General features: G+C 40.4%; 1 protein-coding gene across 1 annotated transcript; it reads left to right on the forward strand.

The window, feature by feature from the left end:
- Window positions 1-13,465: 13,465 nt before the first annotated feature.
- LOC135712173 (bromodomain-containing protein 4A-like) lies at window positions 13,466-56,039 on the forward strand. Its single transcript, XM_065235138.1, has 4 exons — window positions 13,466-13,736; window positions 38,971-39,087; window positions 53,296-55,731; window positions 55,791-56,039. Exons 1-4 carry the CDS (start codon window positions 13,722-13,724, stop codon window positions 56,037-56,039), a joined length of 2,817 nt encoding a protein of 938 aa, XP_065091210.1. The 5' UTR covers window positions 13,466-13,721.
- Window positions 56,040-72,089: the final 16,050 nt, after the last annotated feature.

Genomic DNA, 72,089 nt, shown 5'->3' on the forward strand with positions numbered 1-72,089 from the left:
ATCTATACACTTACAAAGTTTCATTGACATCTGAGAGGGTGCTGCCAACCATTTGTCGAGTTAGCGTGAAATTCGTCTATGTATTCAATTATGGAACAGACCGACAGACTTCAACGAAAGGTTATACAAACTCGACAGATTCCCTTGTTTTGGCTCGATGGCTTACACTCAAAAATCAACAATTTATTTATTTGTATATGATTTTATATGGCTTTAAGTCTTAATAAAACATAGTATAAGGAAAAGCACTTTGGTGTTGGGCGCAAAACCCCATATCGTTTTACCAAACATTACAGTTTTGGCACTTCAATGTTGAACAAAACAAGCAAAATAAAAAGAACACAAGTAGGTGTTGGAAGATTTCCAGTAAATTATAGCTCAGACAATCAAAATTCACTATATTTAATGTCGATGTACTAACATATATCGAAACAAACAAATCGAATAGAAAGCAAAAAATTACTTATACGTACAAACAGAAGTGGAGGCCATATACGTGCATATTTTTGAATTTATTTTTAAACGAGCTCATAAATCATAAACAATTGTGTGTATGTACACCATTCTTGCAGAAAAATTGATATCAATGAGAGTTCCACCAGCACCAAATTGTTCTGGTACACTGGCAATATACTGGAGTTGTCAAGTTGCCCCCGGTTTGGTTGAAACTCGTAGGATGAATTTAGAATTAAGAAGCAGTAGAATCATTCCAATTATAATTTCCTTTCAAAAAAGAGAGCAGAAGCTCTTGTTTGGCTTAATCCGAAGGAAATTAGATTCAAATCCTTACATCCTTTTTCATGTCTCATAATTCAAAAACTGTCAAATCGAAATGGACAGTTCTATTTTACACTCTCATATATACTATTACCTTTTCTCAACCCGTATTTGATTAAGCAGACATTTTAAATTTATTATTATACCTAACGGCACCTTCCACTACCTTGTCTAGATGAATAAGATACCTAGACGTCATATGAATACTTGTATTTGATTTCAAGACCATCATTCTAAGCTAGTCTTCTTTCTCATATGGAAGTGTCTTATATTGTCTCAGTCTCTCTCATAAATATTGTATGGTTTGTGTGTTACATTTTCATAAATGCTATTCTGAATTTTCTATTTAAATTTTGCGTTTCAAATGAAGAAAGAATTTGATGTTTGTTGTATCGTGCTGACCTGCATCTACTGTCTCCGACGTAGCGGTCACGCACGATGTACACAGTTTCATTTTATCCGTTACCGATTGCATGCCTTTAGAATGTAACTATAACATATTGTTCTGAGTAACACACCGCAAAGATTTGCTCACTCCTTTGTGGCCATCTATTTCGAAGGGATTACAGCAATATGCATGAACTTTGTAGTACGCTACCTTATCCATGAGCAGTCCTGTGGAAGTAACAAAATTTGTTTTAGTGTCTTGGAAGTGATTAATTGAATTTTTTGAGTAATTAAGATCTTACGTAAGTTTGGCTTCCTGCAGAATAAACAGCAACTCTCTTTATTCAAATCATAACTACAACATATCTATCCATACCAAGTCCCCGGCAAGGTGACAGATAACCTTAGTTTCACGTACCAACTTGCAAACACGTCGCAGATGTCGCTACATAAGGAATTATCCTTCATCGCTGCAATGGTATTTTCCTATGGAAAACCAAATTTTTGTTTCACCATGTGTGGATGACAAACAAAAGGCAAGAATGCTATATGAAAAGAAAGAATTTAGGATTTTCATGATGAAATAAAATAAATCCAAACGAATTGAAACCGGATGGATATAATATATTTTATAATAAAATGGCAATAGCAATACTTTCTATTTTATTTTGCTCTTGAATATAATCAGACTGCATGAGCCCTTTTGATATTAAAATCCGTATTGAGCAAAAATCAAGCCAAACAATTCAAAAAATATGTTAAAAAGGGTAAAAAATTGATCAATATTTAATTATATCGTTTGATGTGCTCTTAAATTGATTTTAGCGAAAAAAAACACTACAGTAGGGTCATGCATTGAAGACCACAGCTTCTATTGGCCTGACATTATGTATACTATTCTTGACATTAATATCGACCTTACACAATCTGAAAACAAACATCTCCAACTTGATTCATGAGCACTCATCCTCAAAGCCTTTCACCTCCGAATCAAAACATAACAAACAGAGAAAGAAAAGATATTCAAATTTCATCCAATTCAAACAATAGACCCCTACGGCCACGTCAAGCGGGAAACCCTCCCGAATCGAATTTCATCGAACATGACATAATGCGTAATACGTATGTTGTCCAAACCTACATTCCTACCCGCTCATCCACCAGAAACTCTCCCACCCCACAACGATGGCACCCATGCGAAATCAATCACTAGATTTGTATTCAATTTGCTACGATCTATGTTTTTTTTTTTGCCTACCACCCAAAACCGTGTCATTCGTACCCCGGAGAAATTTGTTGAGAGCTCTTTTGTATGCCATTTTTTTTTTCTCATGACTTCAGCTTTATTTCGTTAAGTTTGGCGCTTGTCTCTTTCGTTGTCGTCATCAAATGGTTTCCATTAGTATGCTTCACCCATCATCGCCGTCATGATTATTCGATGGCTCGAGCTCGGTTGACGATCGAATCTATTTGGTGATGGGATATTTACGATCGGTTTGATTAAACCAGACAACGAGGAACAGATTAGTTCGCAAAAAATAGCGCCTAAATGGAGCAATTAAAACAAAACAACCAAGTGGTAGCATTTGGAATGGAGCGTACGCTGTCCACTCGGTTAAGGGTGTTGTTATTCATGAATGAAGTAGTGGTGGACTGGGTGATGGCTTTGGAGAAGGCAAGAAGTTTGAATATGTTATATGCTACATGAGACGGGGTTGGGTGGTAGTGATCTTTAGAAAGAGAGTTGTAGGGTATTGTAGGGCAAGATGGGTCATCTACTTGATTTAGGAATTTTTTGATTGGCAACATCAACAGGCACAATGTAGCCCCATGGCAAAAATGCCAACAAGATTACTTAGCATTGAACCTGTTCATTTTGACAAACAAATAAATTAATAAACGGACTAGCAGACCTCTCTTGCCCCACTTTACCCTACCTTGTCCTCGTACTTGCACTATGGCTTGTGGATTCTTGCAGCAGATTGCTTGAAAACGTAATAATCTTGCATAACTAGGGATGTTTAATTTTAATGTGCAAATCTTATTTTTTCAAAAAGTTGCATTAATAACAGTTAAACATGCAATATATTTTTTTCATTCGTTTATTTGCTAAAGCTCAACTAACTGAATGCAACTTACAGAGTCGAAAGTCTTTAAACATATTCAACAATAAATAAACAAAATACTTTTACGCAGTATATTCATAGGCAGGATTCTTAATCGAGAACTCGATAACGTCTTTCCTTTAACGTCTGCAATGTGAAATGCGCATAGCAGGCGCTAACGAAAAGATGTTATCGAGTTGTCGATTGACAACCCTGATCGTAGAAGGGTCGTGATGAGTTCTTCTGAGGTTCCCTGATGAGTAGCTTTTATTGTACTTTTCGTACGGTTGGGTGCCAATGACATTGATCATCATCAATATTCAAAACCGAACATGTGTACAATGTTTATTGCCTCAAAAGAAGATCCTTTGAAGAATTTGGGCTCAATCGGACATGATTTCGGGGTGGTGTAAAATTGTCAACGTTTAAGTTTCGGTTTTCGAATGCCAAATAACGAAAATGCATGAAACGTCGAGATCTGAAGTCGTTGTCTAGAAGCAATTATATTTTCCAAAAACCTAAATTCCTCAATGTAACATTGTATTATGCAACTGCGGCGTCAAATAAATATAATTTAAACTCGAATTTAAATAAAAAGCCATGTATTGTTTCAGATTTTCCAGCCTTATTTTTTATTGCCCTGAAAACGAGTTCATGGTTTAAGCACATCAAATGAAAATATTAGAGCACCGTTACTTTCTATCTAGATTCAACTCAGCTAAAAATTTGATCTGATTTAAATTTGAATGAGCTTTTCTAGCTGAATAAACCTATTTTTAACTGAATAAGCTTTTATTCAGCTTTAAATGTCGATGGAGAACCTTCTTGTCTAGGTGTCGGAGTCAGAGTCTGCGTAATTTCACCGACTCTGACTCCTCAGTTCGATATTTTTTATCCAAATCCTGCTGACCATGCTGACTCTGGATCCACAGCTCTGCATATAATAAATTCAACTAAACAGTTTGTACGATTTTTGTGATTTTGAAGTATTTGTTACCCAACTATTTATTTAATTTAATCTCTTCATCTGATAAAAGATGTTTTAATGAAGCTGGACAGGGAAAAGCTAATTTAAGCCAAGCGATGCTCAAATTGGCGTAAAAACCCAGCATCTTTTTCAACAAAGCTAAACATTACATTAAATAAAACAAAATGCAAATGCAAAGCTAGGGGTAACGCACAAATATAGTCATAAGGTTTAAAACGTGTCCCGCGTCGTCGTTGATTTCAGTCGTTATCCGGAAGTAAGGCAACCACTAAGAAAAAAGAATTCAAATCGAGTAGCACAGCATACACAGCCCTGAAACTGCATATAATTTCTTTCGCATCACTGAGTTAGATTCGTTGGTGAGCTGATTCCGTAGGACAGCAGCAGGAACATGGAAATTGAAGATTTCAGATACTTCGTTGATGCGTGAAGCCATGAACCATATCGGGTCGTGTTGACCGTATCTACTATTGCGGGACTTCAGATACAACAGATTACGTCGACGAAGGGGGCGTTCAGGCACATAGACGTTTATATCCGCTAGAATATCAGGAGCATCAACCTCGCTGGTCAGGCTCTTAGCGTCGAAAACTGCTTGCTGGTTAGACCTACGTTTCTCCAGTATCTCGGTACCTAGCAGCATACAGCGATGTTCTTATGGTGGCAAGTTAGAACGATCACGCCAAGGTATTCTATCGGACCGTAAACTTGTATATGGACACCAAACCTATACAATGGATTCCAGAATGGAGCGAACTAGCGCGCAGTACAGTGATTTTAGGAATAGCGGGTCACGGAAGCCATCGGCGAGCTTAAAGATGAATCTAAGTTGTCTGTTCGCTTTCGAAATCACATCATTGTAATGTATCCGGAAATTGAGTTGAGAGTCCAAAATCACAACGAGATCTCTGACCTGATTCAATCATTCAAGAACGTGGCCAGCAAGATGATACTGAAAGTGGATCGGATAACGCTTACTTGTGTAGGAAATAGTATTGCACTGCGCTACGCACAGCTCAAGGGAGTTGTGCTCCAATCCTCGAATGAATCCAGCAGTTTCTGCAGGTAGATACAGTTCTCAATACATTAAATAACCCTGAAAATGTTATCTTCATTAGCACTGAACACCCGAGTACCGTTTGGTAGAACGAATGCCATATCATTTATGATAAGCGAGAACAGCAAGGGACCCATGTTACTTCCTTGAGGTACTCCAGGAAGGTGCTGAGATAATAATCTCTCAAATGATTTTTTTCCGCTCTCATAGGCTCGTAATATCACGCGTGTTATTGGAATAAAATATCAAGCATGATATTGATTTTACAAGCTCTTTTGATATTGCGAGACTATTCACAACATGTAAAAGTGTAGCTGCGAGTAGACTCAACACAAAACTGATTCCATTGAGCATCGTTTTCGTAGAAAGAGAAAGCACAGTTTGCCATCTCTCTTTACTCTTCGCCGATGGTAGACACGAAGTTACTGCTGCCAGCAGTGGTGAATGTTTCGGTTTGTGTTCGGGTGCAAAGCAAACATTTTGAAACTCAATCTCACCAGAGTTTGGTGAAAATTGTATTTGGTGAGTTTTGTTTACTTGATATTCAGAGCTACCGTATCTAAGCTGGTTTATGCTTGTCTACGAAAATCAAGTGAGATCGTGCTCATTGGTGAGATTTGATCATTTGATATTTTAACAACACTGATTGTGGTTAAGTGAGATGAACCAATCTTCACTCTCATTGATCGATCTGACACGTACGATTTAAACCAGTTAACCCAGGTTACAGATACTCCGAGTTTTTCAAGTTTTCTAAGCAGAATATCATGATTCACTCGGTCCAAGGCAATTTTGAAATCCGTGTATATAGCATCTACTTGCAAACCGCCTATCCAATACACAATGAAGTGAATTGCGCGAGATTTACGCTCACCTATCTTTTTGGGAAGAATCCATGTTGAGCAGTACAGATGTAGTCTTGCTCGCTTCAAACAAGGCATCGTTCACGACAATCTCAAACACTTTCGAGTAAGCACTTAACGAAGTTATTAATAATAAATAAACCTTCCTATAGAAGCAGTCCACAATGTTATCTAGTAATAACTAATTAAAAAAATAACATTTCTAATGAAATAAAAAAAAAAAAAAAAACAAAAACCAAAATGTTATGTACCCCCTCACCTTGAGTGAATTTAAGATTTTCAAAATATTCAATCTAAAACGATTTTGCACCACTCTTAAATCATGTCCGATTGAGCCCAAAATTTTCACAGCGTCATTTTTCGAGGTAATAAAGGGTGTCCCACATCAAATTGCATCACGGAAAACACACCTAGTTGACCGATCCGTTTTCAAACATTCATACAATAAAATATAACCCATTAGTAAGCTGTTGGCATATTTATTTCATTCAACTTCAATATCATAACCGTACGCTCGCACCTTACGCTTAACTCCACTCATTATGTTCTGTACAACATCTGGCTGCAGCTTCTTCTGTACGGAAACCCACTTTTTCTATATATCTTTCTCAGATTTGGAATGCTTCCGTAGTATCTGCTTCATAATAGCCTAGTATTTTTCGATGGTCTTTAGTTCCGGTGCGTTGGGGAGGTTCATGTCCTTGGGTACGAAAGTGACCCCGTTGGCTTCGTACCACTCCAGGACAACATTTGAATAGTGGCACGATGCTAGATCCGGCCAGAAGATCGTAGGGCCTTCGTGTTGCTTGAACAGAGGAAGTAGACGCTTCTGTAGACACTCCTTGAGGTAGATCTTCCCGTTTACAGTCGCGGTAGTCACGAACGGCACACTCCGTTTGCCACATGAGCGGATCGCTTGCCAAATCATGTATTTCTTGACAAACTTTGAAAATTTCTGATTCCTTTCTTCCTCCGGAAAACATCAAACTTGTGCTGGGTGGTGAAGAACAGTAGCCCTGGAAGCTGTCGGAAGTCCGCCTTCACGTAAGTCTCATCATCCATGATGAGACAATGAGGCTTCGTCAGCATCTGGGTGTACAGTATCCGGCCCCGTGACTTTCCCACCGTATTTTGCCGTTCGTCACGATTTGGAGCCTCCCCTTTGTACGTATGCAGTCCCTCCCGGTCCTTGGCTCTCTAAACGAAAGACTTGGACATATTCAACTTTTTGGCCACATTCCAGACCGAAGCATTGGGATTCCGCTTAAACGCTTTCACGGCACGCTTGTGATCCTAATCACTAATAGAACACCCATTCTGACCGCATTTCTCCTTCCATTTGATGCTCAGAGTTTCGTAGTAACGTTCAATCACGTTTCACACGACTCACTGTTGACTGCACGATTCCGAGTTGTTTTCCGATGTCCCAATGAGATAGTTGAGGATTTTCCAGGTGCTTGCGCACCTTTGTTCTTGAAGCTGCCGTCAGTGATATCAGTGGCGGTGATGTCGGCATGATTTTAAGCTTCGTACATACGCTACCATTAGAGTGGGTCTAGTATAAGAGAGGAGCGGATTCAAAACAAACTGCCTTGGCAACCTATGCCTAGGCGATTTCTAGCAACACTGCATGTATTCAAAATAGGCGCTGCTCGATTGGCTCTGGTTTTGACTCAAAAACAGACAGTCCGCTCCTTTCTTATAATAGATCCTCTCTAGTTACAACCATCATGGTTTGGCGATGAGATCCATCCATCTAAGTATGACATATAGATAGCACGATCTTTAAGTCTGGAAGCCACCGAGAAAACCCCATGTAGGAAAAATGGATGTTATGTAAATGCTCCTAATTTGGACCCATACATAAATTCAGCAATCGATTGAATTTTCAATAGCGACCAAAAATATCCATTAGTACCATTCTATTGACGCGTTCATCTAGATAAAATTGATAAATAACAGATTTTTAGCGATGGGCCCAATCGTAGATCCATAGGGCAACATAAGAGCCATTTCCCCTATTTGATACATTTTCAATGGCAAAACAAACGCATACACGAATCTGAAACTCGCTGTCAAATATGACGTTCTTGGATTACTGTTGTGCCACCGGAGTGATTGTTGAGCATCGCTAGCTTTCTCCTCACAGTTTTCCTTTATCTCCGGAGTCGTCAGGTTCATTTCCACTGCTTCCTCTACAAACACCATCACCTCATCCTCCGTTACCTTGTCGTTACTACCCAACGATGCATCTCATGCCATCCTGGTATTGTTTAGCCTTTCCCGCCAGCATTCGGACTCTCCGTTTGGTGCAAAAACTCGTTTGGTGCTCCTCAATCCTACATTAGAAACACTTGTCCTTGATCTTGTCGTAAAAAATGTTCCTCTTCCAATTGAGAAAAAAAAGCGTTAATGGAATTTCTTTCTCCACGTCCTTATATATGAATACCTCGCACTTCTGTGTGCATGTCCTCCAGTTATTCCTTGTCCATTTTATCAAGGGTTTCACCACACTTGCCGGGCTGAATGACAACATCCGGGATCTGTTCCAAGTCATCATCTCTTGGCAGTTGTACAGACCTTAACACCGTAATGTAACGCAGTGCATGAACTGCCTCTCTTACGGCCATGGCACGAAAAATTGCCATATGAAGCCACGCTGTGACAAGTGTGGAGGTTCCCACGCGACAGCGTCCTGTAGTCAAGCTGATGACAACGAGCCAAAATGTGCCAACTGCGGTGGAAACCACCGTGCGTCCACTCGCGACTGCTCCAAGCGAGCGGAATTCATTAATATTCGCCAAAAGGCGACAACAGGCAACCAGACTGGTTGACACTGCAATAATCGTGCGCCCCCGGCCATCACTGATGCTCAATACCCTGCAATCCAGCCCCGTCAACTGGTCCCGAACCTAGCACCGCTTCCCCTCAACAATCAACGAGCCCTTAGCACCCCCGCTGGGTATTCTCCAACAGAGCAAGTGGCCCCCAGCCGCCGATCAGCCCAGCATCGCCTCACTGCTGCAGCGGCCCAGTCGAACCAAGGTCCCTCCACTGCCCCTGTTTTGTCGCATGCCAGTGCTGTGTCAGGTGAGTCCGTTGACCATTCCCCATTTACCTCGGAGGAACTTGTGACACTCGTGGCAGAGGTCATCATCAACCTGCGCACCTGCAAGACTCGATCTGAACAGCTTCATGCTGTCCTGTATCTTGTCATTAAGTATGGACCGTAAAGTTATAAAGATTGCACATTGGAACCAAGGAGATCGACATTTCCATCATCACCGAAACCCATCTAAGGCCAGAAGTCAACATCTACCTATCGCATTTTCGGCTTTTGAGACTCGACAGAACCAGTGCAAGAGGAGGGGGAGTAGCCGTTGCTGTGAGGCGTAACATCAACTGTCACCTGCTGCCGTACTTTCAACTCAACATTATCGAAGCCATCGGGGTTGAAGTTGGCACATCGCTTGGCCCCATCACCACCATTGTGGCTTACTGCCAAACAAGTCAACAACAGGGATGGGTCGGCAGCGGGCCTTCGACGAGATATTATCAAGCTGACTCGGCGGCGGCAAAAATACATCATCGCTGGCGACCTGAATGTCAAACATCAAGCTTGGCGCAACAGTCGGCGCAATCAAAACGGCACCATCTTGAACAACGATCTGCAGGAAGCGCAGTACAACATCTTGAGTCCGGACACTCCCACTCGGTTGCGTAGGTCCGGTGCTCACGCCACCATCGATATCAACATCAGCAACATGGGCAACATCTCGCAACCTGTCGTGTATCAGGAACTCAGCTCGGACCACTATCCGGTGGTGGCTGAAGTGGGTTCCTCAGCCAACAAGTTCCAAGCATCGCGACGAAACTACCATCGGGTAGATTGGTCGCAGTTCCATCACTGCACACTGGGCCAGGAACCGAAATTAGCAAGACAAAACCTCTAGCGCATTGGGTTTGCATTATATTGAAATGGTGTCTTTGGCAAAGTTTCTTGATTTAACATGCACCTTCATCTGGCAGTAGAAATTAGTTCCAATTTTCTCCGCATAGATGGTACTGCGATACTAACTTTCTTATTTCACATGCTAGAGGTTTTATGTCTTCGGCAAAGTTGTAGAACATTAAAAAATATAAAAAAAATGCTCAATTACTCAAAGTTCTAGGTCTTCAAATAACAAATATTGTAAAATTTAACTGAAATTTACGTTTTTTGTACTATTTTCCATACAACCGACAAATCCTTAATTTTTAACGCCGTTTATCTTTTAAGTAGGATAATTTGCAAGTTTTAAGGAAGAGTTCCCAATGATTTGGATCGATACAAGCGAAATATTAGCCAAAATAGTGAAAATTACCATGATTTTTATAATCTGGTTTCTCGAAAAGTAGCAAGTTTTAGCAAAAAGTCATTTACTTTCCGAAATGTACCATTTATCATCAATCGAAGGTGAAAGTTTGCCGGACATATAATTTTATATATTTGAGATATCTGAATTCATAGACTACAATGTTTATTCAAGCAGCGTTCGCCAACGCACGGCTTGCTGGCTGCATGCGATGGAAACGATGGAATATGTCTCTTATGCTTCGCTAGCTGCACGTTGGCGAACGCTCGAACATGTGTGCTTGTGTGATGAGATATCTAGATTCAAAGTATTTTTTTTTAAATTCTAACAACTACCTGTTATCTTGCATTGTCGATTATTGCATCAGCATTTTCACGGGTCCTGGAAATTGCTCTTTCTTGGTTTGAGGAAACTGTTTCTGCACTGTCATCACCGGTTAGGAGGTCAGCAAAAGTCGATGGAATACGTCCTCGATTTTTGCAAGACGACTGAATTGTCGAGAATGGTACTCCCGATGGCACTAACTCTTGTCCTAGCCCATATGGTTTATAGTTATAGCGACATTACTCGCTTTCTAAAAAGGGAAACATTAAATAAAAGGCCGTAGGAGAAAGGAAATGGAGAAAGGAACCCTAGTTCTATCTCCCTTAAACTCCCTTGAGAAAAAGCAGGTCTGTAATCAATCTACAATGGCGCCTATTACGGGTGTCACTTCACGGTGAAAACGAAGTGAAGTGACCAGTTGTCACTCACGGTGAAGTGATTGCCATGTAAATCAAATGGGAATCACTTCACTGTGAGTGACAAGTTGAAGTGACATCAATAATAGGGCCAATGACTCGCGAACTTTCCTTTTGTGTGCTTCATAAAAGCTTGCAAAATTTTCTAACACTGAACACCAACAGGTGACAACTAGATTTCAGTAGAGAGTAATAGAATGAAAATATATTAAAAAATATAAAAACATATAATTGAAAATAAAGGAAAGATCTCAGCCAGTTTCATATTTTTGTACTCTTACTGTTCTGCTGCACTACTGTTGAACCAAAGGCACTTCCAAGACTTTTCCAATTCTTCAGGCAAATCATGAGCACATGAACTTTCAGTTTTGTACCATCAAACGTCTAAAACCAGAAAAAAGGCTAGAACGACTCTTTTGCCGAATGAATCAATTGGCAAATCTATGTTGGAACTTGGTCATACCCACTCGTTCCGACCTTTGACAATAGCGCGCTCGACATTTGATTTCTCATCAAAATGCAGCACGAAAGCGGCTCTTCGAAATGATGTCTAAGACAAAGTTGTAGTAACCGAACCAGGTTATAAACAGGAGTGAACTCACCAAATGAACGATGGTTAGCCCGTGAAGCAAAAACTTGGAAAACTAATACATCTCCTAATTCTAGCTCAGCACATAAAACCATTCCATCGGATCTTCAAAGAAACTCTTGCACAATCCGCCTCCCATCAGAATCAGCTTGCCAATCACCTAATAACGGCTCTGACGAAAAGGATGCTGATAAAAAAAAACTTTGAATTGCATTTCACCCAATCACTTGTACTTTCTTTGAACTAAAGTTCTTTTCTAGAACTGTGTTATCGAGTGGCACATTGTTTCGGGCGATGGAAAAATCAATCACAGGAAAAATGAAGCCTAAATTTGACACTCGGACATTTTCCACGTCCTTACAGAAGCAGAGCACACTTCAATCACCGGATCAGGAGAATCTCCTTCCAATGATAAAATCCCACAACCCGATGTAGAACAGACAACATTGACAGGTGGTATAGTGGTAAGCGTGATTGCCTCTCACCCCAGCAGGCCTGGGTTCAATCCCAGTCAGCGCCGCCGGGATTTTATGAGGCATAAAATCTCTGATCACGGTGGAAGTAAAGCCGTTGGTCCCCGGTTCATAAGTTGATGGGTCGATAGGTAGGGTCCAGGTGTTGTGGGAGCTGCTTCCCTGGCGTTGGTAGCATTGATACTCAGTACGGAAACAAGATCGACGGAAACAAATGAAAGAAAAAAAAAATCTCGCATTCAATCTAAATGTAAACGAATAGACCATCCCTAGCAATCGATAAAAATGTAAACATTGCATGAAGCAAGTAGAAACAAAAATCGGTACCGCCAACTCCCCTCATCACTAAAACGATCACGGCTCTTACCTTCTCACATTTCCAACTTTCCGCAGAAACACCAAACTAGATGTGTAGGTAGTTGTTGATAGGGGTGAACAGTCTATAATGCACCCCTGGGATAAAATGAACCAACGCGGTTTTTAGTTGCATCACCATTTCTTATTCCAGGATTGAATGTGCCGAAATGCTAGTTGAAGTTCAGATCTAGCAATGCTAAATGTTAAATTCCCATTATCAAAAAGGCAACGAAACGAAAAACCACGTGGGACAATTTTTCCCCAGGAGTGCATTATAGACTGTTCTCCCCCTGCTTGGGTCGAGTGGGCCGAGAGTAGCAGCAGAGGCAAAGTGCATTTCACGTAGGGAAAAAAAACATATATGCACTCCCATCCAATGCGAAGACCAACCGGTTGAACTGCACTATCGCCAAAAACGAGCTTCAACCGACGTGACGAGAGAGGAAAACGAGCGCGAAAAGCTTCACCCCGGCAGCAACCCATCCTATCCAACCCATTGCACCACTTGTTGTGGTGGCTTCTTCGGGGGCTACTGGAAGAGATAGATTTTATAGTAAACATTTCTTTCTTTTAAATTCAGTATCGTTTTGGCCGTAACCGTGAACGGACGCGTTTCGGATACATGCACTACCATATCGCATTGTGTGTCTTTTGTTGCCGATAGCAGCCGAAGAAGCAGGCAGGAAGTTCTATTACTCATTCGCGGAAAAGTGAAGCACAGTGAGCCGAAGACAGAAGATTCTGGCAGGGGGTGAAGGTTCTTCCACCATATACAAGAGTTCAGTTCCGGATCGGAGTGGAAGAGAATCAGTTGGTGACCGTTGAAAATCGGACGAACTGTTCGAAGAGGGAAGAAGTGATCTGACAGAGTTCAAGTGTTCAGTTGTCTCCCGTTGTTTGAACATCATTCCTGGATAAGGGGATCACCCCCCACCCCACGCAAATTGGCGTTTCGGAACGAGCCCGGGATTACATCAAATTGGAATCAGCTGCAAGATAGTCTCGCCAGTCGCTTCACAAGGGAGAGAAGATGAGGAAGTGCTACGTAAGTGATTAGAGTTGATTTTACTTATTTCCATCACACTCAGCGTCTTGAGCATTACGAGATGCTCACGTTTTGAGGAGCAAGTGGAGAGAAGAAAATAGATAATCAATGTGGTTTCGTTTCTGCACGGTGGTACCGAGAACTATGGCGGGTGATACTGAGTGTGTGTGCGGAGGAGGGGTGCGAAGATGCAGAGATAATGATTTATGGGTAGAGATTTGTTGTGATAAAATGCAGCTAATGAATGTTGGTGAAGAGGAGAGAGAGATTTGTTGAAGATGCTGAGAATGTTGTTTCGTTGAAGCTATGAGAGTGCATTCGGGTGATAGTTGTATGCATTTTAGGGCAGTGTTACCAAACTAATCTTTGGTTTACATCGATGAACTGACAAAATAAGTTTGTTTTATAAGTATGCTGGTGATGATTTTCGAACCATAGGTTCAGCATATCATTGATACGAGACCATTTTAAACGTTTCGCGATTATTAAAAAAAAAAATAAAGTCTAAAAACTTGCCAAGTCCTCAATATTTGAGGATTACATTTACAGTACAAATGGATAATTTTGTCTACTTTTATGGATACATATCAGAAAGGTTGTTTTGTCCTTGTGGTCAGAGTTATTCCGGTGGGTTCCTGAGTCAGGTCGCGTAAAAGAGTAGTAGCATAGAGGTAACTCTAAGACCAGAAGGTCCCGAAGAAATGAGCTCAACTTTTTGGCTCAGCTCTGGTACTATCTTCGGTCCCAAGGTAATCGATGCACCCCTCGAAACATAGGAAAATCCACGAACTCCTCATTTTATCTGTCAAACTTTCATAGCGAATCAAAACAAACATAGTGTAGTTCTAGAATTTTGACTAGAATGGGGTACGTTAATCGATTTGCTTGGGACCAATAGGCTAGTCAAGTAGTGAGCCAATTTAAAATCGTTAGTTTCGTATTGATTGTTGGTAGTAGCCTGTTTCCTCATGAGGCCCGTTTATCGCTACGTTTAAGCTGAAACCCTATTAGAAATTGCTTGTCTACGTAATAAAACATTAGTTTTGTGATTCGCTGGGTCAGTTTTGGTCAAATGTGGCTACGGAGACCAATTTCAAGGAACTTTGAAGCTGGAGTTCAGATGATTTGTTCTACTAAATCAACCAAGACTGGTTAATGTGTATAATATCTAAATATGCCCAAAAAGATTCAAGGTGCTTATGTGCATCATGTAAGACGTATTGTCATGTACACCAGATGTTCTAGGTTCTTCAAACCATCCTGAAGCTTAAGTCAGATGCTGAACTAGATCAGCTAAGAAAGGCAGAATGTCTGTAGTATCGAAAAATATCCACGTTGATTCATGGGACCAATATACATAGTATGTTGTTGGTTCTCTAAATTCCCATGGAGTTCAGATTATTGGTTCTACTAGATCAACCGAGACTTGGACAAAGTATGTGGTATCGTTATATGCCCAAACAGATTCGTGGTATTTATGTAAATCATGCACGACCTATTTTTATGTATTCCAGATGTTCAAGGTTCTCCAAATCATCCTGGAACTTAAGTTAGATATTGAACTTTATCAACCAATGGTTACTGACACATTAAGTTACTAGATATACTGTTCCAGTCGACGTTTATCTAGTAGATCATTCGATATGAGCCTAGATCATCTGGTATACATGAAATTAGGTCGTGCATGCATGATCCACATAGACACTATGTATCTGTTTGGGCTTATTTAGATACTACAGACTTTGTCTCAGCTTGGGTTGATCTAGTAGAACAAATCATCTGAACTCCTGGACGATTTGAATAACCTAGATCAAAAAACTAAGTGTGTTTATCTCAAATGTGCTTTGAAGTTGCAAGTACTTTGAATATGTTCATAGCATTGAAATTGCCTCAGTAGCCCTGTAGAACCAATTCAAAAGTATTTAGAGCTACCCTTTGTGTTCAAAAGACTGTTCCAACATGCCACAATTGTCTCAAGAGAACAAGTCCGATGATTTCTATTAATAATGCATTGTTCTCCAGTCCGTTTAAATTTCACAAAATATTCCGGAATTTTAAGTCATTTCTTGGGGAATTGATCCAAAGCTCTGTTCCCCAAACCCTGTGCAGATGTTTCATCATAAGCTTAAAGTTTTGATTTTATGCGTCGTATCATGGTTATGGCCCTTGAAACGTTGTTAACAGACGTTTAGTGTTGATGTCGTAAATGAAAAATTAGTGTTGCTTCTCAGTATGATACTTGAGAAGACGTTTGCGGTGAAAGATATTACCCATTTAACTGAGGTTAGAGCTACATACATCTAATAAAAAACCGATCAGTTTTAACATGTATTTCTATTTAATGATCAAAAACATTGTCTTTATTTGAAATTTTTGCTCCACAGTGCTCAAACAGTTCCAAATTGGGCCCTGATTAGCCTCCCAATTTGACCTCATTTAGTGAGAAGCTGACTTGGCACAAACCATTTGAATTTTATATGGGAATTACTATGAAGAAAATCTATCTCAAAGGTCACCAGTTCACTCGAATTAAAAAATGATAGCTGAGCTTGTTGAAGATTTTCTCAGCTACAAGTTTGTTAAAGACCACTTTTCGATCAAATGTAAGCAACAAAAATCATTAATGATTCAAGTCACTGATGTCTTGTGATTATGTTCAATCAACTGTTCAGCAGACAACATTGGTGTTTATGGCGCGTAGAATAGAGGACAAAAATCATGGCTACTATGTCATACTGCAGAATACAGTGTTGCCCACCATACAGTTGCTTAATCTTGCCAAAATATTATCAATCTATTAAACAATTAATAACTATTTAATTTGACTTTTGGCTGGAAAACGATTTTTTGCAAAGTTGTAGCTGATAAAAATTCCCATAAGAATAGAAATATAATTTGTTAACAGTACAATATGTAAAAAGGCTAGAAGACAATGAACAAAAATTTTTGTTTTCCCATAGTAATTTCCATATAAACTTCAAATCGTTTGTGAAAAGTCAGTTTCCTATCAAATGAGTTAAAACTTTCGGAGGCTAATCAAGACCCGATTTGAAACCGTTTGAACACTGTGGAGCGAAAATTTCAAATTTTGCATCAGTCGAGTGAACATACAAATGTTTCGTAAATGGTGTTTATTGGTTTCATGAATCTAACGGGTGTTCAATAAAAAAAAATGAGATTTTTTTCAATCATATAGCTGGTAAAAAAAAATTTTTTAAGCCGTCACTATTTTTTTTATTAAAAACATAATGTTTATTCTTCAAAAAACCATCAATGAATATTGGAGAAGGGGCCCTGGTCCCCTGGCCCCGTACGACACAACTCAGTCGCGATGCTCTCACAAAAGCGCTGGACGGCACTGAAATCATTCTCATTTTTTATTGAACACCCGTTACTTGAATATATTAGAATACAGCTGACATTTTTCCAGCCTTTGTTGATCTGGTTCATCATCTGATTTGAGCTCCAGAAAAATTTGGAGAACCTACCTATTTTGGGGGTCTAAAATGGCTCAAAACCTGTACACGTGGTATATGGACAGCCTTTAACCATGACATTAATTTTTACTACAAACAAAAAAATCTCAGATCTTCCAATGGACTGCAGCATACAAGCAAGTTTGTCCAGAATGCATATTTTCATAAGAAACCTTCACGAGATGGTTTTCTAGACGCAGTGCATTTGGGGCAACATTTTTTATTTCGAAAAATAAAATAAAATAAAAATAACATAAAAATTACAAAATTATTAAAAAAAAAAACCTTCTGTACACGTGGTAAATTGAACATTCTGCATACTTTTCAAGAAAATTTGAAATTTAGACTTAAATTTCCTGGTTGGATGTACGGTTCTATAACTCGACATCCAGCTGTGGAGAGATCAATCCCAAGCAAATTTTTTTGTTTTATAGAAGCTTGATTGCAGTTGATAAAGCCAAATTATAAAACTTTCACTGGCGATCACATTGTTTTCTGATGGCCGCTATATAGCCATGTCATGGCCAATTGGTCCAGTAGTAATGCAACCATTTAAACTTGATATGTGACTCAGGGGCCTCATAGCCTAGTCAGTAAAGGCACGGTATTATCAAGCCGGAGGCGGCGGGTTCGATTCCCGGTCCGGTCGAGGGAATCTTTTCGGGTTGGAAATTTTCTCGACTTCCCAGGGCATAGAGTATCATTGTGCTTGCCACACAATATTCAAATTCATGCATTGGTATTGCCATCGAAAGCTGGAAGTGCATTTACAACACTAAGTTGAGAGCACGCAATAAGCTAATATGCGCTTAGCAATAAGCTTGAAATGCAAACGAGAAGAAGAAGAAGAATGTATACCAACTTAGGAGCATCGGTTATTTTTCTGTTATATCATATACTTCACGTGGTTGTAGAAAAGGTATGCTTTAAACTATCTCCTGGCCAGAAAGTTAATCCAACCTCTTGAAGACTACCATAAAACTATGTTACAACTGCATAAATCGCTCCTGAAAAAGTTGATAAAACTTTATATGAAAAAAAATTTTGATAACTTTGGATGGTTTTAATTTGGATTTATTTGGTTGATGGGTTACATTGATAAAATTTTTGTTGTGATTTTATTCTTTTGATGTTCGATATGTGAAATCATAATTAATGTCAATGTGTAAAAACTATATTCTAGCATATTGAAATTTAATCACCATTTTTATTCACCTTGAATACGTTTGATAATATTGAACGGCATTATTTATGGTGATTATCATACAAAATAGTAGCATAAATTCATTGCACCTCATGAATATTAAAATATAGGAATATTTTTTATTTCGATTAAATAAGTACCGTACTTAGAAAAATCATTAAAATATATAATCCATTTATGAGAAAAAAAACCTATTCCTGCCGTTTAACAATGACCAGACACATATTGTTGTATTGTAAATAGTTTCATTCAAAGTGTTTTTATGTTACTTCATACGAGAAGTTAGCGATTTTCAGAGTTGGTTGGAAATGCTAACATGACGCTTTAGTGTGATAATTTATTAGCTAGAGAATGATCTTTAGAAGAGGGTAGGTGGATTTTTTCGTTCGAGTAAGGCAGTATGAAAATTGAATAGAAGTTGAAAATGAGCGAAGGGCCATTAATGCGACAGTTTTTTAAAGATAGACGCACATCTTTTACCTAACTCGTACGATGTACGCGGAGACTTGCAGTATGTCTCCAAGTCTACCCTACTGCCTTCTCTCTGAGATGACCAAGTTGGTCATGACGAGAGGAGCAACACAATAGTTGGGTAAAGAAGAATTGCATTATAACACACCATCGACTGGAAATGCTCTCGCAACGTAGGGCTTTAGGTAGTGATGAAAACGTCGCTAGAACTATTCCACAGCCACAGTCAGTTTATGAGCAAAAGAGGGACGCACATTTTTTGCTTGTAGACTTGGAGACATACTTCAAGTCTCCGCGTACATCGTACGGGTTAGGCAAAAGATGTGCGTCTATCTTTAAAAAACTGTCGCATTAATGGCCCTTCGCTCATTTTCAACTTCTATTAAATTTTCATACTGCCTTACTGTAACGGAACTATCCACCTACCCTCTTCTAAAGATCATTCTCTAGCTAATAAATTATCACACTAAAGCTTCATATTAGCATTTCCAACCAACTCTGTAAATAGTTTGTTTTTGTTTTCCGAATCAAGGCGTGATCAGAGATGTTATGTCGCAGAAAATCCCGGTGGCGCCGACGGGGATGAGAGATAATCCCGCTTACCACTACACCACCGGCGCCGCTATTGTAAATAGTTGTATGACTATGTTTTTTGCTATCCATTCAGGGAATGCTTCGTCATAAGGACTGATCATTAATGAAAGTTACACCTGTTTCTCAAAGGAAATTATTTATTTTCGAACAATTTCATAAGTTTACTTTCTATAAATGACCGATTTCACGTGAGTCAATTAGATTCTGCACAAATTTCTTCTTAACTTTCGTTGTGCTCCAGACCAAATTTTCTTGAAGCAGTCAACAGAGCTTGCTTCTCTTCCTTCTTTCTTAAGATGCCGTTTAATTATTTCCCAGTATCTCTCGATAAGACGCAGATCAGGGCAGTTTGAGGGATTTTGGAATTTTTCGACAAAACTGACTTTTTCCGTTGTTTTCGTTGAGCATCTTCAACGTAGCAGAAGCATAGTGAGCAGATGCCAGTCCAGCCAAAACAAAGGAGAATCCGTATGCTTTCGATAGATGGGTTCAGTGTTCACTCGGCTGTCGACAAAAGCAGGCCACTGTCGATGTGTGCTACACGATCGTCTGTTTTCTCGGCAGCAACCATTGTGTGGTCCTCCTCATTGTTCTTCATCAGCAGTTCTTTCGGTCGATGCGTCGTCGACTTTGGAAAGCAACCGTTTCGTGATGAGTGTGTGAGTGCTGACCACGTTTAGCGTCCATTCCTGCAATGGACGCGCTCTGACCCTCGTTGGCGTACAACAATTTGCCATGCAATGAAACTACTGGAAGCGGCTCCAGTTCTGATGGAGGAGGCTTTTTGGATAGTGGAAGATAAAGTGTTTATTGTGTTGTACCTTTTGACTATAGTTTTAAGATGTATTGTATAGTGACCAAAAATCCTCGGCTTTGTAAAGTTAATTCGGTTGAGCCTTATCAAATAAATTAATAAACAAGATAGATGGGTAAAAGCCATTTTGTTGATACATTCTTTTCTGTAATTTTCACCGTTGATTGTGCCCTTTATGAAATACGAAGAACTCTTCAAGCCACATGATAAATGGCTTGCCATACCAAAACCTTTTCATCCGAATTTTTCGGTTTGGATGTATCGCACATTATCAGGCACATCTGTCCTCTGCTCAGTGTACTGGTATCCAATTTGACGTACGTCTCGTCGTCCATCAAAATGCACCGGTACGGCTTTTGAAGGAGAAAGTCAAACAAGTTTCGTGACCGTATTTTCGAAGAAGCTTTCTGTAAATCCGTCTTTTTGGTTACTTTTTGTTTCTTGTTAGTTCTGATATTGTTAAATTTTGAGATATTCTGCATAGTTCCGACGCTAATGTCCAATTTTTTGGCAATATCACGAACGGAACACGGTTTATGCGATTTCAAAAGGCGTGCTTTTTGCACCCAGATTTCGGTAAATCTTTTTAACAATCTTGAACACTGTAGATTTACTGCACTCCACGCTTTTTGCCAATTCTCGTAACGACTACTTTTCAGAAAACCATTCTTGCGAGTTGTTAAGCTGATCCGACCCATCGTTCGGAATTTCGCACTTTTTTCAAGAGTGTTGCCAAAATAAACAATGTTTTTACACATTGAGCGAAAATTCACAACTTTTCGTTATGTTTTAACCCTAAACCATTGATAAGCAGGTGTCCACTTTCTTTAAAGAACATTTTACTTGTCGCTCCTCTGAAATGCCTCAATAGGACACACACTGGAATTTTAAAGCATATCATAAAACTAGCGGTTATATCTTCGCAGTTCCTAGTCTGTCTTGAGAGCGTCAAGTTCTATGTTGGTTGTTTAGATTGCTTGCTGATTATATTACGAACAGCGGCTTTAATAGTTTCCCTTACTCCTTATACGTTCCCTGGAAGAGATGGAGTAGCATTGTTACTTTTTTGTTTATTAATTTATTTGATAATGCTCAACCGAATTAACTGTACAGAGCCAAGGATTCTTGTTCACTATACGACACATCTTAAAACTAAAGTCAAAAGGTACAACACATTAAACATGCTATCTTCCGCTATCCAATAAGCCTCCTCCACCAGTAGTTTCGTTGTAGGGCAGATTCACCAACGGGGGTCAGAGCGCTTCCATTGCAGCAATGGACGTAAAACGTGGTCAGCACTCACTCATTCATCACGAAATGGTTGCTTTCCGACTGAAAGAACTGCTGATGAAGAAAAATGAGGAGGACCACACAATGGTTGCTGCCAAATAAACAACCGATCGCGTGACACACATCGAGGGTGGTCTGCTTCTATCGACAGCTGAGTGAACACTGAGTATTGTTACTGTCCGGTGGTTCCTGAATCATCATAGCTAATCCTACCGAAGTAAAAAAAAAATTGGATGTAAGTAAAGCGGTGAATGAGATCCACAGGACCAAAACCCTATTGGCATGAGGACAGTATTGATGTTTAAAAGCAGTATGTAGAGTAATTCCACCACTAATGGTCATAGGTTCCTATTTTAGTAATACCTCAGAAAAACGATTGAATCAAAATCTTAGTGCGTTTTGTATGTATATCCCGATGAATATGGTTTAAATTGCCAATCTTACCACAACTCAAGGCCTCAATATTGTAAGAATCGTTTATTATCGCCAAAACATGGCCAATATAAGAGCGTTTCCCCTATTTAAAAAAATTGTGGGGTTGTTTACAAGAAGCATGGTTGACGTAGACTACGTTGAGATGTTTAGTGATCTTCTCGTGCATTTTTCTTGATATTGATTTAAAATTCAGTAGATTTAACTTATTTCCTCAATTTACTCCATGTTCGCTCCTTGACATGTCAATTTCCTCACCCTTATTAGTTATTTTTTTCTGGCTGTGTCTGGACTTTTTTTTTTTCCTTTGATTTGTTTTCCGTCGATCTTGTTTTCCGTGCTGAGCACCAATGCTACCGACGCCAGGGAGGCAGCTCCCACTCCTGGACCCTACCTATCGACCCATCAACTCATGAACTGGGGACCAACGGCTTTACTTCCCATCCGAAGGAACGCGTGATCAGAGATTTTATGTCTCAGAAAATCCCAGCGGCACCGACTGGGATTGAACCCAGGCCTGCTGGGGTGAGAGGTAATCACGCTTACCACTACACCACCGACGCCGCTATGTGTCTGGACTTTCCGTTAGGGATATTTCCGCATATGAAACACTTGTCTGTAATCTTCCGTTATAAAATACATTCCCCGTGAACCAAACGCTTGATCGTAGCGGTAACTTCACCGACTTCCTGTATGAAATGTTAGATTTTTTTCTGGTTCAGGGTTTAATAGACTTGCACATTGAGATTCTCGAAGCTAAAAGCCAGAAACGAGGAGATTGGATGTTCTTTGATGTTATTCTCAAGCTTCGTTAAAGATTTCAGTATATTATATGTTAATAACGGCAGAGTATTTTTATGATATTTGAGCAACGTTAGGTTAGGTCTGGCTGTTCTGAAACTGATATATTTTGAAGATCCATAGCAGAAAATGTTACACATTGACATTTTTCACGATCCCCTGAATCGTAAAATTACTGTGTGCCCATTCAAATCCAATTTTCGGATTCCCAGTTATTTAATAATAACCCAACTCAAACATCACTCCTACCTTGAACAAAACAAGGCTTGCAAAAATAACCGTTTAGAGATAAACATATAATTTTTTCAGCAGAATTGCTCTACAATACGTCTACTTTGAAGAAAAAATATGAGATGATATTTGCATTAATATGTTGATGATCTAGATATCCAAATTCTAATGGAATCATGAAATCGTATAAAATCAAAGAGTTTCACTGCAAAATGATCTCAAATCTTGTTTTGGTATGTCGGAAAAAGCAAGATCTGAGCAGGAAAAACGCAGTTTAAAAAGTACGTTAGATCTTCTTGGAGTTACGATTTTAAAGTTCATTTCATAACATATTGTGCAATACAAAGATGTGATACCAAAGTATTTATCATTCTCCAAATTATCCTGGCGATATTTTACAGATCAAAAGAAATCTTGATCGATGTCCACTCCAAATTTTTGAGCATTTTATGCTTCACGGAGACTTATAACGTCATTCAAAATTATTAATTGTGTTTAAAAATAATTTTATTGAATTATACAAATCATTCCGGGCTTGACTCAACGAAGAAAACTAAATTCTTTGGTATTCACTGATTTTTTAGTCTTTTTTCAGAAAAAAAACCGGGTGCACAAAATCAGTCACATTTTTTTAAATTTACAGATTTAAGACATGCCAAGTAATAAATTAAAGCAGTAACCGTGGCGTTACTTTGATTAATAATTATGTTTGAATGAAACTGCAATCATTTATAATATCAATCAGCTAGCTGTCGTTCAGTCCACAAGAAATTAAAGATAAATTTATCATAAAACGATCGGCTTAATCCCAATAACATGCATTTTCATGATCCCCTAATTTCCACAATTTCCTCACCCTTATTAGTTATTTGTTGACTGTTTCTGGACTTTCCGTTAGGAATATTTCTCCGCATAAGAAACACTTGTCTTAAATCCCCCGTTATAAAATATATTCCCCGTGCACACTTCAATACCCATCCCATCTCCGTTGAACAGTTGTTATGGATAATACGTTTAACCAAACGCTTGATCGCAGTGGGATACCTCCGGTGGAAAATCGTTCACAAGCACGTATTGCACATCCCAGCCCAAGTAATATTGTAAGTTTTATTGAGGTTTTAAAGCAATCTACAAGTCTTAATCATGGTCTACAGTACCCTCATAAAACCCAAAGTGTTACTAGGTTACGCTAATTTGGATTGATTTTGTTATGTAAAGCTAACATACGAGTAATACAGGGCTTTGACGCATCATAAGTCGGATTATTACTAAGCAGGCTTGTTGATTACTTGGGATTGCCCCCTCACTTTCTTTCCATCAGCACAATCGAAAATTTGATATTCAGAGTTGTGCTTTCACAACATTAGAAAGTTTGGTCCATGTGACCCTGAGTCAAAAATTCGACCATCCAAGTAGGATCATAATTCTAAATGTTCATTGGATAGCTTAACGTCCGAATTTATCCGCCTCTTAAGCACATAATGAGGCACTAGAACTACAAGTATTCAGATATACATCTCTTAACTTTTTGCCATTCTTGCATTTACACAAAGACGCTCCAACCCACTTTCAGAGGTTTAATTTTTTGTTGGACCGAACTCAACACAGCATCACCCAGAAACTCGCTAAACCACTTGGTGCATGAATTTTGTAACAAACAACAATGTAAAGCTCTACTTAAAGATGTAAATAAATTTTTACCGTCCCTCTGAATCCCACCTCAACACAGGGACGGCCCAAAATCATCGAAATTCAGTTCGCCAAGCAGAATCTCACGAACACTAGCGTGTAAAATCATAGGATTTTGACAGTTCTTTCAGTAATGCATCTGCAATTTGTAGACACCATCCGAAGTCCCTCGTTTTTTACATATTATGCAGAAAAAATACATCCGAAGTCTCTTCTTTTTAAAATATTCTGCAAAAAAAAATACTTTCTAAGCTACGTCCCTCACAGAATTTCCCACCGTTTTTTTTATGAGTGGGGCGGGACAAAAAGTATCTTTTGTACAGTATATGTAAAAAAGTATGGACTTCAGATGTTAATCTTATTGCATGTAAACAGGTACCAGACATGTATTACACTATTTTGTAGCTGTGAGAGGAACAAATCATGGCATCCAATTTTTCTCTCAAATTGAATTTTAGGCTCTTTTGGCGGGTGAAAAAATTAACGTCAATTATTTTTAGGCTGGCGTTATAGAAGGATGGGGGGGTTTGCTATATAAAAACAACATTTGTCGCGTTTCATATTATTTGAACGGGACCGAAAATAGTCTCAATAACTCTTTCTGTTAAATATGTGTGGTCTTGAAAAGGACCAATTGTTCGATCTCCACAAATCCACATCCTCTCCACCCCAGGGAAAAAATTCACCTTTTCCTGATTTTCTCCTGCTTCTGTTTGCTGCTGTCCGAAGCTTTGATGAGCGGAGGAATGACATCAGAGCTCTTATATAGTTTTACAGGTTCAAGCAAAATGATGCTCAACCAAATGGTATTCAATTATGAGGAATTGGTTTGGGGAGAACGCTTATTTCATTGAAACGGTGATAAAATTATCACTTTTTATTTGTACATTTTTCAATGATTTTGAATGAACAAATTCGAAAACCATTCATTGTGAGAGTTATTTCCTATCGATTGGTGTATTTGGATTTTAATTTCATCTATAAATGATAAAGTTATAAGCGTTTAAAACCTTACACCTTTTCGTGGCGGTCGCAATTCTAGATTTTCGATTTACCCCAAGTACCTTCCCGTAAGACGTAGTCTACGTAGTTCCTTCTTGCACCTCTTATCCCTACAAACGTTCGAGCTAGACGAAATTTCTTTATGGCACTATACCTATATTCGGCAAACATACTTTTGAATATAAAAACCAATAAATGATCCGTAAAACATTCAAAAACGTTCCATAAAAAACATCAAAATGATCCATAAAACATCGACGAAAATTTTTAAAAAAGTGTTAATGATCCATAAATAATATCAATATGATCCATATTTTATGTAAAATTTAGCAACACAATTGTTAAAATGTACCGCTATTTTTTTAAAGAATGAGCATTGAAATTGTACAAATTACCCATAAACATATTGCAATTGATCCATAACACATTCAGCAGTAAACCTTAAACTAAAGAAAGTGATCCATAGAAAATCAAGTTTTTCTCACTTAAAAATATAGCCATGTTCGGATTAATGAAAGCAACTTCCTCAAAGCAGTCTCGTTTTGGACAGCTTGAAGGTGAAATAGGTTTTATTAAACTAATATAAAATCTAAACCAATCTTAATGCTTATAATAAAACGTATTTCAGATTCAAACTGTCCAAAACGAGACTGCTCGGAGGAAGTTGCTTTCATTAATCTGAACATCGGATATAACCTCAAAATGTCCAAGGGATCAACACCACCGTTGAGTGAAGAATAGAACAGCGATCGAAACTGTACGCTTTGTGAATGCCATGACCACGTAGATGATATGGTCCAGTGTGATGTCTGCGATTTCTGGACCCATTATAGTTGTGCTGGTAAGACAACAGCTCTAAATGAGGTTCCGTAGACGTGCTCGAAGTGCACAAATATGCAGAAGGTGCCAAAAAGAACCAACAAGTCTGTCCCAAAGAAATCACCTAGCAGAAAGAATAGTGCAAGGAGTGATGCCGGATCAGAATCTGGAAAAGGAAGTACCAATGAGGTCAGCCTGGAGGAATCCCTAGACCAGTTGCGGCAGGAGAAAGGATGAAAAAAGTTCCTAACATATTTTTTCATGTTTCGGACCCTTTTTTAATGTGATCCATAAACCTTGGAAAATTGCTACATAACTGCGTAGCTACTCAAGTTTACTGTTCTGCCCGTGTTTTTTGTCAGAAGAGCGTAGCGATGGCCGAGCGTCTAGAATAAGCTTCTTAAATAAGTTTCTAAATGAAGCTTCCATAGGAAGCTTCTTAAGAACATTATTATAGAATTTTCTTTTGGAAGCTAATTCTAGACGCTTGGCCGTCGCTTCGCAACTCTACCTAAAATACACGGGCAGGGCAGTAAATCTAAGTAGATAGGCAGTGGCGCAATTTTTCAAGGTTTATGGATCATAATTTAAAAAGTAATGTCCTAAACATAAATCATATACGTCTAATTTATGGATCATGCCTATATTTTTAAGTGCGCAAACTTGATTTTTTATGGATCACTTTCTTTAGTTTAAGGTTCATTGCTGAATGATTTATGGATCAATTGCAATATGTTTATGGGTAATTCGTACAATTTCTAAGCTCATGCTTTAGAAATTTAGCGGTACATTTTTACAATTGTATTGCTAAATTTTATATAAAATATTGATAATATTGGTATTTTTTTATGGATCATTCAAACTTTTTTAAGGATTTTCTCCGATGTTTTATGGATCATTTGGATGTTTTTAATGGAACATTTTGGAATATTTTATGGATCGTTTTATCAATTCTAAAGGTGCATACTTAAGGCTGCCCATATATTCACTATAAATCATATTAAGCTACACTTACAGATACAAATTCCTCTATCACATTACAATCATTTTACAGTGAGATGAATGTGAGGCCATGAGCGTCAACCACAAAACTTCGCAAGGATGCCAATTACAATTCATAACAATTTCAACATAAATATTTTCAACAGCTTATAGTAAATAATGAAAATTGATTCCTAGAAACGCAAAAAACGCCCAAAAAAAACGAACAATTGAATTAAAACATACGATAAGCATAACGATCGTGTTCCATGGTAGGTCTACCGTATAAAGACACATCATTAATAATTTGGATCCTATGGCTATGAAGCTATTGAAAGTGTAAACCTGCAAACGTACCATGAAAACAAAAAAAAAAAAAAGTTGCTCGTTTGTAGTCCTACATATGTGAACGTGCAATAGCAGCGAACAACGGCGGCAGCATCATGCATAGATGTTGCGGCCGGTATTTGTTGATAGTTTTATGAAACCTGTAAAAAGCGGCACGCGGTTTCAAGCTTGCACACTGCGGCACACTCTGGGATGATGATTTGCCGAAAAGATTTTTATTATTGGCCGGCTATTTGGCTTGAGCCGGTTTGGAGTGCTTCTATTTTGATTACAATGGGCTTACGGGTGGTTTGATGTGGCGCCTTTTGGACGAACTTCAGGCAGGTGTTGTTCGCCTTAGTTGGCTTGCGGAGTAGCGAAGAGAGGAGAATCGCGATAACCGGCGGTGTTTGTTTAGCTAAACACGAGGTGGGTCGTGAATTATGTTGTAGACCGAAGTGGTGCTGTAATAGTTGTTAGAGCTAGTCATGGAATTGGGTGCTTTAATTCGAAGAAAATGGGTCAAAAGGTGTTGCCTTCTCAAATATTAAATTAATCTTTCACCAAATGTTTCGATTGAGCGGTAATTTGTTGGAAATATTACATGCTCATATAAAGCTACCGACTGAGCTAACTAAAGGCGCAGCTATAAAGCAAGACCACGCTGTAGGCGACTTGGTTGGAAATGCTCAAAGAACTCTGAGGGCTAGCTTAAAGTCCGAGTAGAGACGTAATAAAGCCAAAAATAAGAAGAAGTACATGCTCAGACATGGATAAGTAATTATCAAACTTAAACGTTTCAGCAAATGATTGAACATAAAAACCATAGTAAAAACATTTCCCATTAAAATACTAGCACTCCATAATGGGCTACTAAAATCCATCCATAAAAATCGCACCTGATTGTCCCTAATCTAAGCCAACAGCCCTTCATCGTCGTCATTCAACCCAACGAATGACCGTTTTGGAAGTCCATGCACGCGCCCAAGCCACCTCTCTGGAATGGCAATGACGCTTAGAAGAGGCCAATTAAAAGGTAGTTGACATCCAGCTCGGTCCATTTACGTGCCACTAGCACCAAACCGATTCACCAGACGGCTCTCTGGATGGCCATTAAGTGAAAGGTAACTCGCCCAAACAGTTTTGTTTCCCTCGATTTAAAACGGCGGTAGTCACAGTGTGGTGTCTATGATGATGATGATGATGTCTATCGCGTCGTTGGAACCTGGTCAGCCGGTAGGTTGTTTGTTTATACCGGACGACAGCAGCAGTGGGCTTACTGCGAAGAACTAATCGACCAATTATGAGGTAGGGGTGCTGGGTGTACTACGCGCCACGGGTTAGCATGACCAACGGTATTTCTAATCGTTATTTTCCAAGACCAATACTAGATGAACATTTCAAAAGGTCCTATATGATTTCATCGATTCCCTTCATCGACTTTCTTATTAGTTAATAACTTAGCTGCAAAAACCTTCCCAGTTGTGATTGATGGTTTGGATAAGAACCTCCTTTATCAAACTATGTGCAAAGCTGTGATTATCAAAAGAGAAAGACGACAAAGAGAATCGATCAAAACAGATAGAATCGTTTGAAATGTTCATCTAGAATTCATATGAACATCTTTCCCAGTTGCTCAGCAGTTCATCTAGCAATTCTGAGTAAAAACCCACTGAATTTGTTTTCCAAAACACACAAACCAATGCTGTTGGTCATATTTCCACGTGGCGCGTATTATCCCACCTTACCCAGGTATGCGAGCGCCGCCGGTTGCTTCTCTTTCAGAAAGAGAGATGCAGTGAAGGAAGAGATGGACGACTTAATTGGAGTTTGTCATGCTTCCTGATTTGGACAGGTTGCCGACTGCCGTTTTGCTGCAAACAAACAGTCTGCCGGCCGTGCTGTCGATTTCGTAATCGGTGCGGTCGGCGAGGATCATTGGCCTATGCAGACAAAGACAACGACGACGACGATGGTAGGGACACTTTGTGAGCTGTACGTAGTATTCTGTGTAATAGGGGATAATGAGCTGATGGAAAAGGTTTCTATGCTTATTGGTTATCAGATGTCACTACTGTTGTTTGTGACGGCATCTGTTGGAAATTATGCATGAACTGCTTTCCGTTAGTTGTTCACAGAGAACAGTGCAGTCAACAATCCTAGAAACACTTTTCACAGACTACAAAATAGAGTACCTGACACTGCAAAACATGTCTGTTACCTCTATATATCAATTCATTTAGAGTCACATCCGAAGTTCCTTCTTTTTTTGCATAATTGCAACAACAAATACTTTCTTAGACCCACCCCTAACAGGGTTTCACTGCACCGTTTTCATTTAGAAAATAGTGATTACTTTACATCATATCAATGTGAAACTTGAAAAAAAAAAACGTGAAAAGTTAAACATATTGAACAGTATGAGATAAATTGACGTCAATCTATCCAGCGGGACAAAGTTAACAAATTTCAAAATAGTTACGTGTTTTGGAATGTACTTCAAAGCTTTTTGGAAAACCCGTGTCCCGCTGGATAGACATACGATTTCAGCCATGACCAAGTCGATCAACCAGATTTCTACGGAAATGTGACGTACCAAATGTGTACTTTACGAATCTGTAATCCATTTTAAACGTACCTCTTATTTGCATTTTAATGCTTATACTAAACTTTTTAAATCGGTTTATATATGAATTATTTGCAAGGAAATGGATTCCTCGGAAAATTTTAGCCTGATTTCATATAAAAACATTAAAATTAAGTGCGTTTTAACCAATTTGAGGACCAAAAACAGATTTTTTTATTTGCATCCCTTAAAAATATACCAATTTTGAACAAAACCGTTAATTTCATGAATGATTATGGAGACACACGGTGCTCCGTGGAAAACTCCATCATGAGAAATGCCTTGATAGCTTTCTGATCGATCATGACCAACGAACCTAACTGGAATTCACTTTCTGATAGAATTTACCAGTGATTAAAATAAAAATTAATACTATTTTAAAAATTCTATTTGGAATTCCATGGAATTTAAAAAAATATTAATTTTTATTTTAATCACTGGTAAATTCTATCAGAAAGTGAATTCCAGTTAGGTTCGTTGGTCATGCTCAAAATTAGTATATTTTTAAGGGATGCAAATAAAAAAAATCTGTTTTTGGTCCTCAAATTGGCTAAAACGCACTTAATTTTAATGTTTTTATATGAAATCAGGCTAAAATTTTCCGAGGAATCCAATTCCCTGCCCATAATTCATATATAAACCGACCTAAAAAGTTTAGTATAAGCATTAAAGTGAAAATAAGACGTACGTTAAAAATGGATTACAGATTCGTAAAGTACGCTTTTGGTACGTCACATTTCCGTAGAAATCTGGTCGATCGACTTGGTCATTGCTGAAATCGTTTGTCTATCCAGCGGGACACGGGTTTTCCGGGAAGCTCAACAAAATCCTTGAAGGTACGCTATGGTACGCTATTGGTACATTCCAAAACACGTAACAACTTTGAAATTTGTTAAGTTTATCCCGCTGGATAGATTGACGTGATAAATTGATTAGATCATAATCATCCGTGTAGCTTAGTCTTCAAGGTGGCCATTCGATTTCAATCGAGTCGATAATGGCCGACAAAGTTGCACGTGGACCTACATAAGTACTTGTTTCAAATTATGTTTTCATCAGTCGGAGTCGGAGTCGAAGTCGGTACTATTTATTCGACTCCGACTCTGACTCCTTATGCTAAAAATCGAGTCCGACTCTGACTCCAACTCCATGACTCTAACGCTGACTCCACAGCACTGGTGAAAAACATTTTTTTTTTCTATGTCATCATTCTATGTTCCGGTCAAAACATCGTCTCGCCTCCGTGAGACCGCAGGAAGGGTAGGAGGCAAAGAATCAAAAATATCTCCAAATGACAAAATGACAAGCGATCAACGAACCGAATAATAACGCTATGTCAGTAGTGGAAAGCAATAAGCAATAATGATATAATCTTCTTCCTTCTTTTTCATGACAAGCAGCCCGTGCGACACCTCTAACTCGGGGCGGTAGAAGGAAACGAGCAAATTGTTGGCAAGCTGCTTCACGAAGTAAAGCCGACGATAATACACGTGTGTTAATAGGAATTTTTTTGTTATGTCTTTTCTCGATTCATATCAAGCTATGTCCTCTTCCGTGTATATTGCAACAAAGCAGGCAAGCAATATATCATTATCCTTCTACCACTCGGATCGAGCTATGTTACAGAGCGAGTTTGTCATCGTAGTCGTACCAACCGTTTTGTCTGTATCGTTGGTTGTCTTATGTGTTTGGATTCGCTGGTAGGAGGAACTCGTCCCGGTAGATTTGCCCGTTGATGGTACCCATCGTGATGTACGGCTGGCTCATCTTGCCGTACCCACAGATGATCTACCAAACCAAGAACTTTTTGGCGAACTTGTCCACCTTCATCTTCCTGACCTCTTCAGGAACGGCCAACCGTGATGTGGCAGGAACGGCCAACCGCTTTGATGTAAATCTCATTGTTTATCACGAAGCACCTCGGTTTCATCAGCCACTCCCGGTACAGCTTCTTGGTACGGGTTTCGGCCACCGTGTTCTGTTTGTCGTTCTGGTTCGGTACTGTCTGGACCTTGTAGACGTGGTTCCCTTCAAGTTTCATCGTTTTGTGGACAAACCAGATGGAAACATTCGCCTTCTTCACCTGATCGCGGATCGAAAGATTTGGTCGACGCTTGAACAGACTCAACACCTTCCTGGCCTTCACCGGGTTAGTTGTCTCCGGTTTTTTGCCACAGCCTTCCCGCTGCTGGGTCGTCTGGGTCTCCTTTAATGACTTCACCACCCAGGAAATCGTCGAATGATGAATTCCCAGGTGTTTCCCGATCCATCTGTGGGACGCAGTTGGATTTTCCACGACGGCGCACAAGATTTTTTGGCGTATCTGCTCTTGCTCTGATGCCATCTCGATAACCACTTGACAGATTTTGATAAAATTCTGCCAGCGAAAACATTACACTCATAGCTAGTTTCAGTCAAAATATCATCAATTTTTACCAACATGCTAAATAATTACAAAGGAATCAATGTGTATCACTTTTATTTTAGAGTGCAGCCTTTAGGATAAGATATCTACTACCACTTTCATTTAAAAATTTGCCCAACCCAATTCTGTGACAACCAGTCATGATTAATCAGTGTGAATTTGGGAAAATGTTGCAACCTTATGTGAAGTTTAAGTATAAAAAAGTTTGAAGAATGTATTGAGTCAAATACCTACGAAGTAAGTTTCATTCAGTACCTTTCAAATGACCTTCAGAAAATTGGCCGATATTAGAACAATAAATATTTTCATGTTTTTATTGGAGGTGATTCAAAACTTTTCATCGAGAGTGTAGGGTATGTAATGATACACACTTTTGATGAAAATAGACTGGATGATCAATTTCACACCACATCGATGTTTTCCAATTTGAGATTTCAAAAATTTTCTTCAAAATAAATACCTACGGAACAAATCTAAAAACACAAATATCATACATGAGTTGTGCCATGCAAAATACAACTGCGCAATTTCCGGAGATTTCCGGATCAAACATTCATTTTGCTTGAATCCTGATTAGTGTAGGCGTCTTATTTGTTTATTTGTTTATTTGGTTCTACATCAACAGACTGGGTTTAGTCCTAATGATGGATTAAGCAATACTAGGAAATACAATATAGTCAAGAAGTAACTAGCTGCAAAGGCCGTGAAGTCCAACTTAATTCCTAATCAGGGTTACTTCCACTCACTTGCTATAAAAAAATGTGTTCCCGAATTATGAAAACATTAGATGTTATAATGATAATTAGTAATTGTAAGTTACAAGAAGAGGTCGTGAAGTATGTGTTTGACACATAAAACCAGTGCGCAAAACAGTCAGGTTCAATGAGTCATTTTCATATGCCTCATCATTCACTGCCTTGTGAGAGTCTGAATGATTGAGAGGTAAACGAGTCACTGACATACGAGCACTCAGTCAGTTTTATAAATTTCTCCATTCAACTGAGCAAAAGTGCCTCACTCTCTCGTTGTCCGTGCACACCCAAATAGAGGGATTTTTTTTTCGTTCTAGACCCCTCCATAAGACATTTTGAAATTAGCCTTAAATGAAAAGGAAACTCTGGAAGTTTCAGCAATATTGATCTTTTAAGATAATGTTTTCATCTGAGATACGTGTTACCAATAATTTATCAGAGGTATACTAGTGGAACGACTAATCCTAATTTAGGTATCCACAAATCTGCATGAAAATCTTCACCAGTAAAAGGCTGATTGTAAATTGTATTTTTATTTTATGATATTTGATGTGCGAGAATTACCCGCCAAGTTTTGAGAAATTTCTGAACTACTGTTCATCAACCAAAAGATCTTTATCTCCTTAACAGCTTTGCCAAATACAGTAAATGTGTAGCTATTCAGGATCTCAAAATATTATATATGCGAAGATTTCACGTATATCCTAGCGCCACGTAGTGAAAAAATTATGTACTGTTGACCAACGAAAAAGTTTTGATCTCCTGGACAACTTTGCCGATGACAGTTTAGCAGGTCTCGAAATATATCTATTGCGAGAATTGCACGTGTATACAAGCGCAATGATGTGAAAAAAAAAAATACAAATTGAATTGCTGTCCACCAGCCACAAGGCCTTGGCTCCCTGAACAACTTTGCCGAAGACAGTAACATTCTATTTGGTCAGGATCTCGTGATATTTTATTTGTGAAAATTTCACGTGTATACTAGCGCCGCTTAGGAAATTCTCAACTATTGTACACCAAGCAATAGGCTTTGACCTCCTGAACAACTTTGTCGAAGACAGAAACTTTCTATCTGGTCAGGATCTCGAAACAAACCACATGCGAGAATTTCACATGTATTCTAGCGCTAAGTAGTGAGAAAATTTTGAACTACCGTCCACTAGCGAAATCTATCTGATCAGAATCTCGTGATATTTTATATGCGAAAATTTTGCGTGTATACTGACGCCACGTAGTGTAAAAATTCTGAACTATTGTGCACCAAGCAACAACTTTTGCGAATACAGTAATATTCTACCTGTTCAGAATCTCGAACTATAGCATACGCGAGAATTGTACACGTTTACTAGCGCCACGTGGTGAGAAAATTCTGGGCTACTGTCCACCAGAAAAAAAGTTTTGACCCCCAGAACAAGTTTGCCGAAAACAGTAACTTTCTATCTGCTCAGGATCTCGAGCTATTGTATATGCGAAAATTTCACGTATATACTAGCGTCACGTAGTGAGAATTTTACGAACCACTCCACCAACGAGATATTTTATATGAGAATTTCACGTGTATAATAGCGCCGCGTATTGAGAAAATTTTAAACTATTGTGCACCAATAAATAGGCTTTGATCTCATCAACAACTTTGTCGACGACAGTAACTTTCTATCTGGTCATGATCTCGAGATATATCACATGTGAGAATTTCACATGTATTCTAGCGCTACTTAGTGAGAAAATTCTAAACTACTCTCCACCAGCAGAAAGGTTATGATCTCTAGAACAACTTTGCCGAAGACAGTAATTTTCTATCTGGTCAGGATCTCGCGATTTTCCATGTTCTAACCAATTAAGTCAAATCCCACGTAGCGGACACCGTTTACGCGGTTTCCATTCACATTTTTTTCTATTATCCGCATTTTTCGGGGGTTAACTGTGATAAAAGTTTCGCTTGTTTAATTAAAAACAAGTTTATTAAGGAATACCCGTTGGTTTCATATCGATTGGTAGCTCGGCTGCAAAATGCCAATGGAAAACTCACTGTTGTACAAAGTACAACAAAAGTTGGCGCGAGTAACGGAGGGTTAAAACAATATTGCGTATTTAAGGGTTAAGATGTTTCATCTGCTCGTCGAGTAATGATGCTTCTTTTTGAACAGTTGCAAGTATGTTTTGCTTTTTTAGTGTCCCTATCGATAGTCTCCTGTTTCTTCCTGTTGATAGCTTCTTTGTACCGATCGCAGGAGTTTTTGGCATATGGCACAAGACTTTTCGTGATTCCGACTTTCGTCACGCCTCCAGCATTCAATATTGCATTATGAACAATGCGACAAGACTTTCTTCTGTCTGGTAGATCACTTATTTACGAAAAATCTCTGTTCCAGTGTGGCATTTCCATCCGACAATATAAGAATTTTCGTGACGAAACCCATCAGGTTTGGAAAAATCTTTGCTAGCAACATTCATAAGCCTCACCCATAATCTGTCCAAACGTCCCTCATTTCAGCGATAATTTTTCATAATTTCATTAACATTAAGAGTATCGCACAACTAATTATTTTCCACCTTAATTTTGTCAGCTACCGTACCATTAATATTATCCTTCTCCACTAGTTGTTCAAGACAACAATTCAACTACACAGCAAAAAATAAATTTTAATATTACATTCAAGAGGATGCACTTCAATCATGTCGAAAATCTCATGTAATTTTTATGGCCACACAAATGAACAAATGCAGTAAAAGCAACGTAATGTCAGCACATGCACATGCACATGTATTAATGATAATTTTGCCCTTTTTGGCAAGTAATATTACACCATATTTTCGACACGATTGAAGTGCATCCGCTTTGATGTGATATTAAAATTAATTTTTTGCTGTGTACTTTTTAGCTGTTTCAGGAGAATTCGATACAACAGCAGGGTCGAGGCAAGAAACATATCTGGTCATAGGGTATGACATTGGTGATCAGTCTTGCATTGTACGAAGGATTACGACGTAAAAATCCTTACAGTTCTGTCGGAAAATTAGGAGGGTTTTCTCCGACACTATGTTTTTCCCCACAGGACTTTCCACCGCAGCATTCACAGCAAATCCCAGCTCAATATCGGCTGCCGGCAAGAAAGAATCATCAGAAAGTTCGACACTTATGAGCGATTGGATATTCACTTTCAAAAGCTCCGGTTCGACCGATTTATCCATTACTGGTTTAATTCGATTTGTTAATTCGGTGAAAAGAAAAGACACCGACATACAACTATAAATTATTATTTTTCCTGATTTTGGTTTTTCCTGGTTTTTCGTGGTAAAAAAACTCCCGAGATTTTCCTGGTTTTTCTGGTTGACTTGCCACCCTGTTAATTATGCCATACGAACTTTATTTGATAACTTTGTGAAACCATTCGCGTTGACGACGACTATGAATCTGTTCACTCCTACACCGTTCGAAAAATTCATGTAAATTTCTGCGAGATATAGCGCACATAAAATTAACGCTAGATTTGGCATAAATTTACGCGATGTTTCGTGTAAATTTAAGCGCAATATCGCATAAATTTGCAATATTGTATGCAAGCTTGTAAACGATTTCACTGTTTATGCCAAGTATAGCTCAAAATTAAATGAAGAGAAATTTTACGCGATAGTTAAAATTCAGAATTTTTTCTGTGTATAGGAAGCCTCATAAGCAAATGTCGGATTTCATGAAACAGCAGATCGTTGCTTATCCTTTCACACCACTGAAAAATCCCGTTGGCAAAATGTTTATTTTTGCGTGAAAGGACGGATCGACGGGTACACACGCTATTTCTAAACAGCCCAAATTTGCGTAGGATCTACTCATTTCCATCAAAAGTAGGCTACCCAAATTAAGTAAACAAAGTTGAGATTAACAATATGACGAATTGTTCTTTTGACATCTTGTCAGTTCCAACTTTGTTTGCTCAATTTAGGGTAGACCTACTTTTGACAGACATGAGTAGATCCTACTCAAATTTGGGTTATTAAGAAATAACCGTGCAATCAATCCTGCTGTCGGAAAAAAATACTTCACGGCCAATGAAAATGTCTCACATTTGAGTGCCGTTCACTCAATGTCGCAAAAGCGGACAAATTCTCAAAAACGTAGGTCAGAATAAGTCAACTTTTAGCAAATATGAGTAAATGTCACTAATATTTGAGGAGCTGAGAGGCTTCGCAAGGGGTATACTGAAGTACTTCCTGAAGTACTCTGAACGTCAGGATTTGTAAGACTTTACTCATTGAAGTTAGAGTTTACTATAGTCCACAATCCTTATCTTGATGATAAGTTAACAAACTGGCAAAAAACATCTTATCGAGTCTATTTTAGATTTAAAAATTTGTTGAAACAATTTATAATTGACGTCTAAAATGCAGCATTACCCCACAAAACGTTCCAGTTAAGGTTCATTCAACACTCGCATTAATTTCAACTGCATTACATCACACTTGCACTCAAATGCTTTACATCTCCCAACCTCTCATTGCACACTTTTCGCGTTTTTTTTTATCCATCATCCTCCACTCTCTGCCAACACTCACGTTCGGTGTGCACGTCCCACTGACATTGACCGCGTGTGCGTGCACGGTAGCAAACCGTCTTTTGAAATAAACAGCAATCGATCCATACCAACCATCCAACCAACACACGATTCATTACTAATGATACTGAATCGGTTATTGATCTGTTTCTGATTCACCAGCAGTCAAAACAAAACTCTCGCTCACACCACCACCGTTGCGTTACCTGCCTTACCTACCGAGCCGGGTCAAAACAAAGAAAAAATGTCCTCGATAGCACATATTTCACTGCTTCCGATCCGATCTCCGTGGTTGAGCACCACTTCCGAATTTGTGCATGCCACAGTAGCCAGACAAGCCGGCGCAAAGCGTAATTAGTGCTAAACAGTCGTGTAATTTGGCAATCGATGGCTTTTGACGCTACTTCTTCACCGGCACCTTATGTTTTGTTTTTTTTGCTTAATTTCATTCAGTGTTGGTGTGGAATAAGGCATTTTTTTTTCTCACACGTACCCGCCGGTCCTCCTGCCCAGGTCACGGATGGTATTGCTGCCATCTAATTATTTGCTTCCGAATTCTTATGCAAATGGAAGCACACTACACGTGTATCCCCGGCAATGTGTTGAAGAACTTAATAATTACAGCACGATCTGAGTGACTTCCTTGCTCGAAACAATAGCATTATTGAATTAAGGTTTCTTTCAGCTTTGTTAAATGAAAAGGTTCTGATTTATGATATTCTTCTTCTAATTTGTTTCTATTTACAGCTTCTTCTGCTGCTGCCGGTAGTGTTTGGGGCACGGCCACCGGCTGCCGTCTTCGAGGACGTGTTTGAACTGGGACGACCGAGTATTGCCTTCCATGCCAGTCCGGTTAATCAGAATGTAAGTGGAGCATCGAGGGAGAACTAAGCGCGGTTTTTGAGTTACATTTTCACATTGAATTCATCCAAATTGAATATTGCAGGCCCTCCTGATAGAAATGAACCGTTGCGAGACAAAGTGGTACCTACTTATGCACTTGAGTAAATTTTACAGGGGACGCTATTAATCTTAATACTAGAATGATAAACCAAGTTCATCAAATTTCATCCACTAAATTGCTCCAAGGTAGATAAATAACAAAATTTTGCGAAGAAGCTCGAATTTTTGTAAAGGCCTGAAGACCTAAAAAACATACTTACCTTACCAATCAGACTACGACCTTGTTGTCCTCTGCTGTCCGAAGAAGTCGTCTCCACTCTACTCGATTCATGGCCACACATCGCCAACCTCGTAGTCTGCGAAGGGTCCGCAAGTCGCCTTCTACTTGGTCGATCCACCTTGCCCGTTGCGTGACTCTTCTTCTTATTCCTGTTGGGTCGCTTTCTATAACCATTTTCACTGGGTCGTCGTGCGGCATTCTTACGACGTGCCCAGCCCACCGTAGTCGCCCAATTTTTGCAATGTGGACTATGGATAGTTCTCCCAGCAGCTGATGCAATTCGTGGTTCATTCGCCTGCTCCACGTTCCGTCATCCATATGCACTCCACCGTAGATGATACGCAACACCTTCCGTTCGAAAACACCACGGGCGTGTTGGTCCTCCACGAGCATAGTCCAAGTCTCGTGGCCGTAGAGCACCACCGGTCTAATCAGCGTCTTGTAGACAGTCAACTTCGTGTGGCGGCGAATTTTATTCGACCGAAGCGAAGAGATGAACTAGCCTCAGGCTAAAAATCTCTAAAATAAAGACAAAAAAAAAAAAAAAAAATTCGACCGAAGCGTCCTCCGGAGTCCAAAGTAGGCACGATTCCCTGCCATAATGCTTCTTTGAATTTCACGACTGGTATCATTTTCGGTGGTCACCAGTGAGCCCAAATACGCGAACTCATCGACAACCTCGATTTCGTCACCGTCAATCTGAACTTGGGGTGCGAGGCTAACATTGTCTACCCTAGAACCTCTTCCTTTCATGTATTTTGTCTTTGATGCGATGATGGCAAGTCCAATCCGCCTAGCCTCAGCCTTCAGTCTGATGTACGTTTCCGCCATCGTCTCAAAGTTCCGTGCCATCTCAGCTCTTCTGATCACACCTTCTAACGCGATGTTGAATAGCAGACACGAAAGTCCATCACCTTGCCGTAACCCCCTTCAAGATTCAAAGGGACTCGAGAGTGTCCCTGATACTCGAACAACGCACATTACTCGATCCATCGTCGCCTTTACCAATCGCGTCAGTTTATCCAGAAATCCGTACTCGTGCATAATCTGCCATAGCTGATCTACCTAAAAAACATGTGCCACTTTAACTGTCAACAAAATGTTGCTGTAAACTAGAAAACGTTAAAAGTCAAAGTGGTTTATGCTTGTCATACTTCCAGCACGGAATATCTTGTGGTCTAGACAGATACAAAATTTGGAATTTTCGCTTCACATTGCTCATTTTTTTTTCAAATCGGGTCCTGATTAGATGTAGCCATTGGATTCCAAAATAACACCAGACATCTATTGTTGGCCTTTAAATATCTGTATAAAGAGAGAGAAGGATCAGTAATTTTTCTTATTTGCTAAACCTTGGCGTGATAACCATAATTCGTATCATTTGAAGCGTTTAGCTAAGTTTTTTAATTTAAAGCAAACGATAAATGAGTATACGCCCATTTCCAGGCACAGTAGAACTTTAATTGACCACGTTTATTCCAATTTTGATTCCATTTGTTCAGTTACGGATACTGATTTGAAAATAATCGATCATGAGACCTTATTGATTAATGTCTTAGATCATGTTAACGATAACGATAATTTTGTAAAATTGAAGTGCTGGAGGAAATATTTGAAGCAAGCTGTTTCAAACCTTGTTGAGAGAAGCCTGGATTTTCCATTCGCGGCCGGTAACTTAGATGAATCTACAGCTGTTATTAATAACGCTTTGAAAACGTGTACTAATCAGCTAGCTGAGCAAAAGTTTGTTTCTTTGAAGAACTCGAACAGCTGGTACAATTTGGACCTTTTGCGTCTTAAACGGAAAAGGGACAAATGGTACAAAAAGTTTTGTAGATCAATCATTGGACTAGGTACACAATCGCGCGTAATAAGTATTCACAATCGATAAAGAAAACTCATTGTGAATATGTTCAAAGGAAGATTGATCAGCATCAAAACAACAGCAAAGAGTTATGGAAAATTTTGAAATCTCTATTAAAACCTAGTAACTGCAAACCGCGGTCCATAACTTTTAATGGCACATTAGAACAGTCAGAACAAGTAATTTCAGCTAAGTTTAATGATTATTTTTTAGACAGTGTTTCATTGATTAATCAATCCATTGAATTGGTCGATGAACCTGACGAAATAAAACAGCCAGTTAATAGTAGTTGTAGATTTGAAGTGTTTCACCCAATTACATTAGATGAACTTAGAGTTATTTGTTTTTCATTAGGAAAATCGGCTGGAGTAGATAATGTTAATGCTAGAGTTATTCAAGATTGCTTTCATGTCATTGGCCACTTCTTGCTGGACCTTATTAATGAATCATTACAAACTGGACATGTGCCACAAATTTGGAAGGAATCCTTAGTGGTCCCCATTCAAAAAGTTGCTGGAACGATTAAAACCGAAGAGTTTCGTCCCATCAACATGTTGCACACATTAGAGAAAATTTTAGAACTTGTTGTTAAAGGCCAGCTGTTGGAGTATTTAAATAGTAGTAGTTTGTTGATACCAGAACAATCGGGATATCGGGAAGGTCATTCTTGTGAAACCACGTTGAATTTGGTATTAGCGAAGTGGAAAAATAACTTGGAGTGTAAAGATACGATTGTTGCTGTTTTTTTGGATCTTAAACGCGCTTTTGAAACAATTTCTAGGCCCTTATTGTTTAGATCAATCAAGCGCTTTGGAATTACGAGTACTGTATATAAATGGTTTGAAAGCTATTTGTCTGACAGAACTCAACGGACTGTTTTTAATGATTCTGTTTCCAGCTCCGTGGGGAATAACCTTGGAGTGCCCCAGGGAAGTGTATTAGGGCCCCTGTTATTTATTATGTATATTAATGACTTGCGACGTGTTTTACGATTTTGTGACATTAATCTTTTTGCAGATGATACTGTGTTATTCATTGCAGTTAAGGATTTAGATGATGCCGTTTTACACTTGAATGAAGACTTGCGTTCTCTAAGTAGATGGTTGAAATATAAGCAGTTAAAATTGAATACAAGTAAAACTAAATTTATGGTAATTTCACGGAATCGAGTAAATGAGAACGTCTCTGCTGTAATTGATGATGAGACTATTGATCGCGTTCGGGAGATTAAATATCTTGGCGTGATTATTGATGACACACTTAAGTTCAACTCTCACATTGACAATGTCATCAAGAAAATTACCAAGAAGTATGGAATTCTATGTCGACTGAAAAACGATTTAACTATTGCCAGTAAAATACAGCTATACAAATCAATCATCTCTCCTCATCTTGACTTTTGCCCTTTCATTTTATTTCTGGACAATACAACACAAATATCGAGATTACAGCACTTGCAGAGTAAAATATTGCGTTTGATTTTGAGATGTAATAGATTCACTTCCTCAACTTGTATGCTAGACGCCTTGCAATGGTTGTCGGTGAAGCAAAGAATTGTATATTTGACTATGGTGTTCATTTTTAAAGTAGTTAACGGTTTGCTGCCTCGAAATTTGTGTGATCGAATTGAAAGAGGAAGAGACTTTCATAGATATAATACTAGAAACGCGGTTGAAATAAGAACACCACATTTCTTGACTTGTGCTTCACAAAATTCATTATATTATAAAGGAATACATGTTTTTAATTCGATGCCTAGACATATCAAACGTTCAGCAACACTTACATAATTTAAAAGACACTGCATTTCACACGTTAAAACTGTCTTTTGAACAGTTATCCAGTATTCCAGTATTACGGATATAGAGGACTGAATTTAACATTTGATAAAAAAAAAAATGCAATTTTGAAGCTTATTTGGAAGATACCTTGAGTTAGTAGTAAGTTTTCTGGCAAATGTTGGGGGTTCGTGAGCATTCCTGACATTGCTGAAAATTATGATAGCATCAGATTGCGGGGTTGCTAGTGTAATAGGATGCTTTGTTGATTGTTCATTAACTCTTGATTGCTTGTAATACTTATGAATATTTTAGGTGGACAAAAAGGCGAACTAAGAGGTGGACGCCTGAGCTTTCCAACATTTATATCGCTGTGAAGCAACTGTAAACTCTAGAGGGAATTTATATCTGTAACTGAAACCAGTTCGATTTTGTTTGCCAACCTGGTTAAAATGTCATATTTTATTATTTTAAAGATAAATCGTCTAGCTCAAACCTTTGTAGGGGTAAGAGGTGGGACCATCATCATCATCATCATCATCATATGCGTTTCAATGTGCAATGTGCAGACTTCCTCAGTGTCTTTAGTAGAAAACTTAAGGAAAATCGCAACTTACCTAATATATATATTAACCAAGGTACATTTTAACATAGGGGAAACGCTCTTATAGTTGCGGTACGTTAGAAGCGATAGGTTCCTATAGTTGTGCATGGAGACTCAATACACAACTATAGGAACCTAACGCTTCTAACGTACCGCAACTATAGGAGCGTTTACCCTACAATCTAGCTGTACTTAAATCTAATCTCCTGTAGACTGCTACTCATTGGTGTGTCCTAGGTAGTAACTTGAAAATCCATGTGTGTCCGTTTCCTTGATCCCTGTTGAGTAAAGTTGAATTCCGTTGTTTGTTGATCTCGAGGCTCTCTGCGACATCCTATTTCCATGGTGTAGATACGGTTCGTAAAATCGTGATGTCCTCCGTCGATAATTGGTGGTCCTCTGTAAAGATGTGCATCTTTCTCTTGCTTTTTGGCCTTATTAACCTCCGCAATATGTGCATTAAATTTAGTTGCTATCTAGTTATTGTGTAAATTGAAAATTGCTATCTTGGATTCCCGAATGGTGTCGAACAAATTTTGCATGCCTCTACACGTTGTCTCTGTCCCTGATGCATATTGACTTCGCGAAGAACTTTTTCGAAAAAAGCACACGGTGGCTCTGGTATTATAACATTATTATTTAAAAAAAATCAGTGTCACTGAAACACCTACTAAACGAAATCTTAGGTGCCCCTCTTTCGTTTGAGGTTAGTTTCAAAATGTTCTTCCGGCGGTCATTTTCCCATATATTTTGTGGTCGAGACAGTACATTTTTAGATGTGATTTACACTGAAAAATATGAAAAAAAAAAATTAAAATTGTTCCCACCTCCTAATAGAACATTTCCAAACAAGACTCATACGGAAGGAGTGTGACCATAAGCTTTCGTCTTGTGGGTGTTCAAGGGATACTTATTCTTTTTTAAATAAACTTTTCTTGCAGAGACACCGTGAGCAATATCCTAGATGGACAGGATTTTGAAATACAGCATACACAGGAAGTTCCCATGGACTCTAATTTCACGAAATGAATGAATCTTGATCTAATCTAAAGGTCAAACACGAAACAGTCCGGTTTCAGTCTTTCTTTTTACCATAGGCCATTGCTCGAACTTTTCTTCGTACATGGTTCATCATCTTTTGCAAGAGTCCTGTTCCTATTAGCTTGGCTGCCAAATTCCATTCCTGCTTTAAATCCTTCAGGTCAGTTGCAGTTCCACCCTTTTTTCAGAATGTGCTTCACAATTGACCAGTATTCCTCAATTGGCCTTAGTTCCGGACTTTTGTGCCGGATTCATGAGTAGTGGCAGCATGCCAAGTTCAACCAGAATAGGCAATCCACCTCATGCTGCTCCAGAAATAGGCAGTAGTCTCTTCCGTAGGCACTCCTCCGGGTAAATTTACTTTACATTCTTCCGGGGCACTCTTCCGGTCAACCGAGGTAAAACATTCCTGCCCAGGAATTTGATCAAAAACTGTCAGCAGTGGATAGACCGGGATTTTCGTTTCTTAACCTTTTCGAAACCTATAAAACTTTACCGATGACTGTAACCCGAGACAAGTTTTATACCAAATTGATAACACATTTTGATCTCATCGCATCCGGTTATCAAGGTTTGATAATCGAATATGTTATCATTGCCAACATGACGAGAAATATAATAAAAAATAAAAAATGCTCGTTGGATATCACAAAAGTTACTAATTTTGTTATCTTTGAAAACATCTTGATAAAAATCCTATGATTGATGGATATTAAATTATGTTATCAACCTGATGTTAAAGACTTACATACGTTGATAACTGAAATATGATTAGTGGTATAAATCATAATTTTGATTATACTATGCTGATAATATTTATTATTCACATGGATCCAACTCTAATTGAAAGGTTCCGCTATTTGTACCCTTTGGAGTGTTGAAACACCCTCCAAAGGCGCGCTTCTTTGTCAGTCAAAATTGGATTCCTTAGCAACAAAATTAAGAAATGAAATCGATAATGACCATGCATCAGAACCCTAGTCTTAACCACTTCAAACTAGAGAACAACGAATAGAAGATTAGGAATCACATAGATGAAGACTGATGCCGCGTATACACTTGCATGACAATCTATGAACATGAGCATTATCTGTATAATAAATTATGAGCAAATGCAAAAAAATATACAAGTGTGACCATGGATGTGTTCATAATTTATTTAGTGTATCCGAGGCATAACTAACCCATTTTTTCCTTGTTTCAAGATCATCCTCGGTCCAAGCAACCCGAGGACTTATCACTATTAACAAGGTATAAAAAGTAACAAGAACTAAGATGTGTTCATTTGATTGAATTAGTCAGGACTAGGAATCGGTGGTAGATCTTACATCCCGTAACGTACCACAAAAAGGTGATCTACCCACGTTACGGGGCAAAAAATCGCAGCTTGCTCTGTGACCCGCACAATCGGAACACCTGCGGCACACTTGCACAAAGTTTCTTATGCACCAGCTTTCTAAAAGATTCAAGCCTGTTTGCTAGGCTACTAACAATGACGTAGTTTTTAGAATCATTGGCGGAGAAAAGTCGCATTCCCAGAGGTAAAATCAACGAAATTTTGTTGATAAATAATGACATTAACAGTGGTCCAAGGTTGCTCCCTTGCGGTACACCAGATTAATTTATAATGATCTGTTGGTCAAATACGATCTGAATCGAAAGAAGCAGAAGATATTCCAATTCTATACAACTTCCTCAGTAGGAAGTTATGATCAACTCGATCGAAAGTAGCCTTCAAGTCCATGAAGAAAGTATCCACATGGTTCCCAGAATCGATTAAAATTAAATTGAGCAAGGCTTATAGCAACCGATCTTTTTGGATAGAATCCATGTTGATCAATCGAAATGTAATGTTTACATTGGACAAAACGAGCGTCGATCACTATGATTTCGTATACCTTCAAACATCTAATGTAATCTAATCTAACACCAACACAGCCAGTTTTTGAAAACATCATGGAAAATGATGTATATATGTATCCCAAGTTACAATTCAGTAACCATTTGGTATCTACTCTGATTTATGATGGGTTTATAACGGCAATGAACAATCCATTTGGCTTAAATACAGCATTTCAAAGTGAAAAGCATTGCTGCTTAGTAATTCAGCTTTTTGCTGTTTTAAAACCTTTTATAGTCTGGCAAGAAAGTCGAAAACTGTCTTGTTTAAAACATAAATTTAAAACAGTTCTTAATCCCTCCATAAAACTGTTCGTGTATAAAAGCAACCATAAAACCATTAGGTTTTGCATTAGAGCAAAAAGCATTTATTGTTGCTTTTTGGGCTTTTTAAAATGCATCATAAACTCCCCAATTACTCTGTTTACAAATTGAGCTTGAAGATGGTTCCTCATAGTTAATAAAAGCCAAATTTATGACAAGGAAATCTCGAAGGATAGACAAAGTAGGATGAAAAATTCAAGTCGATTTCAGCAAAATTTATTTCTTTAGAAAAACCAGCACACCATCAACGACTGGTGGAGAAGAGCAAAGTGAGCGGGCCCTCGAATTCATAAAACATTGTCGAAAGTTTTAAAAACATACCAGCCTTTTCCAAATCTTGCGAATAGATGAAAACCGAGAGCAAACCACTGAAACTGTTAGTTAGCGGAGATTAGCTGGTTTTTAATCCGTAGCAGCGTTTTTATGCGGCGAAAGAATCAACTCTTCGAAAATTTCATTCAAGCGTATCGCTACATCGTTGGATGGTGCACTTGTGTAACCATCCGGAAGAAGGGAATCTTTCTCGGGAACGATTGCGCTTCCAGTTGTTCGAAATGCGAAATGTTGTAAAACAGCATCGCAAACTATCTGAATAACTGCTCCCAATCTATCGGGAGAAAACCACCGGGAAGAACCCTGGATCCCACAGCGCAACTACCGAAAGATAAACAAACTCCATAAATGCTGCCATAAATCTGAACGGATTAGGATCAAGCAAAATGGCTTTAGATAAATACTATTCAGCCTGCAAGTTTTCTTCATAAAAGCCACTAACCTTGTGAATTGTTAAGGATTTTTTGAAAGCTTTTTCACAAATGACCCATGAAAATCAACTTTTATGCCACCGCCATGTTACAATTAGTTTGCTTGCTTTTTACAATCTTCGCTTTTCAATTTACATTTCCTTGGATAAAGCTATATTTTGGTAAATTTAGCAATGAGAAAACATTTATATGCGAAAATCATAAAAAAAATCTCGGCCAAGCTCGATCTGAAGATAAACATTTTTTTTTCAATGTAAAATAATTAGTCATATCAAAGTTTTACGAGGGCGGACTTATTTTTCAATGTTTTCACGTACATTTCACATAACATTTAATAAGGCACATAAAACAAGTCTGCTTAAAGTGCACTTTTGTAATAAATTTGGATATTCAACAAGATTTTTGTACCATTAGTTTCTATTTTAATTATTTTGAAAAGATTGGATTCATAAATCCTTTTCGATCTCGATTGATGCTTTTCTAGTGGATTTAGCAAGCGGCTAGGGAAAATGGCTCGGAAAGGGTTTTTATTGTTGCTAAATAGCTTTTATTGTAGCTTTAAAATGGTTCTTAATGCGTTCGTCATACAACCTTTTGCAGTAAATCAATCTTGAAGAGCTTCGAGAATACACCCTTCAGCACCTTCTCCAGGGTGGGCCAACTAGACGTATTCTAGTCTTAATGAGGTTTTGGTGGATGCATTAATGACAAAATAGCCTTGACCAAGGATTTATAAATGTTGTTTTATAGTTGCTTTGTAGTATTTCATAAAACTTAAAATGTTACTTGGGATATATACCTACATTATTTTTCTTGTCTATTTGATATATGTTTCACATCGAAGATGCGTCGCACATATCAAAACGGCCAGGCCTACTGTGCAGCATTTAGGGGGCAAGATGATTCAGAAAACATCGGGCTTGGTTAAATCGAAGATTTAAACTAAATCAAAGATTTAAACACGATGCTTCAGAGTCCAATAAATGGAAGAAAATTGGGCATCTCATACCGTACGTTCCGATTTTGGTATTTATATGATTGGTTGGTCGTTGGAAGTATCAAAGCTAGAAAGGTTAAGTGATGCTCTATTTTCTTCTGACGGTTGGGGCATGAGCACTAACTCTTGTCCTAGCCTTTTATGACTTATGGCTATAGCGCCATTACTCGCTTGCTGAAAGAGAAGAGGGAAAGGAAAAGGAGAAGGACAAAAAGAAAATAATTATGGGAAACATAGGTTCCAATAACACAGGAGAGCATATTTGCAGCATCACTGAAGGAATTCCGTCAGGTCCAGCAGATAGTAAATATTTCAGTTTCCTTGTTGCCCTACCCGAGCAAAGTTAGAGATCAAATTGAAATCAGAATTTGCTGTTATGATGTAACTTATTTTGAATACACCATTTGATCTCATTTTGGTTGACTTAACGGTTAACACAGCAAAAATGAGAGCAACATTTTACACTATTGAATCAAACGGTGATTACTGATTTTGCATTCATAATGTTTAACTGAATACGGCCCTGGCGCAAATGGTTAGCATCCAAGCTTCTCACGCTGAAACACTTAAGCTCAAATCTCACCTCGGGCTAGTCACGAATGACCTAAAATGTGTTAAACAAAACAAATAAACAATAATCGTTAGTTCAACGACCGATGAACTTAAATCAAATTTTAAACAAGAAATTAACACAAGAACTTCAAGTTAAGTTGCTTTGATTTAAAAAATCTTGACTGCATAATGAAAGCACAATATGATATCAGACTTCTGTCGTGACAATTGAAATCAAAATGAGTTTTCATTATGATAGGAACTTCAAACTTTAATATCGATTTGCTTTCATTTTGTTAACCGACTTTGCTCGGGTAGCAACATCATTTGCTTGATGTAGACATAGTCAAAGGCCATGACATCCTATGGAGTATCCCGAATTACCTGTTCAACTTGAGCAGGGTGCGCTGCGAAATTTTTGGAGGCTATTTTAAATTGCAAAGTAAGGAGTTCACACTTTGTCAGCAACTGAGTCAGCAGAGAGTTTTTCGAGGTACATCTACGAAAGAAGTCCATTCATCCATAAGAAATGGTTATGGTTTCTGTATGCTCTGCTTGCTCGATTGAACTGTAACTTAAGGTGCAACTAACAAATATTGCAGTATTTTCGAAGATCCTCAGAACGGTGGTGTTTAAGCATTCGAAACTGACTGGTTGACCAGGCCGTGCAAGAGGTGCATGTTCAGTGATAATATTGCTAACCGCATCCATGAAAAATCAACACCATCATCCACGTTCTGGAACGAATTAAGGTAACTCCGGTTGGCTTAATTCCAAGAAGAAAAAGTTCCCAATAAACAAAGCTTTAAAGAATCGCCATAAAAATACTTCAAGTTTGTCAATGCACACTCTGATTTTTCAGTATTCAGCTCATTTTCAAACTGGTGGTATAACTTCAACAGCTGCGGTGTATCTCTACGGTAGCCGCCGGACGGACATTTTTCCTAACATTCGCAAAATTTCAGCGGCTGGCAATAATAATCATTTTTTGCTTCCAAAATCTCCACTACACATTGATTGGCATGGAAAGCTCTTAATTAATAGCTGAGGAAGTGCATCTAGGACAGAAAACCGCTCATACCCGAGCAGGACCGATAGCTAATCGATAATAAATGACTATCTTAATGTGGTATGATACCAGATTTTGGTATGCTTGTGGTATAAAACCGTGTTTTGATATTATTAGGTTATCAATATATTTGGTAAAATATCAAATGAATACCAAAATAAGAAAATGTGGTCTTTCAGTTTTTAGACAATATCACCTAAAAGAGTTATTGAATTGGTATTAGAAGACCTTCAAAATATCAAAATATGGTATTCTGGCGTCTGTTATCCGTTATTAGTTTGTTAATCGTAGAATATTTTTGAGGTATTATTTTTGGTATTTTACTGTTTATGTCAGCCTCACTAATAACATATTCAGGTCACTGAATTGATATTAAACGTGATGATGATGATGATGATGATGATTGTCCCACCTCTTACCCCTACAAAAGTTTGAGCTGGACGATTTGTCTTTAAGATATTAAATGTAAACATTTTAACCGGGTTAGCATTAAAATCGAACTGGTTTCAGTTGCAGATATAAATTCCCTCTAGAGTTTACAGTTGCTTTACAGCGATATAAATGTGGAAAAACTCAGGCGTCCACCTCTTAGCTCGCCTTTTTATCCACCTAAAATATTCATAAGTATTACAAGCGATCAAGAGTTAATGAACAATCAACAAAGCATCCTATTACTCTAGTAACCCCGCAATCTGATGCTATCATAATTTTCAGCAATGTCATGAATGCGCGTTTAAGATCCAAAAAAACAGCAACAATCTTTTCTTTACGCTCCAAGTTGTCTTTCCACTTTGCTAACACCAAATTCAACGCAGTTTAACAAGAATGACCTTCCCGATATCCCGATTGTTCTGGTATCAACAAAGAGTTGCTATTCAAATACTCCAACAGCTGGCCTTTAACAACAAGTTCTAAGATTTTCTCTAGTGTGTGCAACATGTTGATGGGACAAAACTCTTCGGCTTTAATCGTTCCAGCAACTTTTTGTATAGGAACCACTAAGGATTCAGAAGAAGGTCCTTCTCTAGCAGCACGTTTGTTGCACATTGGTTGTAGAATCTTCTGCACGACTTATTGCAGTGATAAACAGGTTGCTGCAACTTTTCTTGACGAAAGTGTGCTGTTCGGGTTGCAATATGAGTCAGTTAATACAAAAACTCAAGAATTGCTTACGCACCACTTTAACTCTCAACGGTTCACATATTGTTAATTATTGTAAAGTATCTTCCATTGCAGGTATTTCCTGAACGTGTCAAAGTGTCAATTCAATAATTTTGTATTCTTTCACTGGTACTTCGAGCAATTTTCGTTAAGAACGTAGAGTAAGGTGGGGGTAATACGCACCTTGGGGTAATATGACCGACAGCGTTTTTTTTCTTGTAGTATTCAAAGACTAATTAATATAAACAGTTTTCCAGATGATAGTTCAGCAGCTCTTCTAGCAATTCCATTAAATTACCCATGGCGCGTACTACACAACCTTACCCCACGTCGCAGAATACTTAAATCGATCTCGCTTTGGGAATACAAGAGTATGGCTTTGAAGATTTATGATATTAACTGTGTGAAGTTCAGAACTCGCCAGGGGTGACGAGCCAAGAGGGTGAATTCATTTATTTTCTATTTGGGTGACATACGTTACGTATGTCCTGCAGTGAACGGGAGCGGAGTTTAGAAAACAGAGGCATGCATAAGACGAATATCATGACAGCTCGAAAACTGGTTGCAACATTAAAATATAATATCATGGTGTGTTATACTTATATGTATTTTTAACCGGTTTGTTATATGAAATGTATTTTACGTATCGAATTTTCATTCCGGCTATTGTAATTAAACTTTATTGAGCAGGTACCTGCAAATTGGTTGGATATGTTTTGAATCTTATTTTGAATGGGATAGGATCTGAATACAACTGAATTTAATGATGGATATCGAATGTTCCCTAATTTCAAAATATTGAATTGCATGTTTATTTAACCCTTAATTTTTGTTTTGTTTAAATGTTATTCTATTAAATACACTGTGTGCTTGTGTTGATGAGGTAGTAGATCCCGAAACAAAAATCCCACACTGAAAAATGAAATCACGATGAAACAAATAAAAATTTAAAAAAATCCAAGCGGCGCTGGTGGTGTAGTGGTAAGCGTGATTACCCCTCACCCCAGCAGGCCTGGGTTCAATACCAGTCGGTGCCGCCGGGATGTTCTGAGGCATAACATCTCTGATCACGCCTTCTTTCGGATAGGAAGTAAAGCCGTTGGTCCCCGGTTCATGAGTTGATGGGTCGATAGGTAGGGTCCAGGTGTGGGAGCTGCCTTCCTGGCACGTCGGTAGCATTGGTGCTCAGCACGGAAAACAAGATCAACGGAAAAAAACAAACCAAAGGAAAAAAAAAAAATTCTTACGGCAACCAAAATAAATACGTAAATTTTGCTGGATTTTCACACATTATCGCTTAGTTAAATGTATCCGAATTCTTGGTGTTTAAGCTTCAGCTTGATTCACTTTCTACGACACTTCTTTGACTGCAATCACAGGTCGGCACTATTTTTTTATTTTCAAATCCTTTAAAATTGTAACGAAACCATATTGGTGTAAGGTCTTTGCCTAAACATTACCATGATAAAACCGTAAAAAATGTGGTCAATGAGAGAAATGTACAATGTTGCCTAAAATAATACACCAGGAATCAACAATGCATTTATTTTTATGAATGAAAGCACGCACCCAATCTAAGGGTCTAAAAGACCGACATTAGGGAAATTCTCCATTCATAAACCGATAAATATATCAAAATAAGATGCTCTCTATCTAGGCTAGACCAAGAGGATTCAGTAGTGATTAAATATAATTTGCAAAATTCCAGAGGCACATGTAACTTTGCATGTGCGAAATAGTCCAATGCGCTGCTGAGATTCACGATTTCGGTCACAATCTTTAAGCAAAATACCATCACCACCACAAACTAATCCACCCTCTCGACACCAATTTCAGGGCATGCAAGCCTACCTGAGCAAACGGAACCGCCAGCTGGCGGACTACACATTGGCAACGGCCGGATCCCGCTATCACTATCACACCGCAGCCAGCGAACGCTACCAAAGCTACGAGGAAACCCAGAACGATCGCATCCGGTTGGAGAATCTCCAGAAGATTGCCAACGTGCGGACGAAACGACTGGATTCGATTGCCAAGCCCCGGCAGGCCAAAAAGCTGGACATCATCCCGCGGGAGGTGTTCCGCTTTACTTTGGCCGATGCGATGATTCACCCGCAGAGTCCGGAACGACTGTCCGGCGATTCGAAGAGAGTAAAACGAGATGAGGGTCGCAGTGGAAAACGAGTTGAACCGGTTCCGAGGGAGATTCTGTGGTTTAAACTGCAGGACGCGATCACACAGAATCCAATTACATCGACTGTGGAGGATGGTAATGTGCATCACAGGAGGAAGCGTTCGGCGGATCCGGGAGTCAACAAAGATGGACGGGAGATGGTTCAGTTTGAATTGCAGGATGCCAAGACTCCGGATCGGGATGCGAAGCTGTACAACAAGCAACTGAAGGAAGAGAATCCCAATCTGAGGATGCCTTTCACGACTTCGGATACTTTTAAGAGGGGTTCGGTGTTTGACGAGGTTGCCGAACGCCCGGATTCGAGAAAACGAGATACAAAGAAGGACAAGCGCGACAGTCCAATGGATGACAAAGATATGAGTACTGAGGAGAGTAGACGGGTGAAGATTACCAGGGGCAACAAGAAGAAGATGGCTAATTACGAGGATTTGCCTTTGGGTGTTCAAAAAGCGATCGACATTGCGATTAAGGAGAATGAGCGAATGAATACAAAGTCAGGAGAAGAACCTACAAGGCCACCGAAGTACCACTTTGGAGATAAGAAACCAAAGACAAAGAAACCATTTAGCTCGACAACCAGTCCAAAGATGACATTCCAAAGTCCGAAGGATACCAAATTCTCACCGAGTCCGCAGGTAGAAACTGGTTTTGTACCGAGTAAGCCGAGTAAGCCAACTAAGAGCGATTCCAGTGAAAATTTGAAACCGGAAAAGGCAACCCCTGCAACGTGGTGGGATGTGTCGAATTTGAATCGCCCGAAAAGGCTTCATCAGAAGGCTTCGTATCCACCGCTGGTCATCCATCCCCAGTACGTCAATACCTACAAACCAACAATGGAGACATACAAAATGAAGGAACTTTCGCCAGGATACGAGCAATCTCAGGAAAATGCGTATGAGTACGAAGGCCCAAAAGAAGTTGTCATTCAGGAGAAACCGAAGGTCCAGTACGTAATCAAAGAAATTCCCGTCCCGGTGCGACCTAAAGAACCCCGCACCAAGATCATTGTTCATCCGGCAATCTCAATCTCTTACGACAAGGAATCTTCAGCGCCAGCTTCCTCTCAGGAAAGCAACCATCCCGACTACAACAATCCCTACGGACCCGTTGAACTTCGATATGAACAACCGAAAGAAGCTAAACCATTCCAAGGTCTGAAGATCATTGTCCCAGACTCCAAGGAACAGTCGCAACCCTCCTACTACACCGGTAATCACGTCGAACAGCATCAATCTTCGGAATCATCGCAATCGGACGAAAGTTACGAGAAAACCGGAAGTAGCATTGCTGCTCTTTCCGCACTCATCGGCAAACGACCCACGGTTCAACTGAAAGGCCTCAACGAATTGCTGCACATGCCAGTACCGATTGGCAACGCGCAGCCGCTGCAAACGATGAAAACTAGAGTTCGACCACAGGACAGCACTGCTCCGATTATGTTCCCTGCGGAATCTTCCACTCCGCATCCGACCTTCCCCAGAAAGACGACTGGCTACCGAAGTGTCAAGATCGAAAATGGACCAAAGATTGTGTACGAAGATAGTCCAAACCCCAGTACCTTGTACCACACGGTATTGATGAACCCTCAGCTGAAGGTTCCAATGACCAAGGATTACACGCCGATCAAGGAGGTCGTTGCGGATATTTCCGATTCGGATCTGGTTGGACCAACGGTCGCGTCTCCGACCCATGCAACGTATATCATCGGCTCAACCCCGGTATCTCCCACAATCGAATCCAATAGCTACGGAAGTGAAGCCAACAGTCACGAATCGGCTAGTTACCAGCAGATTCAAGCAATTCACACCACTCCGGAGACGATCGTGGAACCGATCAACGTGCAGTACCAAACCAGAGACCCAGGTCATAAGCAACAATCGCACTACCACCACCAACAGCACTATGAAGAATCTAAGGATGATCACGAGCATCACCATCATCATTTCGAACATGACGATCATGAGCATCACCATCATTATTTAGATCATGACGATCACCTTCACGATCACTACGGTCACCAAGATCATCACGACCACCAGGATCACCACCAGCACGAAGACGACAGTGAGGATAATGACGTAAGTAGCGTTTGATTTATCCCTGTTGTGAACCCATTCCATAATGTTCTCATTTTTAGGACTCGGAAGGCTACGCCTTCGGCTATCGAGTACGTGACTTCCACACTGGCAACGACTTCGGACACATCCAAAATCGGGACAACGGGGTGACCCGAGGTGAGTATCACATTCTGCTGCCGGATGGTCGAGTGCAAAACGTGCGCTACACGGCCGACGAAAAGGGCTTCCACGCGGAAGTCAGCTACGAAAGTGTCCCTACGCCTCACGAATCATCGCCGTCGTCATCGGCGTCGGGCCACACGAAATGAACCAACGAACGTCGAAAGAAGACGGTGTAAATATAATCGAGCTTATGCGGCGTGAGAAGTCACGATCGAGAAACGGGAGGCATTATCAACTGCCCACAGAAAGCTTGAGTACAGGAACCGTGAGCGAGAGAGCTTTTGCTAGTCACCGCCAGAGGACTGATCTAGAGAAAAGCGCTCGATGATCGTTAGCATCACTTACTAGAAGCTTTGCAGAGGAAAAAGCGTTTCTCCCTGTTTTTATTCAAATCGATCAAGACCGAATTCACGTCGCTTGCCGCTCATTGTCGTCAGACTGTCATCGGACTGTCCCATTCGTTTCATGTTGTTAAGTATTGTTGATTTTCATATCGTTACCCATCACTCTACAGGTTCTCAAACGTACTGTTAGACCTAAACTGTTATTTAATTGTATTATTTAATTACTTTAAGCATTTTTCTTTCCTATCCCACTTCTGTGCTGATACAACTTTGTTGATGTGATTAAGGGACTTGTGCAATCTATTCCTAATTTTATTTTTCATTTACAAAAATCCACCAAACGAAAACGAATACTCAATTCATCATTTCGAATCATTATTCAGTAGAATGTAAGGATAGGCGAAGTGATGAATCAAAGAAGAAATTAAAAAAGTATTATGATAAATTTACACTGTACAATAAAAGCTAATGTGCACCGCATAGCGTTAGAAGGTTACCGTGTATAGTAAGTGCGAATAAGCCAAAAAAGGAAATTGTACCTTGTTTCTTGGAGGAAAGATACGAAAATGTTGTAATAAAATTGTTGTTGTTATTACTGTTAATCGCTAACGAGATTTTTATTGAATTGTCAGACCTTGGGTAACTATTTTGCTATCACTTCTTGTGCTGAGAGTTATGATCCGGAATAACATACTCCTATGCTGCCGTTATAAGGATAACTGTCTCATGGTCTATGCAACCCGTATGTTCCGGTTAATGCATCCTGTGGAGCACTGCCCTGAACAGGGTTGTTAATGATTTTGACGTAGGACTACGTCTGTGATTTCTATATGGGGGTACACTTTGTGAAAACCGAAAATGGAACATGAAACAAAATTGTGAAAGATTTTGAACGTTAATAACTCATCTGTCCCTGGTCCAATTTCAATAATTTTATCACCAATCGATCAGAAATATGGCTACGCATCGATAACAATGCTCCCGAATGTTGATTTTCAACAAGAAACTATTGAAAAAGTGTAAAAGTCTAGCATTGTCCAAAAGCGTCGAATTAACTAACAAATCCACCAATTACGTACATGCATATGCTGCTTCCCCAACACAGTCATCAGAGAATCATTCCTAGACGGAACATGTCAATGTAGCATTACGACGAGTTTCGGTAGTTCAGTGGCTACCGTTTCTGCTTACTGAGCAGAAGGTAGGGAGTTCAATCCCAGGCCTATCCCCTGCCATATTCTATCCCCACTAGATTTAAATAAAAAAAATCTGCTTTAACCGATCGCATCACTTACCACAGTGAATTCTGATCTAAAAATAACCTGCCTCACTAACACAACTATCCTTCCCGAGACAGCCGTGGGGATGTAGAGGTATTCTCGGTCTCTAGTAACTACCGGACGTCGAGCTAATCATCCTTCCCTCCCCAAAAGACTGTGAGGACGTGGCCGGCGCTGTGAATTGATCTATAAATTGAATTAATGTGCTTCTTGGTGCCAGCTGGCTCTTGGTATTTGTGGTGAACGCTCTTAATTTCTCCGTCAAAATCTTACAAAACCGGCCCTTTTCAGAGCTACTAAAAGATCCCACAAGAGAGTTGGGAAGGAAATTTCTGCTGCTTACAACTGATCGCATCACAGTGAATCCTGATCTAAAAATTGCAACCAGCAAGTGCCCTAGAACCAAAAGCGGTGCGATGCTATGACGATGACTCTAAGGGGCTTAGAAGCAGAAGGGTGAAAGCCAATTCTCTTTACCGATTTCCTCTTTTGTGATGACCATGGCTTCCTATTTCGCACTATTTCTGCTATGCTCTTCTATCATCCACAACAACAAAAGTATCAATGAATGTGTTTGCCGTCGATTTAGCGTTATCTGACCGTGCACTTCGTAGTTGCTCCTCCGTGAATCATCAGAACTAATCCACTTTCACAGAGAACTACATAGATGGAGAACTCCCTTATCGAACGCTCTTGAATTCTTTCCTTCCGGATAACTCCTTACTCACGTCAGCCTCATGGTAAAATGCTAAAACCTTCTGGACGTCGTCTTCTGAAAGAGGATGGCCTTTTTTGGGATTGGGTGAAAAGAGAATACATTTCTTCTCAACGCATTTCTTCATGTTTCGCACTAATCGCTCGGAGCACTTAAACTCGTCTGTGGATTATCAATCATGCTCTAGATCAATTGAACTTACTTTGTATTTTGCGCAAACTCGTTTGCTTTCTCACAAATATGAAACTTTTTATTCATTTGTTTTATCATCTCATCCCAGCTGCTGCATATTGTCCGCTTGCGGAATTTGTTTCTTGAAAAATGCACTCTTTGCTGAGAACTTGATGAAGTTTTTAAAGCTTTGTAATACTTCTCTAAGGGATACTTCTTCGAACGGTTCACCTTGGTTTTAGTAATTGGTGACTGACAAAGTGATTCCAGTGTAGTGTTAAGAGTTGCAAATGAGGATTCGAGCTTTGCGGTAGTAGGTTTTCTGTCTGCGGTTGAGGAATAGTTCTAGCAACGTTTCATAACTACCTAAAGACCCACGTTGCCGAGAGCATTTCGAGCGCACACTTTTTGCCTGTATATTTGAACACATACTTCAAATCTCCGCGCACATCGAACGGGTTAGGCAAAGGGTGTGCGTTTGGCTTTATACTGTTGCATTAATGGCCCTTCGCTCATTTTCAACTTCTATTAAATTTTCATACTGCCGTACTATAACGAAACTATCTACCTGCCCTCTTCTAGCTAATAAATTATCACACTAAAGCTTCATGTTAGATAGCATTTCCAACCAACTCTGCTCCTCGTTGAATTTTATCGAAATAGGCTTCTAATTTTTTCGCCGAATATTGGCATGCATATTTAAAGGTTTACTGCATTGTTTTTGCTTGGCTGCATGAAATCGGCCAAACTGATGCGAACTGCCACGAGGACCTATGTAGTTTTCTGACTGTACATTTTAATTTTAAGCACAATATAATTGAACACATATGCGTTTCTTTTGTGAAAAAATTGGAAGGGTTGTATACTAGATACGACCGCAGGGTTGGCGTTGGATAACGTCTGTTATGTGTAGTACTTAATTGTGTATATTATATTTTTGCGAAAGTTTGGTGGCCCTGAAAAGGGCCGTTTTGTTGGGCTGATGTTGTTGGGTTTACTCTACTCTGTCGCCCTGGAGGAGCTTTGGAATTATGTTGGTAGTTCGAAGACAGACAGCATCTCCCCTTCCAGCGTTCCCACACCCCAGTATAGTCCCCAAATTTAAGTGTAACTGTGATATTCTGGAAAGAAATTGTCTTCAAAACTAACTCTTTGTCGAATTATTGGTGGCCCTGAAAAAGGCCGTTTTGGTTGTGGTTTTGGAATGATAGACTGAATAAATGATTATGTTTGAAAAATTTCAGTTTTTGCTCCGATCAACAACCATACGGGGCAATATGAGCACCCCAGTAAAAGTTAAGGTTTTGACAGGTTTTCACTAGAAAATAACATGCAGGAATCAAGTGAAATAGATACATAAGTTCTTTTAGCAACAGTTACGTGTATTGCTCGCTGTAGAACCAGCGGATCAGTAAAATGTAATATTTAGATAGTAGACATCCATTAATCCCTAGCAGTTACAAATTAGCGATGGTGATAGCCAGATTGATCTTGTCAATTGCTGCTGATAGGTCGGTGGAGATTGCATCGGTCTGATTTCGCTCAATTAGGCTTCTCGTAACGTACGTGATGAAGCATAGCAGGTTAGTAGTCGTTGATCGGTTGAAAACGAATCCGTGTTGGTCTTCATGGAGATACTGTTTACAGTGCGATAGCAGTGGCTCCATAACAACTAATTCGAGGAGTTTTGAGATAGCGCGCAGCGAGGTGATACCACGGTAGTTGTCTACATCCTTCCTGTCCCGTTTCTTATTAACTGAATACATTTGTGCGTTCTTCCAGCAGATCGGGAAAATTCCAGTGCCCAAAGACAATCCGAAGAGATGACACAGAGGCTTCAGTAAACACGTTAATTGTTCCTTCAGTAAAACAGACGGTATTCTATCTTATTGTGATCAGATCGGGATTGTGAGTCGATTTCAGCCTGGGTGCTGCCGATGAGATGAGAGCTTCATAGGCCGGGATTTCGTTCAGTACGTGATTACAGACGGGTTCATTTGAAGCAGCTATAGCAACTTGTTAGGACGATATACTCTGGTTGGCAAACACGCCGGAAAATTCGTTTGTGAAGAGCTGGAAAATTTCTTCAATGCTATAAAGCCCGGTTTAAAGTAAATTTGGACGCATTCAAGTGATCATAACTTAAGAATTAAACAACATACACGGTTGATCAAAATGTCAAACAAAAGGGTATTTATTGACCTTTCAAACGAGATACAACAAGTTATTACATTTCACCGTTTCGAACGAACTGTCGCACTTTACTTGTGATCGATGCCATCATGATCTGCACAGTCGCTGGTGACACTGTACCGGCGAACTTATTCCACTTTAAACGCATTTGTTGTGCATTTGTCACTTCTTTACCGCATCCTCGAAGTTTTCGCTTCACAATTGCCCAATATTTTTCGATCGGCCTGAACTCAGGGCAATCCGGAGGATTAATCTCTTAAGCGACGAAATTACCATTGTTTGCAGCATACCATTCTAGTACCTCCATAGAGTAGTGGCAGCTGGCTAGATCCGGCCAAAATATAACGTTGGTCTTGTGTTGCCGAATGAAGGGTAAAATCCGCTTTTTCAGACACTTAATGTAAACCTTTGACGTCATTGTGTGAGATGTGATGAAAACCTTGGTTTTAAGGCCACAACTGCAGATTCCTTGACAAATCATTAGTTTCCGAGCAAACTTATCAGCAAAAACAAATTTATACCTGGGAGGAACATCCCCACGACCAGTTGCCAGGTAAAATTTTCGTCCGGGGATTTGTTTATAATCGATTTTGACATATGTGTCGCCATCCATTAAAATACAGCCATCAAATTTCGTCAAACCGCGTTCGTATGGTAATCGTGCTCGCTTTTTGGCCACTAAATTTTGTTTCAGGGAGCCATTCGAATGTTTATTGGCACAAAAAGATTTATATCCTTCTCTTGAAAGGATGTTACGCACGGTGGAAAAGTTGGAATCGTATTTCTTTGCCAAATTACGTATGGAGACACCTGGGTTGCTTTTCACGTACCTCAACCCCTTTCTCCTCAGCTCTTTGTCCCTAGTGCCACTTTTATGATAGATGCCCTCTGCTCTATCCACACTCAGAGTATCCTTGTAACGTTTGATTACAAGACTCACCGATGCCTTTGGGAATTTTAACACTTTTACTATTTCTGAGGCAGACCACGAAGGGTTCTCTAGATGTTTGTGCACAATTAATTTTCTTTTCACAAGTTCCATGATCCGTAATTTCGGGATGCGTCGATCAATCGAGAAAAACTTTTCACCAATTTCTTCGTCAATGAAACATCAACAAATGTCTGTCAAACGTTTTGTGTTCCAACCACCAGGGGCGCGGTGGTGTATTGATCTGTGCGTCCAGATTTACTTTGAATCGAGCTTTATGCAACGTTAACTCCTAACTTCATGGTAGAAGGGAGACCGAACTCTTTACGCTGTTCATTCACGTACTTCCAAAAACTCCGTGGATTGGACTTGAATTCGCGCTGCAGGTTCTGCTGGTAGTGGGAAAAACCTTTTTGTACGCCAAGTTTTGCGTCACGTAATAGTCTCGAAGTGATCTAGTGCGGTATATTGTAAATCGTCTTAACGCAGCTCTCTTGATGGATTTCATCTTGCGAAGACTTTTCGTTTGCCACGGATGACAATCTTGATCTAGATGCACCGTTTTTGGCCATGTCTATCGATAACATTAGCAAAAGTCCGTATGGCAATTTCCAGGTCAGTGCTATCGAGCACAGCTTCCCAATCGATGCTTGATAAGACTTCAGTGATACTATTGTGATCGGTGTCGTGATTTCCGGTGGTCTGTTCGCCAGGTGCCCTAACGAACATATGATGATCCATGATCAGGTCTCGCTCGCTGCTGCGGTGCCTGCTACTGCTGTGCTTGCTGCTGTTTGCGTCCGTCCGCTTTGTCGTCCGACTGCTGAGTCAGCCACGGAATGTGGCACTGTACCTTATGTAGGTGGCTGCTGCTGTGCTTGCTGCTGTTTGCGTCCGTCCGCTTTGTCGTCCGACTGCTGAGTGAGCCACGGACTGTGGCACTGCACCTTATGTAGGTGGCTGCTGCTGTGCTTGCTGCTGCGATGCTTGCTGCTGTTTGCGTCCGTCCGCTTTGTCGTCCGACTGCTGAGTCAGCCACGGAATGTGGCTCTGCACCTTATGTAGGTGGCTGCTGTTGTGCTTGCTGCTGTAAGCGTCCGTTCGCTTTGTCGTCTGACTGCTGAGTGAGCCACGTAATGTGACACTGTACCTTATGTAGGTGGCTGCTGCTGTGCTTGCTGCTGCGATGCTTGCTGCTGTTTGCGTCCGTCCGCTTTGTCGTCCGACTGCTGAGTGAGCCACGTAATGTGGCACTGTACCTTATGTAGGTGCTTGCTGCTGTTTGAGTCCGTCCGCTTTGTCGTCCGACTGCTGAGTGAGCCACGGACTGTGGCACTGCACCTTATGTAGGTGGCTGCTGCTGTGCTTGCTGCTGCGATGCTTGCTGCTGTTTGCGTCCGTCCGCTTTGTCGTCCGACTGCTGAGTCAGCCACGGAATGTGGCTCTGCACCTTATGTAGGTGGCTGCTGTTGTGCTTGCTGCTGTAAGCGTCCGTTCGCTTTGTCGTCCGACTGCTGAGTCAGCCACGGAATGTGGCTCTGCACCTTATGTAGGTGGCTGCTGTTGTGCTTGCTGCTGTAAGCGTCCGTTCGCTTTGTCGTCTGACTGCTGAGTGAGCCACGTAATGTGACTCTGTACCTTATGTAGGTGGCAGCTGCTGTGCTTGCTGCTGCGATGCTTGCTGCTGTTTGCGTCCGTCCGCTTTGTCGTCAGTCAATCGAATGAGCAACGGAAGTTAGTTTAAATGATCTTTATTTTAGTTTAACTTGGACGATTACCATATAAATTTTTACTAAGTGATTTAATTGCTTTCTTCATCTTTAGGTATGGGCAAAATTTAAAATTTGTTTTACAGGATTAGTCCTAGACTTAGTACACGGTCGACCACCTTGGTGGGATTGGTTTGTTTTGTTTTTAGAATTTGAAGAGAAACTACTTAATACTACTATTTACAGCTTAAAACTAACCTACTCTACTATATACACTTAACCTACTATGTACAAATTGCTTATTAAAGCATGTTCAGAAAGATTGCATTTTTGAATAAATTTAGTTGTCATATCATCAATTTTGGAATCTACTTTGGGAATTTCTGCCTCTTGATGGAGGTCTGCTATTCTTGTGTCGAATGGACGATCTAGGATCATCCTCAACACTCTATTCTGTGCAACCTGGATTTTGTTCCTGTGGGTCTGAGCGCACGATTCCCACACCGGGGCGGCATAGAAGATCGCGGGGGCTATGATCTGTTTGTAAACAGCCAGTTTGTTTTGCCTTGAGAGGCGGGATCTGCGGCAAATGAGCGGATACAAACACCTAACCAAGGCGGAGCACTTAACTAGGGTTTTCTCTATGTGCGAGCGGAACAGGAGCTTCTCATCGAACAACATCCCGAGATAAGTAACATCAGTGGACCACTCGACCCTTGTACCATCCATTATTACGGTACAGGAGGGAGACGGTTTAAGTTTTGGTGATTGTCTGTGAAGGAACATGATCGCTTGGGTTTTCGAGGCGTTGATTTTGATTTTCCACGAGGTGGCATAATCAGTAAAGGTGTCAAGGCATCGTTGCAGCTTGTTCGTAATTTCACGAGGCATCCTACCCTTGACGGCTATCGCGGTGTCATCTGCGAACAGAAAGAACACGCAACCGTCTCCTAGAGGAGGGATGTCCGACGTGTAGATGCTGTAAAGCAGTGGTCCCAGCAGACTCCCTTGCGGAACACCTGCTGGGATCGGAAATTGTCCCGAAAGGGAACTATTCAACGACACCCTGAACGACCTTTGCTGGAGATAGTTACGGGTGATTTTCACAAGGTATGGTGGAAAGTTGGAGTTACAAAGCTTGTATATAAGTCCGTCGTGCCAGACATTGTCAAACGCCTTTTCGACGTCTAACAAGGCCATGGCTGTGGACTTGGATACAGCTTTGTTACTCCGGATGTTATTCATCACCCGCACTAGCTGATGATTGGTGGAATGCCCCTTACGGAACCCGAACTGTTCCGGAAGAAGAATGTCATGTTCCTCCACAAACTTGTTTAGTCGGCTGAGGATCAATTTTTCGAACAGCTTGCTCAGCGCTGAGAGCAGGCTAATCGGTCTGTAGCTTGACGGTAGTGAAGGGTCTTTCCCAGGTTTGCGGATCGGGATGATTTTTGCCACCTTCCAGATGCTTGGAAAGTAGTGCAGCTCCAAGCATCTGTTGAGGATGGCAGCCAGCAGCGAGTGGACCCTCGGGCTGATATTTTTCAACGCTAGGTTGAATATTCCGTCAAACCCGGGAGCCTTCATGTTTTTACTATATTTCAGCGCTGAGCAAATTTGTTCCTCTGTAATCCGTTCTTCTGGAGGGACGGCACAAGGGGAGGTATCTAACGTCTGGACGCACTGCACAACCTGGTTCTCGAGTGGACTTGGGATTGTAGAGCCAAGCAAATGCGATTGGGCAATGTGCTCCCCAATTGCATTGGCCTTCTCTTCGTTGGTGATAAGCCGTTCGTCATTGACTCTAAGTGGTGGAATGGGCTTGGGGTGAGACTTCAGCACCTTGGCAACCTTCCAGAATGGTCTGGAACGGTCGTCCAGGTTCTGAACGAGCCGCCCGAAACTCTCGTTCCGGATTGAGACCATTCTGGAAGCGATCTGCCGATTCAGATCGACCATTTCGTATTTACGCTGCAGATCCCCAGTCCGCTGAAACTGGCGTCTACGAACATTTCTGAGCCGAATCAAGAGTTTGGTGTGGGAATCAATTGCTTGAAACTTACCCCTCACAGGAACTCGTCGAACGCACTCTTCGTCAGCCACGGATATGGCTTGATGGAGACCCTCCAGAGCCCGGTCGATGTCCTCCACTGTGTCGAGTGGTGGGTTGTCGTCGATGTGGCGGTCGACCACGCGTCGAAACTGGACCCAGTTGACTCGATGGTAGTCCTTCCGCTGGCACGGTGCAGGGGCCACGTTGTAGCCCAGCTCGGTCAGCACCGGTTGGTGGTCCGAACTCAGGTCGTTGACGGCAACCGGCTTGGCTAATCTGGTGTTTGCCAAGAACAGGTCCAGCGTCGATGGGTTGCCCGCCGGTGATGTGAAGGTTGGTTCGTCCGGAAACCAGACGGAATAGAGACCATGCTGGGAATGGTCGAATAGCAGGCGGCCGTTTTGGTTCTGCTGGTAGTTCCGCCAGGCCTCGTGCCGGGCGTTCAGGTCCCCTCCGATTACGAAGCGGGCATTGGTGCGGGTTATGATGGCAAGGTCGTTCTTGAACTGCTGTGCTGTACCATTGCTAACGGTACATTGCCGGGGGCAGTAGACAACGATGAACCGGACGTTTCCGGTCGATGTTTCCACCTCAACGCCGACGGCCTCGATGATGGAAGTGCGGTAGTGGGGTAGGGTGCAGTACTTGATGCCTTTCTTGATGATGACCGCGACACCGCCCCCCCTGGAGCTGGTGCGATCAAGCCGGACAATGCTGTGGTCGGGCAGCCAGAAGCTGTCACCGGTCTTGAGGTGGGTCTCGGTGAGAAGGCCCACGTCGATGTCGTGCTTGCGGAGGAAGTCTGCAAGCTCAATGTTTTTCGCCCCTACGGAGCGAGCGTTCCAGTTGGCGATCTTTATGGGTTCACGGTCCATAATTAGCGACGAAGGAGATGATAGCTTGGAGCTGTTGTGTTCTTGTTGCGCAGGTGCGCTTGATGATGATGGCCTGGGCCAACAGTGTGACGATCTCATCCGTTGACAGCGGAGAATCGTCTGTAGCTTCACCGGTTGTACCGGCCAATCCCGGAGCAGGGGGATCCGTCGATGGGCCGGAGGCTTGACTGGGTACTGCAGCGGCAGCCGACTGGGCAGCAGCCAACTGTTGGTTGAGCGGGAGCGGCGCCAACACTGGAATTGGCCGTGGTTGGACCGGTGATAACGGAGGAAAGTTCTGCGCGTTGTTTTCCGGGACCTTCTTGCGACCGGGCTGGTTGTTGGACGAGGCCTTCTTCCGGATCTCGGCGTATTCGGCCCGCTTCGGACAGGCCTTACTCGTGGCCTTGTGGGCAGCACCGCAGTTGGCGCATGTGGGAGCGGCTTCCTCGATGCTGTCGCAGTCGTCGATCTTGTGGTTTTTGCCGCATTTGATGCAGCGGCTGGCCATGCGGCAGTTCCTGGTGCCGTGCCCGAACAATAGGCAGTTCGAGCACTGAGTGACGCCACGGTGGGTTGGCTTATACCGCTCCCACTTCACTACGATGTGGAACAGTGTGCGTGTCGTATGGAGATCCTTCACGGTTGTGGAGTTCTTCTGCAGATGGACCAAGTAGAGCTGGTCACGATACTTGATGGCCTTGCTGCGGGTCATCTTGTGGATTTCGACCGGCTTGAGGCCGTTCGCCTTAATCTCGTCCATTAAGGTGGTGGTGTCCATGTCGTGGAGCCCGCGCAGCACCACTTTCAGCGGCTTGGTGGCCTCGACGTCGTGGGAGAAGTACTCCAGCTTCATCCTGTCCAAGAGGGCCTGGACTGCGTTGTAATGATTTTCGGCCGAGACCATCAATTTGTAGCCTTCCGTGCACCGTTGAATGGTGCAGCGAAGGCCCTGCTTAATGTAGAAATCCAGCTGCTCCCATAGCCCGGGAGGGAAGCCCTTCACATAGAAGGGTGGCAACTTAACTTTTTTAGGCACCGTCTCAGGGTCCGACTGCGGCTGGGCTCCGTTCTGCAGGGCGGAGAACGGATTGTTGCTCAGCAGCTTTTTTGCTGCCGATGCGGTGGCGCTGATGTCTTCAGGTCTGGGTCGTTTAGTTCCGGGAGGCCCCGGCTGCGGGTCCGCAACGCCTGTCGGGACGGGCAATGGGGTTTTCTTCTGCTTCTTCTGAGCTGGCTCGGTGGTCGCGCCGTCTCCTGGGAGAGTCTGTTTTCCCGGTAAGCCGGCACTCGCGTTACCGCGCGATTTCTTACCCATGGCTGGGTCAGCGAGAGCGTCACTATACAACGCGGAGCTAATTCGACTTGCGAACGAACGAACGAAACTAGAGAGAATTCAAATCGACTGAACTGCTCAACAGTCTGGCAGCGAATGAGCTAATGATGAGCAACGGAATATGGCACAGTTACTTTTATACCATACTCGCTGCTGCTGTTTTGTTTTGCCATTCGCCAGTTTAGATAATTTTTACTACATCGAGATTTTAAACGTCCAAATGAAGCTAAAATCCCCTTTTTTTCAGCGAGGTGGAATTCAAGGGATACGAAATCTTTCAAGTCTCAAAACAATTTTTATTTCAGGAGATATTTATTTATTTGTCTCTTTCACTTTTATTCTCTACAATCGGCTCTCCGGAAATTTAAGGTAACAGTAAAGAATTACTGCCAAGAACTTTTTAGGAATTCTGACATTAATTTTAAAATAATGGTTATAAGAATTCGAAAGAAATCTGTACCTGAAGTTGTTTCGATTACAAAGGAATCTTAAAGAGAATTTAATATAATCGACAGTATCAAAGAGAGGTTATTAAGCAGTAGTTTGAGTTAAATTCCAATGAAGTTCAAAGTCATAACATCTGAGGATAGTGTATGGAAGTTTTGGGGAGCATTCAACAGATTTTAAAAAATATTTTTAACGGAATTTTAGGAAATTCGAAAGAAATTCTAATGCACATTATAACGGGAATTTAAAGAATAATTCGAGAGAAATTTTGAATAAAATTAGAAGGAATTCTAAAAATAATTCAGATGATTAAAATGAAGAAGATCCCAAAATCGTTTCAAAAGAACTCTGATATGAAATCCGAGCGAATCTTCATTTGATAATCACTTGACGGACCGCATGTGGCCCACGGGGCATTGGATGAGCTCCACTGAACTAGACCATATTGGCACAGCATAAAATATGGCCGGTTTATACACTTGTTTAAATATTAGAAGTTTACTCTTCCGGCTAAGTTTGGAGTATACAACGACGATACAACATTTTTATATATTTATTACATTTGGCTTGAATGCCCTCAATGTTATCTCTAAAAGTTAATTTTGGGTCAAGTACTAATCCAAGATATTTCACTTGACTTGAAGAGAAAATATCTAAACTTTTCTGCAGTCTGCTGCAAATAACACGAAGACTTCTTCCTTTAGCGGAAATGTCTGTGTAATCTGTGAACAAAGATTTTTAGCAACCCTGCGGCAAAGCAGGGAGGTCCTAAGTAAAAATGATATACAATTTAGGCCCAAGTATGCTATTCTGAGGAACCTCTGCTCTAACAGGTAGTCGTTCAAATAAGAGATTTTGATAATTTACGTCCAGAGTTGTGTCAGTTAAATAATTTCATAATACAGAGCACATTGGAAAATAGGCAAACTATTAAAGCAAATTGAACAAATTTTGCACCGACAGAAACTCACAAAGTTTAAAAAACTTGGGTTTCAAATGAAAAAAAGAAGTTGTTGTTTGATACGTTGAGACTAAAGGGTGATACGGTCAAAATTTGGTCAATATCAACTTGACGCATTTCTTTCAATTTTGCATTTAAAAAACCTGAACACCCCTCATTTTGAAGGTGTGTGTGTGTAGAATGTTGCTCCTATTTTGATTTTGGAATTCACTCTTCAGTTGTCAAAATGCCGTCCAAGCAAGAAGAGCAGCGTATCAAAATTTTGCTCGCGCATCGCGAAAATCCGAGCTACTCGCACGCAAAGTTGGCAAAATTGCTAAAAGTTGCCAAATCAACCGTTACAAATGTTATTAAAGTGTTTGGGGAACGTTTGTCGACAGCCAGGAAGTCTGGATCGGGGGGAAATCGAAAACCGGAAGCCGCTGAGACGACAAAGAGAGTTGCCGGTAGTTTCAAGCGAAACCCTAACCTCTCTCTCCGAGATGCCGCAAATAAGCTGGGTGTATCGTCTACAACCATGCATCGAGCCAAAAAACGAGCCGGACTATCGACTTACAAGAAGGTAGTGACTCCAAATCGCGATGATAAACAAAATACGACGGCCAAAGCGCGATCCCGGAGGCTGTACACGACGATGCTGACGAAGTTTGACTGCGTGGTAATGGACGACGAAACCTACGTCAAAGCCGACTACAAGCAGCTTCCGGGACAGGAGTTTTATACGGCAAAAGGAAGGGGAAAGGTAGCAGATGTTTTCAAGCACATGAAACTGTCAAAGTTTGCAAAGAAATATCTGGTTTGGCAAGCCATCTGTACCTGTGGCTTGAAAAGCAGCTGACTGTCAACCAAGAAATTTACGTGAAAGAGTGTTTGAATAAACGTCTGCTGCCTTTCCTGAAGAAACACGGTTGTTCCGTACTGTTTTGGCCGGATTTGGCATCTTGCCATTACGGTAAAAAGGCCATGAAGTGGTACGCCGCCAACAACGTGCAGGTGGTTCCCAAGGACAAGAACCCTCCCAACACGCCAGAGCTCCGCCCAATTGAGAAATACTGGGCTATTGTCAAGCGGAACCTAAAGAAGACCAAAAAAACTGCTAAGGGCGAGCAGCAGTTCAAGGCAAACTGGCTTTCTGCGGCGAAGAAGGTGGACAAGGTGGCTGTACAAAATCTGATGGCAGGGGTCAAGCGTAAGGCCCGGCAATTTGGATTTGGAAAAGCGGAAGCCTAACTAACGATTTCACCGATTTACACGCGTTTTCCCTTGACCAAATTTTGACCGTATCACCCTTTAGATGAGACTCACCCTAGTGGCTCAACCAAGACTCCCGGATAACTTGCTCAATAGCATGAGACCCCTGAACTGTGTCACAGGGCCAATTTGGAGGGGCTACGCGGAACAAAGTGTGCCGAAACTGTGGGATTTCTCTAGTGATGGTGAAATTAATTGAAAGCTAAAGTGTGGGTGGAAAAAGTCTTGAAATTTATTAAAATGGTATTATGGTGTGGATGGTTTTATTGGGCTATTGTGGGATTTGTTCTATGGGTTTCTGCTTCTTTGGTACGTACCGGTGGTGTTAACTGGACGATGGCCAGCGCTCGCAGGTGGTGATTGTGTTGAGGCCGATCACTCCGTTGACAATGGCGGATCGGTGGCTTCAATTGGTCTGGAAGATGGCGCCTGGTGACTGGAGCTGTGGTCACGACAATGGCGGATCGGAGGCTTGTGTACCGATCCCTGTGCACCTACCGAAGTAGCCTTTTCTTTTGGCAACGGCGTCTCCCTTCGTTGACAAATATCAGCTGACCGTGACAAGGCCACCTTGGTCAAGCTGCCTTAACGATTAGGACTTCAGAGTCAGAGGATGCTCTCCTGTCTGGCAATTACAAGCCGGAGAGTGGAAGGTGCTTGAGTTTTAGACCAAGACAGTCGAGACTGACTTGGTCAAAACTGCCGATCGTGAGGATATTCGTGGATGAAATAAAAAAAGGTTCTGAAGGACAAATGGTTGTTTAAAACCAAGCCAAAATCAAATTTGGTCAAACTAAGCTACCTGAACGGAACAGAAGGAGGTTGTTCACTGCTCTTTGAGGCACTTTGTTCGGTTCACTATAGTCTTGACTCTACTTACGACTTATACAAACGAACGTCGGTATACTTCTGGGCACTGGTTGACCATCCCAGCAATCAAAAGCCCTCCTTTTCCCATCCAGTTTTCAATTCGTTCCTTATTTCCTCCATTTTCCTTCCTTGTAGCTTATCACCACCCATCCATATTATCTTCTTCGCCTATTCAGTTTTTCTACCACAGTTGATCACAACACCCTTTCGATCCTGTCTCGCCCAATTAAGTTTATACAAATATCAATTTCAATCTAATCCTACTAGCTGAAAATTTATACATTTTCCAATTTACAGCAATTTTACCAAAAATCCTACTAATTCTACTAGCCCAACACTGACACTAAAAAAACACTAAAGTTTCCTTAAACAACATGAACAAATTAAAACCTAAGACATTATAACTAAACGGTTACAACGTTTATGAACAATGTCCATCAAGACGGTCATTCCGATAAATAAAATAGTTTTCGTCCCTTTTAACCTTTACATGTATTCGAAACCATCACAGTACTGTTTTAAATATTTCAGTGAAACATTGCAGTTAAGTCAGTTAAAACCTCGTTTACAACTTGTGTCATTCAAATATCATGTTACATGCACGTTATTTGCAACACCTTTGGCAAAAAACATAAGTTGCAAAGAGACACCTTCTGCACCTACCTTAACAATGACGTTTTATATTCTGCACGTTGTCCATCATTTAGATCGTCTATTAGTCACACTAAGGTGTTGCTTGAGGTTTCAGTTATACCGGCGATATGCACGTTATGAACTCTCAAAAAGTTAAAGATAATGAAGTGCTCATGCTTATTTATGAGATAATTAGCTTGATAAAAAAAACAGGAAATTCCAAAAGCGAGTAATCCAAAAATGCCCTAGATCGCCATTAAAACATTCCGGTAATCATATTCAAAAGTTAAAATTTAAAAATTCATAACCAATCTTATCCGTTAATTCCGCTTCCATTTTCGACCGAACCAATTGCTCCCATCCCATTCACACAACAATGTCAAGATTGCTGACATTGAAAGCATCGTGCTGTTTTGCGAAATCAACAATT

This window comes from Ochlerotatus camptorhynchus, unplaced genomic scaffold (assembly GCF_037179485.1).
Source record: "Ochlerotatus camptorhynchus isolate MF236.1 unplaced genomic scaffold, CSIRO-AGI_Acam_v1.1 ptg000461l, whole genome shotgun sequence".
Lineage (NCBI taxonomy): Eukaryota > Metazoa > Arthropoda > Insecta > Diptera > Culicidae > Ochlerotatus > Ochlerotatus camptorhynchus.

Excerpts from the sequence above, each read along its gene's own strand:
- LOC135712173 (XM_065235138.1), top strand. Across the intron at positions 39,088-53,295 it reads CCAGTCCGGTTAATCAGAAT|GGCATGCAAGCCTACCTGAG; the intron begins GTAAGTGGAGCA and ends CACCAATTTCAG. Across the intron at positions 55,732-55,790 it reads ACGACAGTGAGGATAATGAC|GACTCGGAAGGCTACGCCTT; the intron begins GTAAGTAGCGTT and ends TCTCATTTTTAG.